Consider the following 72,089-nt stretch of genomic DNA (forward strand, 5'->3'; position numbering starts at 1 on the left):
TTCAAACAACACAAAACAAAAAGTAGAAGCAAAACACCTAACCCAAACCAAAACAACCACAGAAGAAAACTCAACAGACCATCCAGGCCTCTGCTTCAAAGTGAAGGCCTTGAATTCTATACTCTGTCATTCCCATTATTTACTCTTATTAATTAAAGTGTCCAGTTTCCAAAGCTCTTACCTACAAGCAGGGCTCCTTCTTGGATACACCTTTGTAATTCTAACCTGGGCTTGGACCTGTGACAGGTGGCCCAGAGAGGAGCTTCTGTTTGTTCTCCTTTTTCACATTCTGCTGTGTAGCCCCAGGCACTGAACTAGCTAATCAGCTTGATTTATAACCTGAAACCACTCCACCTCCTCCCGTATCTGTTACTGACATTTATATAACACAGGTCCTCAAAGGTGTTCACAGCAGCACTTTCTGCCATACACCTTTTTATTGTCCATAACAGTTGAAGTATTTTTTTAATTTTAGTTTAAAATTCTCCATTTAATTGGAGATGACATGCAAAATGTTCTGGATTTGGAAGAGTTCATATTTTCAGATTAGGGATGTTCAACTTGGTAAAGCTTGAAAATATTCTAAAATTAAAAAAAAAAGCACTCTGAAATCTGAAACACTCCTGATTCTAAGCATTTCAGATAAGGGATTCTCAGCTCCTACATAGGTTGTAGATTCATTCATTATCATCTCTGAGGAGATAGAAAGGAAATAGGCAGATAGGGAAAAGTCCTTGGTAGAAAAAAGTTAATTTCCTGAGTTTCCTGAGGGGAGACAAATACCTGAAATTCCAAAGGCTCAGAGATAAGAAGACCAGAGCTTCACAAAGCCATCTGTTTACTAATCAACAAACCCAAGGAGCAAGTCTGGTATTCCTGAAAGGAGACCCTTCAAAGGACTTGCAAATACCCTATGCAAATTCTGAGAGCTACTTCCCAGAATTCTCCTTGGAATCCCAAAGTCACCCTAACCAAAAGAGGTTGCAAACGATCAGGCCTTCCACCTTAGTCAGATGACAAAAGGGGGACTTTCCCTCTCAGGACCCCCTCCCCCTTTGGGAAGGTCTCTCGCAGGTCATGTTGGCCCTGAGAGAAGGCAGAGTGCATCTGAGGGCACGTGGCTCAGGCGACTCTCGAGTAGTGACCTGAAGGCCTCTGCTGGACATCAAGGCTGGCCAGGCCCCTAGAGGTGACCTGTACCTCTTTTCTGGCAGATCCTGTGGACTCTGGGAGAAAGTAGTTTGCAACTGACGGGCACCGCCCCTTTGGGGTGTTCAGCCACTTTTCTCTATTCCCTTCTGGCAGATAGCGCGGACTCTGGAAGAAAGCAGCCTGCACCTGAATGCAATTCGGCTTGGGCTACTCTCAAGTATTGTCCTGAAGGTGGCTGCTGGACCCAGAGTTCCAGCCCCTTTGGGGTGTTCAGCTACTCTACCCCACCCCCATTCCCTGCTACTTCCAATAAACCTTTTACTCCCCTTCCTGGGGTCTACGGGTATCATTCTTCACTCACTGTAGACGAGAACTCACCGGGTTTCCTCTCAAGAAACCCCTGTTTCATCACCATCCTCAGAAAAATATCTAAATGATGAAAAAATGCTAAAAAGTAAATACCAACATCACTTATTCCCACCATCCAGAGTCAAGCACTAGTAGCCTGGCTATTTACTTCTGGCCTCCCATAGGCCCCATTAACCTTTTCAAAAATGCACAGTAATATATATATTCATTTATTTTTTTTAAAAAAGTATAAAAGAACATTATAGAAAAAAAGCAAAAAAAAAAATCCCCTTTGACACCCTCCCATCTGGACTTGTTTACTACACCCTAAAACATCCTTATGGATTTGATAGATCTAAATTTAGAATTGTTTTGTCTTGTGTATCTGTATTACCATGCTATACCCATCAGCCATTCCCACAGACATTTTGTATCTGAGCTCTGTCCATACTTTATTAACAAATTTATTTTTTGTAGCTGTATAGTAGTCCAAGTAGCCCATCATGTTTATGTGTCAGTCACATCCCCCTTTCAGTGAACCTTTAAGGCATTTCCAACTTCTCACCTCATCAAATTGTGGGGCGATAAATAGTCCTGCGCGTTTCTCTTAAAGCATATGTGGCTATGCTTCTCTAGGACTGAATCCTACCAAAGGAGATGGTGGGGACACAAGATACACACTTCTTTAGTTTAAACAAGAATTGCTCACCTGCCTTCTAAAAAGTCTATTTCAATTGATCCTCCAATCTATATAAGTTACATGCCTCTCCATGCTTTGCAAAAACTTCTTGTTTTTGTCAAACTTGTTCAAGTATAATTTTTACAGAAGTATGACTCAAAATTTTGGATCACTTTTCTTAAAATGAAAAAAAAATTATCAATCCTATAGATTTTTTTAAAATGGCATTTTGTGGTGTTTCCATCTGAGGGACTTCTCAGGTTCTTGCTATTTTTTCATGGCCATCTAGTTTTCTCTAGTTCCAGGATTCATTAAACAAATAAATATCACTAATGTGAAAGCACTTTCTTTGGCAACTAGGAATGCCTGGCACAAACTCAAGAACAACCGTAAAAAACGAGGCCTTTTAAGTAAGAGGGGAGTGAAGATCTGATTGTCCCTGCACACAGCCAGGAGTCTCCCAAAGCAGGATTCATAAAAGGGCCGTAATTCAGGAGGTGCTGGAGGAAGGGGGCTGTGAACGGGAGAGAAGGGAGACAGGAGAGCCTGGAGATAGCACGGCTCTGCCCCCCAGGGCCTAGGTCCCCAAACCACAGAGAGGGGTCCTCCCCCAAGTTTACACCAAGAGGGCAGGCTGATCAACACAGGGGGTAAAGATACACCCAGATGCTGAACTTTGAAGACAGGGGACCCGCAAGTCACTGGAGCTGTATGAATTAAACTTGGGGGGCTGCAACACCTGGATCGGGTCCGGAAACAGCCCACCGGCCGCCAGCCCCTGCGTTTTGGCCTTGCCTGGGGCTCTGGAGACTTTCCAGGGCTGCTCACAGGCTGTGGGGCTTCTCTGAGCTCCCCCGCTTGGCGCGGGAGAGTCACTTCGGGAACCGACTTCCAGCTCTCAAACCGCCCGCGGACACTATCTTCCAGCGAGGAACAGTCTAAACAAACGCGCGACTGTGGACGCGATCTCAGCGGGGGTGTGGGGGGGCACATTTCCCAGTTCGACTTCCGAAACCCATCAGACTCTCCAAAGCCGCCCGGCGCACCCCGAGGCGCTCCGAGGGGACCCCGCTCTCCCTCCACCGTCCTGTCCGGCCTCCCTGGTTGGAGGACGACCCCCAGGGGCCAGTCCACCCGGCCCGGGCCTGTGTGTCCCGCGGCCCCGCCCTGGCCGGCTTAGGCACGCCCGGAATGCGCGGGCGGGCGCGGGGGGCCCGGGCGTCCAGCCCCGGACTTGCAGCGGGGCGGCCGGGAGGGCCCGGGACCGGCTAGCCCCCCCCCACCCCACCCCCATCCCGGGCCGGCGACGATCCGCTCCCCTGCAGGAGGAGAAGTCCTGACGCCGGAGGAACGGAAAGAGAAAAAAGTCTCCAGCCCCGGCGAGCCCGCCAGCGAGAGAGCCGGCCCCGCCCGCGGCCGTCCAGCCCGAGGAAGCGGCGCGGCCCGGGGCGGGGGCGAGGCGGCCGGGCCCCCCTCCCGCCCCGACGTCGGCGGCCTCCCGCCCGCCCGCCCGCCCAGGGACGGTCCTATAAAGCCCCCGCCGCCCGCCGAGCGCGGAGGCCCGGGCTGCCCGGCGGGGAGGGCGCAGGGGCAGGGCGCCCCGGCGGGGGCATGCGCGGCCCGCGGCATGGCCTCGGCGGTGTTTGAGGGCACGTCGCTGGTGAACATGTTCGTGCGCGGCTGCTGGGTGAACGGCGTCCGCAGGCTCATCGTCAGCCGGCGCGGCGACGAGGAGGAGTTCTTCGAGATCCGCACCGAGTGGTCGGACCGCAGCGTGCTCTACCTGCACCGCAGCTTCGCCGACCTGCGGCGCCTGTGGCAGCGCCTCCGCGACGCCTTCCCCGAGGACCGGCCCGAGCTGGCCCGCGGGCCGCTGCGGCAAGGTGCGGGGGTCGGGCGGGGCGCGCCCGGAGCGGACCCGGAGGGGAACTTAAGCCCAGAGGGCGCCTTTCCTCTCCGGCCCGGGGCAGGGGACACTTAGACCCGGCGCCCCCGAAAGAAGGTCGCTGGGGCGCACCGGGAGCCGGCCCTGGACCCCCGAGGCACCCAACCCGTGGAGAAATGAAATGGGAGGGGAAAGGGGTCTTGGCCAGCAGATATGCGCCCCCACTGTCCACCCCCCCCCCCAGGATCGGTCACTTCTGGGGAAGGCGCGGCCTCGCAAGGGGGCACCCAGAATTATCAGCCCTGCGTGGCCCCCTACCCCGGAGCGGCAGCTGCATCCCCGCCCCACCCCGGTAGAAGGTTTGGGGGAACCTTTGGGAACATGTAGCGAGTGCCTGAATTTGGGTGGGAGCGTCGCGCTTGGCTGCGGCCCCGGAGCCCTTCCCCGGGGAAGCCGCGCCTCTCCCCTTCCCCCGCGACCGCCGAGCCCAGCGCGAGGTGCCACGCAGCAGCGCTTCCGCCCCAGCCCCGACCGGCCCGCCCGCGGCGGCCTCGGCAGCTCAGGGTCCCCACCCCAGGGCCAGGGCGCATTCGGGTTTGATTAGCTGCTGTGGCCGCCTCCTCCCTGGCCTTGACTCTTGTTTGCAGAAACCACGCTGGCTTCCCTTTTCCTACTGCCAGAGAGGGGGATGGAGAAAGGGAGGAAGGAAGAGAGGGGCTGAAGTTGAGAGGGGGATAGTGAGGGGTGGGTACGCTGAGGACCATAAAGCAGGGAAGATTAGACAGCTGAGTAGGGGCCTTCCCCCAGTGCTTGGTCACCTGCAGCGCTGGGACACTTGTTCCGCCCCCAGGCTTCCCTTTTGGGACACCCCGTCAAGCAGAGATCCGGTGGCAGTGTGGGGCAAAGCTACCCAAGCAGGACAGCCAGCGCTTCTCCTTGGCCGCCTGTCTGGCTGAGGTGTTGAGATAACCTCTACTTTCCCCTGGCGACTGTCCCCACCCCATGTGTGAATTATGTGGATAATTAGCTCAGTTCTCATGACACATGCTCTGGCAGACACATCACTTGGAAACACTCCCAAAGCCGGCAAGTTTGGGGTGAGAGAGCCGGCCTCTCCCTTCTCCAGGCTCCTCAGATTCTCACACCAGTAGCTCTTCTCCAGGTGGGGTGTTATTCAAGCGTGAAAACAGTTTTCTCTGAACTTGTTTGTTATTATCATACTTGCAGCTTACACACATGAACGTCCAGATCAGGACAGCATAATGGAGGGACAGCAGTTTATTCAATGGTTTTTTCTGGAATAAGGTAGACCATAAACAAGTTGGACTTCTTGAGTTTCCCTCTGGCCAGGTATCTGGGCTCAGGCTGAAGGTTTAGAGTCTAGCCCTTACCTGTGACCTAGGACCTGTGTCTTGTGAGAATTAAACTGCATGGTAGAGTGGTGAGAGCGGGCCCTCCGTCAATGCCCGTCGTTATGGTTACCATAAGCATCAGCTGCTTCTGCCTAGAGTTGTTATTGGTCCAGATGGTGGGGGAAGGAGTGTGGCTTCACGGTGAAAGGCCAGGTGAAAATATATGCCCTGGAGTGGGAGGAAGGCGAGGGGGAGGGATCCACCTTGCCTTGCACATACCTCTTTTGCATTCATTCAAGTTGTGCTGGGAGCCAGGCGTGGTGGCACATACCTGTAATCCCAGTACTTGTGAGGCTGAAACAGGATGATCACAGGTTAGAGTCCAGTCTCAGCAATTTAGCAGAACCCTTAGCAACTTAATGAGACCTTGCTTCAAAAGTTAAAAAAGGGCTGAGCATGTAGTTCAGAGGTAGAATGCCCCTAGGTTCCATTCCCAATACCAAAAAAGAAGAAGGAGGAGGAGGAGGAGGAGGAGGAGGAGGAGGAGGAGGAGGAGAGAAAAGAAAAAGAAAGAGAACTGGGGTCGGTTCTGGGATTGGGAGGTGTGTGGACACACTCTGAAGCGTGAAGAATGATTTATCTAGGAAGTGGGTGATTATGATAGAGAAAAAGAAGAAAGGATACAATAGCTGCCCTTAAGTGCTTAAATGGAAAAAAAAAAAGAGAACTGGGGATTAGACACATGGTGATGGGACCAGCTAGAGCAGGTATAAAGGGCTTTCTGCCATAGGGTTATTAGAACTGCTGCCATGGCTGATGACAAGTCCTGTCTGGTGGGGCCTCTTCGAAGGGCCAGCCCCACACCCCCGGAGGGTATGAAGAGCCCTGGGACCAGAGGATGGCTGACCTTGTGACCTGTCTCCATTTTGATCCTTGCTTCTCTGCCGGGAGACAATCTGGCCCTGCCCTGGTACCACCCAAGTTTTGTTGTGCCATGCCAGGGAAGTCCCATTTCTTTTTCTGATTCCTTTTAAGTCTAGGGAAATTGTTTGCTAAGCAAAATATATCACAAAAGTATAAAAGAAGAGTCTGCTTTATTCCCAAGCAGATTTATTATTTGCATAAAATGATTATCTGAATTTGCAAACTGTAAACACAAAAGGCAAGCAGATGTGTGTGTTGTATTGGCAATGCCAGCTTTTCGCAGTGTCATTTCCCTGTCAGATTCCCTGGTTTCTATTTATTGAAGTTTCTGGGCTGGGTTCAATTTGCGTCCTCTGGTTTCGTTAAAAGGGCTTCGGGAGGAAATCTGGGTTCTGAGCTTCGGCTGGTGGCGCTTGTCAGTGTTTGACTGCGCCAACCCAGAGGGGCCAGGAGCCTTGGCTCTCACTCTGCGTTTTTGAATCTGCATGCAATTAAAGGAATGCAGAGTCCTTTTCTTGGTTCCTGAAGTATTGCAGTGGGGGAGAATGTTTATGTGGACAGAACTGTAGTTTTTCTTCTCTGCACACACTGGTGTGATCCTTGGTGGTTTTCCCCTGGGCCTTGTAGGTGTGTTTGTGTGTGTGTGTGTGTGTTTGTGTGTGTGTGTGTGTGTGTGTGTCTGTGTGTGTCTGTGTGTCTATCTGTCTTGGTGACACCTGTGTAGGATATTTAAACCCTTGCATGGTACTAGACATAGCACCCACTAGCTTACCTGCCTGGCCTTCTGTTTGGGTGAGATCGGGCAAGGCTGCTGAGGGATTTGTCTTGTTTCTATCTTGTGTCCTCTTTCTTGGAATCTGGGTCTCTAAATGGAGCCTAACCTTTTCCTTTGTCATTGCCTAACTCTAGGGGAGGGAGGTAGCTCCTTCCTGGGGAAGTTATCTCTTAGTTACCAAAGTGTTCTCCTCTAGATTTTCTGTCCTTGAACACCAGTGGGGCCATGTCTTGAATTTAAACCCCCTCTATGCAATACCCTAATGGGTCAGGGTTTCCTGCCCCAGCTAAGATAAAGCTTTTTTGCTTTATTTGCATTTCTCACATTTAAGAAGGGTTGAGTTTTAGAACATAAACATTCAGAACTTCCCCACTGATGGAGGCTTTTAAACTCTTCTGGTCCTTTCTTAAGGGTACCTACTTGATTTAGGCCTGTGACATCTGAGCTGGCCTGGGCACTATGGCTGCAACCGATTCTATCTCTAAGTAGTCAGGTGATCTTTGGTTCTCCACAACTATACAATCACCATTTTGGTTTTATATTTATTTATTTAGTCAGGTAGCTACAGAGTGTCTACCATGTGCCAGGGACCATTCCAGGGACAATAAAGTAAACAGACCCCCCAAATCCCTGCCCTCACAATTCCTATATTCTGGTTGGGAGGAAAACAATGATAAACAAGATCAGCAAGCAACAGCATGTTAAATAGTGAATGATAAATGTTCAAAAGAAAAATAAGTAAATCCAGAAGGGGGCTGTGACTTTGGGGGAGGGGTTTAGCTTTTAGATAGGATGATCAGTCTCGCTGACTAGCGATCTTTGAGTAGAGACTAGAAGGAAAGGAGGGAACAAGCCAGTGGATGCCTTGGAAGGACACTCAGGCCAGAGGTCGGGTGTGAGCGGTGCCGGGATGAGCCCAGCCTCATCCTGAGATGCACGATTACCCTGCGCCATGATGAAGCGGCCCTGAGAGGGGCTACTGCAGGGAGGAGGTAGCTCAGGAGCCCAGCTTGGAGTGTGGCACTCAGCTCCTTCCTTCCTTCCTTCCTTCCTTCCTTCCTTCCTTCCTTCCTTCCTTCCATATACTTTTATTGGTGCATTGTAGTCTTCATTTAGCATTTTCTCCAAGTTAGTCCTGTAACTTGAGCCTCTGAACGGAGCGTGTGTACCTGTCTCTGTTCACCTTTGTCCCTGGGGATGTGAATCTGTGTGCACCCTATGCCTGTAAACTGTGCCTTCTTAGACTTGAGAACACATCACAGGGATTAAGGCATCCCAGATAGTACCAGAGAGGGCTGGACACCGCTATGAGTACTGGGTCTGCGGAGCCCTAACAGCTCGAGGGAAACCTGGGCTCCATTCCCAGGTCCTGACCCTGTGCACTCCATCCTCACAGGGGAGAATGCACCTGTTCCCGGGTGGGGCGGGGAGCAACTGAAGAGCCATCGAGTTTACTTAGTACAAGTGGTGGCCGCTCAGGTCCTGGGCCGCAGAGCAGGGTAGGGCACAGAGCCACCATCTCTGCCTGGCCCTCCCTGTGGTTAGGGTGCTGGGTGGGGCCCCCCTTGGCCTATGCCAGAGCCCCGCCCCCACATGGAGCTTCACACGTGGGCATCCTGCCCTCCTAACAGGCAGCTTTCACATTCTCAGGGGATCTGGGCATTTTCTCTAACTCATACCTATTTTTGACTCTCTTCTGTATACAGGGCTCTTAGTCCGGGCCCAATGTCCTATCCCAGTCATATGTAGCTGGTTCCTCCTCCCTCTTACTTCTATTTTGTTTTTGTTCTGAAGTCCACATCCCACTGCCCATCTCAAGCTACATCTGATTTTCTTGGCCCTCTTAATTCTTCAAAAATACCCTCTTGGTTGGGTTTGATTTCTGGTTCCCTGATTTTGTGCTCACAGATCTCACACTGCACCCCAGACCCCAAGTGACACCTGAGCTCCCCTCCCAGCTAGCGAAAGAGCCAGGCAAAAACTCACACAGATGGTTCCATAGCTTGCTCTTGGGTCATGGTTATTCCTCCCAAAACGTCAAAGGAAAAACTTGCTTCTGCTTCCATCAGCATCGCTGTGAACATGCTGGCAGCATCCCAGCTGTCCTTGGACTGTCTCTAGGGACATGCTTACCCTCCCCTTTAAAAACCAAGTCTGGCCAGGTATGGTATGGTGGTAAGGCTGGAGGGCACTCCCCCAGTGTGCATCTCCCCTGGGTGCCATCAATAACCCTCACCCAGGCCAGGGCCTACCCCTCCTGAGGGGCTGGAGGCAGTAGATAGAAGAGTGAGTGGGTCACTGTCAGTTGTGGGCAAATGCCATTCAACGGAACAGCTTCTTAATTTTTCGTGTGTGTGTGTGTGTTGCTGAGGATTGAGCCCAGGGTCTCATGCACACTGAGCATACACTCCCATGGAGCTTTCATGGGCATCTCTGTTCACCGCTGCCTTTCCCTGGGTCACAGGAGGCGTCCCCTGGCTGCCCTTGGTCGTCACCGTTACAAACATTGCTCCTTTGTCTTACACCAGGCCTGAGAAGCCCTGCGAGCCCTGGGTCTGAGGTCTCCCACTGGCGACGTGAGAGGCGGAGGGTGCGAGGCCGGGGTGCCCATGTACCGGCGGCCACCCTTGGCCTATGAAGGGCCCCAGGGCTGGTGCCTGCTCCCCCCAACCCCTGCCGCCCGTGCCCCCTCCCGCTGTGATAGTGACAGACACAATATTGCTCTTTTGCCAACTTACACTTGCCAGTGTTCCTTCCCATTTGTTTTGAAAACAAAACTCCTAATTATCCTCTGCAGGCATGTAACTTAGAATCAAGTAGGAGGAACACCACAGCAGCAACTGGAGGAGGGAGGGAAGGCACTTTGCATATAGTACCAGCCTCTTTCTCTCTCTCTCTCTCTCTGTACTGGGGATTGGACGGACCCAGGGACCTTCTACCTCTGGGCTATATACCCAGCCCTATTTATTTTTTTATTTAGAAATAGGATCTCACTAGGTTGCTAAAAGGCTCACTAAGTTACTGAGGCTGACCTTGAACCTGAAACTCTCCTGTCTCAGCCTCGCAAGTACAGGGATTATAGGTGTGACCACCATACCACACCTGGCTTTAATTGTAATATTTGTTTTGAAACAGGGTCTCCTTAGGCAACCGAGGTCCTCACTGAGTTGCTGAACACCTTGATATGTTGCTGAGGCTGTCCTCAAATCTGTGATCCTCCTGTCTCAGCCTCCCAGGTACTGGGATGATAAATGTGCACCCCCATGCCTGGCTACATACAGCATCTCCTAATCTCATCAGTCACCTTCCCTGCCTCCTGCATGAGAAAATGAAGGCCCTGTGAGATTCGTTGACAAACCAGGGATGCAGCCAGGTAGCCATGGGACAAGCAGGCTTGGGAGTCACCCAGCTGGGGACAAGGCCAGGTGACGGTGGGAGGGGCCAGGGTCTGGTTGAATGCACTGGCTTCGGGATGCAGACAGAGGGGATGCCAATACGGGCTCTTGTCACCTGCTTCTTGCTGTAGGACTTCAGCCAGGTTGTTCAGTTCTTCAAGGCTGGGTGCGCTATTGATACAACAGCAAAAACAATATCAATGTGGCAGGGTCGTTGAGCAGTAGTAGCCACCGAGTGCCTGGCATCGAGCTGGACACGTGCAGCCAGCGGGCCTGGGACTCAGACCGCCTGCCCTTGGCCCTGTACTCGCCAGGTCTCCTGATGAGCACTTGATGGAGCCTGTATCCCAAAAGGAGGAGCATGGGATGCTGGAGGACTAACCAGTGCACCTGACAGCTGCTCCCCACTGAGCCCTCTGCAGGTGTGCCCACATCCTTCTGGGGCGCCCCCTGCCCTGGCTAAGGAAGGAGAGAACTCACAAAGGAGCATCCCCACCCCGCCTTGGTGGGGCTCCTATGGACTCAACTGTGGCTCCGTTGGTTTAAAACTAGACTTTGATGGTTGATGTGAGTCAGGCTTGAGTTACTGTGGAATCCTGTGGCCAGGGTATATATACCTTGCCCCAAGAAACAGAACCCCCAGGCCAGGCAGTGTGGTGCAGGCCTGTGGCCCCATTACTTGGGAGGCTCAAGACAGAAGGATCACAGGGTTGAGGCCAGTCTCAGCAACTTAGTGAGACCCTGTTTCAAAATAAAAAAAATAAAGAAAGGGCTGGTAGGGTGTTGTTTAGAGTTAGAATGCTCCTAGGTTCAATCCCCAGTACAGAAAAAAAGGAAGGAAGGAAGGAAGGAAAAAAGGAAGGAGAAAATTGCTAACTGTGTAGAGGTTTTATGGCCAAAACTTATGTGGGGAGCAGTGGCCCCCTCTTCCCCTCATGGGCAAACCTTTCAATGGGGTTTATCTTGGTGCCTCGGCTCTCCTCACTCCTGCCCTCGGGAACTCCTCATTCCCCTCTCCCACCCGTGCCCTCCCCACATCTACTCAGGCCTCCTCTTCCAGGTGTGGGTGGGCGCCCTGCTCTGTGTTTTCTTAGCATCTGGCTCTACAAGGTGACACTGTGGGGTCAGCGTTTGCCTCCTTCACCCCACTGGCAGGAGAGCCCGGGAAGAGGGGTGCCGCCGGCCTCTCTCGCTGGCCATGGTGTCCCCAGCCTCTGCTCCCGAGCCCCATAGACCTGCGCTTTGGGAAGAGTGAATGAACCAGGGCTCTTCCCCTTTGGAGAGTCGAGCTTTGGAGAGGCTCCGTTTCCTCTGGTGCTTTTGATCTTTTAAAATATCAACTGGTCCAGGAAATGGCTTTTTAAAAACATTAAAAATTGGAAGAAGTTGGGGGGGGGAGTTTGCTCTTAGTGGGGAAAATAATGACGAGAACAAGAGGATTCAAGGAAAAACACAGTGAAAATTGGAAAGTTTAAGTCAAACGTGGTTTTCCTCTCCCAGATTTGACTTACTCATTCCCAGAGGCCCCTCCCCAGAGCAGGAAGCAACTGGAGAGGAAGGAAGTACAGCTTCCTCTTATAGGGTCCTGGGGGCTGCCGTCCCTCCACCTCCTCCGCCTCTTCCTCCTGCGTCCTCTGTCCAGCTTCTCATTATTGGGAAGATGTGGAGAAGTGGCCGCTGCTGGCATCTCGCACAGGGAGCCGATGGGGGAGGTGGGCCCCTTGAGTGTCACAGGGTGTAAGTCAGAGGGAAAAGCTGCCCTGTCCTGTCAGCACAGGCCAGAGACGCTAGAACTCCGCTGGAACGCCGTGGCTAAGCAGAGACGAAGGAGCTAATCATTTTTCACTTCTTAATTCTCGAATACTGACTATGTGTTTGGAAAATCGGGGGCTGGGTGGTAACCCAGTGGTAGAGCGCTTGCTGGGCCTGATTCAATCCCCAGCACCTTTCCCTCTTGCCCTAAGATACTCAGGCAGTAAGTATTGAAAAGTTTTTTTCTTAAAAAGTTAAATTATGATTTAGCCTGGCATGGTGGCACACACTTGTAATCCCAGCATTTGGGAGGCTGAGGCAGGAGGATCGCGGTTCGTGGCCAGCCTCAGTTAGTGAGGCCCTCCACAAGTTAGTGAGACCCTGCTTTAAAATAAAGAAAAAAAATAGGGCAAGGGGTATAGCTCGGAGGTCAGATGCCCCTGGGTTCCATCCCCAGACCCACACAGAAAAAAAAAAAAAAAAGTTAAATTATTTGGTTTCCAAATATTACACTCAGACTTTCATGAGTAAATCTCTAAGGCGGGGTGTAATGCAATACTAGAACACTGAACTATTGAGGGCAAGACCTTGGTTACAAAATGAGACCTAGAGATATATGTTTTCTCTCCTCCCTCTTTCTCCTTCCTTCCTTTGTTCCTTCCTTTCCTTTTCTTTCTTTCTTGCTGGAGGATCGGCTACACGGCCTCACACATGCTGAGCACATGCTCTACCACGACCTACAGAGCCTCAGCATACCTTTATCACTTCTGCAACACACAAGAGCTAGAGAACGAGCTTCTGACCCCGGCAGCACTTCCAAGCACACGGCGTTGACGGACAGATTTGTTAAATGGAAAGGAAACTGCTTCATTGCAATTTGTTATTTGACTCCACTTGAACGTTCCTTGGAGAGATGGTTCCCCCAGGCTGCCCATTGTGCACAAACAGAAAGCTTCCTCTCCTTGGAAGAGAGGCCTGGGCTCTGGCTAATGGCCGCTCGCATCTCACCTTTATTGCCAGAATCCCGGCCACAGGCAGCACTGGCGTTCGAGTCAGGCTGCCAGGGAGGAGGCGGGCAGTCATTACAAGTGAGGCAAAGTGGGGCTTCAGACCCTGCTTTCTGAGATCAGGAAACTGCATTTGTTTTTGTTTGCTTTTGCTGACTGATCTTTGTTCACTTTTGGTTCCAGGAATAGACCAGGTGTTTGTATCTGCAGAAAGCAGCTCATTCTGAAACTGATAGAACACACTCTGTGTTCTTAATTTTCAGTGCCAAAGTCCTCAGGAGAAAGGGCACCCGGGCTGCTCGAGGCTGATAGCCCTAGGTGTATGTGCAATTGACCCCCTGAGATTTACATACAAGATAGTGTTAATCATTCTTTCGGTTTCAACTTCTTCACTGCTTCGGTTAAAAATTGATAAAATTATTGTGTCACAAACTGAGGTGGAAATTAAAAACTTGAGGTTATGGTGGTGTGTACATTTTATCAGAAATTAGAAAAAAATTTCCAAGGGCTGTGACATTTTCTGGGCCGACTTCCTTAAATGTGAGGGTCAGTGAACCAAATCCTGCAGCTTTCACAGACTCTTTGCACCCCCTGCTGGCTAATACTGAAACAACAGCTTTTCTTTCAATGTTCGATTTTCTTTCAATGTTCGATTGTGAAAATGCGCAACCTTCTTAGCCACCTGCATTATTTATCATTATGATCTCAAATAGTAAAGCTGCCTGAGGTCTGAAGCCGAAACTCACAGAATTTTCTTGCCATCAACAATGTTAGTAATATAAAAAAAGTTTTAGATGACCCCAAATTGTTGTATTTAAGCCCAGTTTTGCAAATAAAGCTTACAAGTGTTGCTTAAGATAAACAAGTGAAGCCGGGCGTGGTGGCACACGCTTGTAATCCCTGCGCTTGGGAGGCGGAGACAGGAGGATCGCACAGGTTCGAAGCCAGCCTCGCTGGCTTAAGAGACCCTGTTTCTAAAAAAAAAATATATATATATATATATATATATATATATATATATATATATATATATGTGGGAGTATAGCCCGGAGGTAGAAGGGTCCCATCCTCATAAGATAAACAAGTGACATTTGGAAAAGTTACACTATTAAGAGCCAAAGGACTTGAGGTCCAAAGAAAGAGTACAACTGGGCGTGGTGGTGCACTCCTGTAATCCCAGTACCTGGGAGGCTAAGACAGGAGGATCTCAGGTTTGAAGCCAGCCTCAGTAACTTAGCGAGGCCTTCAGCAGCTTATCAAGACCCTGTTTCAAAATAAAAAGGGCTGTGGGTATAGCTTGCAGCTAGAATTCCCTGAGTTAAATCCTTAATACAAGAAAGAAAAAGGAAAGAAAGAATGAATACAAGATAGAATGTAACGGCAAAAATCCATACAACTAGCATGTTTGGGCGTGAGGGATAGCTATTAGTCCTTGAAAGGAAAAAAATAAAGCAATGTCTCACATGTGGATTCTGCTCAGACTCCATCTTTCAGGGCTTCCACTTTGAGAATTTATGAGAGTTTGGGGCCTTGACAGCAGGTGTCTGAGGTTCCCACCAGCTGTGCAACTAGAAACCTCAGGGAATATAAAACAACTAGAAATTTCAAAAAAGATCTGTTTCACTTCTTCATTGTGGTCTCAGAAGACATTGTTTTAATTTAAAAGTGTTTTCCTTCTATTTTAAATACACCCCATCGTTTTGGTGAAAAGTACTTTTTTTTTGGTGGTACTGGGGATGGAACCCTTCTACCTCCGGGCTACACTCCCAGACTTATTTATTTATTTATTTATTTTTGGTGGTACTGGGGGTGGAACCCAGAGGCTTTCTGCCTCCGGGCTATACTCCAGACCTTTTTTATAATTTATTTGGAAACAGGGTCTCACTAAGTTGCTGAAAGCCTCACTAAGTAGCTGAGGCTGGCTTTGAACCCGTGCGATCCTCCTGTCTCAGCCTCCCAAGTGCGGGGATTACAAGCGTGCGCCACCACGCCCGGCTCCCAGACCTATTTTATATTTTATTTGGAAACAGGGTTCTTAAGCCAGCAAGGCTGGCTTCGAACCTGCCCGATCCTCCTGTCTCCACCTCCCAAGTGCGAGGATTACAAGCGTGCGCCACCATGCCCAGCATTGGAAAGTATTTTTAAAACAACTGAAGGTGCGTGCTGTCTAGGGCCCCAAGAGAGGGGTAACATGAACTTGATGTTTGGGCTGTCCAAAGCCACGTGGCTGATAGTGACTCTTCCATGCCCTGTTGGGGCAGGGCCAGTGCTGGGGCCAGAAAGCAGGGCTGAGAGGCGGTTGGTTCATCTGTGCACTCTCATCCCTGTACTCGGCAACCCAGGTGTAGCAGCTGAAGCAATGGTAGCCCGCAACAGTAGCCCACTTGTAGTGCTATTAATTAGGCGAATTTCCATAAACTCACCTGAATCCATCGCTCCATGCATCTGGGGAGGGGCCGGCGCTCATTGCCATTCACATGGGAGTGCTCCTTGGAGGAAGGAGGACAGCTCCTTTAGAAAGCGGATCCAGGTGGCCAGTGTGACTGTCACCAGGAGCCAGCATGGGGAATTAAATGATTATGGTGCACCTGTCACGTCAGTGCTTGCTTGGGGGGATCCCAAGCATCATCCCTTTTCCCTTGTCCTCAGCTGCCTTCTGTTTAGATCTGAGCATTTTTACATTTCTGAGGAGCATCACTTGGCTTCCAGTGAGAAATGGGTAAAACTGTGCAAGGAGGCAGCGGGCTTCTGTGCACTTCCACGGATACGATCAAGCCATCGTGGCGGAGTCGTCTTAATGCCAGTTTACCCTCGGCAGCACTGCCCTGTAGCTGGCTCTCTCTGAGGCAGTGCTGTGCCACATCATCCTGCTGGCCTGCGAGCACTGCTGGGAGAATGTTGGGGAATTGCAGGGCTGGTAACACGGCTAAGTTCAGGTCTGTTGGCTCAGCCAAAATACTGCTGCTGTCTCCAGGGGCCTGACGGGGCCCTCTTGCCTTTCTCTACTTCAAACTCAAAAATGGGGCACAGAGAAGATGGAACAGGGGGCACGCAGTTCACTTTGAACATCAAACGATAAATGTATTTTTAGTAAGCCAGTCCTTACTTTTGCATTATCGACTGTTTATCCTGAAATTCAAATTTAACTAGGCGTCCTACGTTTCATTTGTAAATTCTGGACACCCTAACAGGTAAATCTGGAGCAGGATTTATTTACCTAAGTGTTGCCCTGGGAGGCTGCAAATCCAGCCAAGCAAATCAAAGAGGTTTTGGTTTGTCAGAAATCACGTCACCAGAGCAAACAGGCCAGGATTGCCAAGCTCTGGAGTGTTTTGAAATTGTTATACAATGTGTTACAGCCTAAAAAGTGGGTGTACACATGTTGCACACATCCACTATACAAGAGGATAATCTTTCAGAACATAAGAGTACAACTGCTGCAGTCGCGGATTTGGTGGATTTAAAGCTAGAATTCTAAGTGCCGGAGGATAAACAGAACGAAGAAGCACTTTGCGGGAAAGAGCTGCTTATTATTGTCTTCTCTTTCCAAACAGCCTTTCAGAGGATTTTAACTTGTTTTTTCTTCCTTAGACATTTTTATAGCAAGGAGGGGATCAAAACATATAGGTGCAAAGAGCAGCATTTTTACACACACGTGCGTGCGCATACACACACGCCCATGCTTTGCTTAATGACATGGGTATTTTGCAAAGCGTATCATAGATTCTGTGTGTGGGCACCACAGACTGTATTAATGTAGAGTAAGGCAGCTATGATGTTGCTTTGGTGATATTTGGGACCATTGTCATGCATGCAGTATTGCTGACCAAAATGATGTCCTTATGTGGTACATTGACTCTGTGTATGTGTGTGTGTGTGTGTGTGTGTGTGTGTGTGTGTGTGTGTGTGTGTGAAAATTATAGTACATAAATATTGAAATTCTGTTCAAGGCATTCATGGCTTGGGCAGAGGCATCCAAAGAACCTGGCACTTTGGGATTTTCTATTTTTCTTTCTTCTGCTTCCTGCGACATTCAAGAGGTGGGATGGGTCCAGAGTAGAGGGGGAGAGGGTGTCGGCCAGAGTGCTGTGCTCAGGTGCATGTGGAGACCGTGTGGACAGGGCCCCAGGTTTTCCAGTGGGTGGGTCACAGCCCATCCTGATGCCTCTTGGACCCTTGCTCCCTGGTGGGCCAGGCAAAGGAGTCTTGTATGTGCTTTAGGAAGTCAGGGGCTCAGTTTCTGGCCTGGACTCCAGTTGTGAAGGCTCCCCCTCTCCCCTGCTAGGGCCCAGACTTTCAGAAATGCCCTCCCCCTACATCTGAGGACTCACTGGGAGCACTCCCCAGGAGCCATATTACTGGAGCCCCTTAAATTCAGATAGTGTTAAGAAATTATTTTTATCTCTTTTGTAGACCTTGGCGATGAGTTGCCTGAACAATCCTTTTCCCATTTGGAAAACATAATCAAACGAGGACTTCTGAAGAATTTCTAGCGACTGATCAGAATTCTTGGACTTAGGCTTCTGTGGTCTGATTGTAGCTCACAGCGACTGTGGCATGCGTGCTCACACGGAATATGGGGAGAAGTCAGTGTCCCAGGAAATCTAACTTCTACCCCAAGGGGTCTCACGCATAGGAATTATAATGGGAAGCCCCACGTCTGCATTGCTCATGCACCCAAGTCCCCATTGAGCCAGGATATTTCAAAAAGAATATACTGTGCTGCTCAAGAGTCTTCCGGGTCTTTGGTGACTATAGTCAGTGTAGATGCTCACATTCCTGGAAGGTGCCATGAGTCATGCTCACACTGTTTTTTTCTGGGCAAAGATCTGATATTTTTTCCTTCTAAACACAGCATTTCTCTGACCTAAGAATGGGCCCTGTGGCCTGGATAGCCATGGCCAGGGAGATCCCTCCCCTGTGTTGTTGGGGGTGGCTGGGCCCGGGCCTGTGGCCTCTTGCTTCATCTATCTTGCTGGGCGGAGCTCTGGCCACATCCAAGATGCTCATCAAGTGGGCCCGAAGGACCCAGTCTGAGTTCTCTTATTCTTCCCACTCTTCACCGCACCATCCCCTTTTTGGATCCATGGTAGCAACCCCGGCAGAACCAGAAATAATTTGTTGCATCCATGAAATGCAAGATTTAAAACAAGACTTCAGGGCTTCGTGTACCTGAGGCTGAATAGTGAATACAGTCATCCTTACTTATTTGAGATTTCCCTTGCCACTGTTTCAATTACCTGGCCAAACACAATCTGGAAATATCAGTTGGAAATTTTCCGAAATAAACAATTGACAAGTTTTAAATTGCACGGCATTGCCGGGCATGGTGGCGCACGCTTGTAATCCCCGCGCTTGGGAGGCGGAGACAGGAGGATCGTGCAGGTTCGAAGCCAGCCGCGCTGGCTTAAGGGACTCTGTTTCAAAAATATAAAATAGGTCTGGGAGTGGAGCCCGGAGGTAAAAGGGCTTCCAGGAACCCCAGTACCACCAAAAAAAAATAATAATAATAATAAAAAAAATAAATTGCACGGCATTTATTGCTGAGTGATAAAATCATGAGCCATCCCATTCCATCCCACCCAGGACGTGACTCGTCACTTTGTCTGGTGTTTCCATGCTGTATATGTTACCCCCCCCCCTTTAGTCACTTAGTAGTCATCTTGGTTATCAAATCAACCATATAGTGCAGGTGTTCAAGTAATCCCATTTACTTAGCAATGGTCTCAAAGCACAGGAACAGTGATGCTGGCAATTCAGATACACCAAAGAGAAGTCTAAAGTACTTCCTGTATGTAAAAAGGTGAAAGTTCTCGATGCAGAAAGGAAAACAAATCTTCTTAAGAACTCTGGTTATTAAGAAATACAGTAAGAGGAAATCTTTTCTTTGTGAAGAAGTAAAAAGAAATTTGTTGTAGTTTTACTCTCTCCCCTCAAAATGCACAATTATGGCCAGAGTATGTGATGTGTGCTTAGTTAGTTGAGATGGAAAAGGCATTAGATTATAGGGTTCAGCACTATCCATGGCCTCAGGCATACCCTCAGGGAGTCTTAGAACTTATCCCTCTCAGATAACAGGGGACCCCTGTGCTCCAGACATCTCATTACATAGGGTGACACCAGGGCGTGGCCCTCTTGTCCTGATGCACCTGTTGTGTATTTAATTAGGAGCGTGTGACCTGCTCTGCTTTCCTGACTCCGAGCGTTTCCGTCTCTGTTCTAGGACTGGTTGCCATAAAGGATGCACACGACATAGAGACCAGGCTGAACGAGGTGGAGAAGTTGCTCAAGACGATCATCAGCATGTCATGTAAAGTACGAATAGCTGGGCGTGGAGGGGGGCAGGGATGTAGGGAGGCTGCCGGTCATCTTCCAGACTTAAGAGGCGTCCACCCTCCCAGATAACTCACCTGCCTGTTGCATTTCAATTTATGTTTTGTTTCCTCCCTGGGAGGACCAGGTGGTGGGGAAGGGTCGCAGTTATAATCTGGGGAGGGGAAGATTTTTGTGGGCTTTGGATTGTTTCTGTTTTTCTTGCCCTGGGGACAAAATAGAAGTAGAGGCCAGAGGAGGCGTGGACAGGAGGGGACACAGGTCCCTCTCCAGCTGTGGCGGTCTTGGCTTTCTTCCCTTTGCTCCAAACCTGCCCTCCTTATTGAAACGAGCATGGAAGCCATGGGGAACGCTGGCTTCTCGGCCACAGATGATGGTGCTTGGACTTGTCTCCCTTGAATTTTATGAGCTTTGCAGAGGACTAAGGAAGTGGACCTCAGAGGCAGGCGGAATGGCTTCCTTAATTCAAACTTTGTCTGGCAAATGGGGAAAGTAGATGCAGCTCACAATTTGTGGTTGCAGAAGAAGTGTGAAGAATTGGGCACATGCAAACCCTTCAGAAATGCCAGTCATTGTTTTCCTCATTCCCATCCTGTCCCCGAGGCCTCGCATTCTGTCCACGTAGGGCCCTGAACTAAGCGGCATTGACGGCAGCCTTAGGGGTGTGGGCGGACGCTGGAGCTCTGAACAGCGCCCCGGGGTGCTCACCAGGCCTAGGGTCATCTTCTCCCACACCAATATGGGGCCAACTTATGGGGACTTTTCATTTTGGGTAATTATTGTTTCTTCCCAGTATTCTAGGTCAGAAGTTGTACTCACCTTCTTTGAAAGATCTCCTTTGGATCAGGTGTTAAAAAATGATAATGTACATAAAATTCAACCCAGCTTTCAAAGTCCAGTCAAGATATCAGGTAAGGGCCATGGCGATGGTGGCTTGGAGGGAAAGTATTGCTGTTGGTGTTCAGGCCAGCTTGTTGTCTTCGTGGCTGGGCATCCCTTTTATCCTTTGTTCTCCAGAGAGTCAGTTTATCAGAATTGCGTGAAAATAGTGGGTGAGCCCCTGGTCCCCAATTTTTATTAAGCAGTATATTCCCTGTTTATTGACCAGCAATTTATACTTTTCCTATTTCCAGAGCTATTTATTTGGCATATAAATCGGAACTTATTTAAGAAATAGCATAATAATGATGAAAAATTAGCAAGACATTTTAAGCAAACTGTTAGAGTCAGTAGTCCAATCTACTGCCAGGTTCGCTAGCACACACCTGTAATCTCAGTATTTGGAAGGCTGAGATTGAAAGATCTCAGGTTCGAGGCCAGCTTCAGCAACTTAGTGAGACTCTCAGCAACTTAGCAAGACTGTTTCAAAATAAAAATATATAAATGAAAGGGCTAGGGGTGTCACCCAGAAGGTAGAACCTCCCTGGGACTAACCCCCAGTGTATGTATATGTATGTGTATATATACATATATATTCAATACATGAATATATATATATTGGTATTATATATATATTGTATATATATTGAATATATATGAATATATATGAATATATATATTGAATATATATTGAATATATATGAATATATATATAGGTATTATATATATGAATATATATATTCAATACATGAATATATATATTGGTTGGAATATATATATATATCGTAAGATATATATATATCTGCTATCGTAAGATAATTTTTATCTTGTGGCCTTGGCTTTTGGGCAGCCAGGACAAGGGAAACACCTAGCTTGAGTGCTGTTAGCAGTGACACTGGACTGTGCCATCTGGCACTAAGGGTCAGCAGAGGTCAGCTGCAGTAAGATGGGTGTCCACAGGCCCTCATCTTGCAGGGCTGGCAGAGAGCTCTGGATCCCCATTGGCTGTCAGGTCAGGTTTCACATGGCATAGCCTATAGCGTGAGGATGCTCTGTCCTTCAGTCTGGTGGGAAGAGCCCTCATCTCTCTGTGTTGCTTTATTTCCTTCCAATGTGAGAGCAAAGAGCAGCAGGATTTTCCTGGGGCCTCATGTCATGGGCAGGACTGAGATGTTGCTTTAGAATGACCAGGGCTCCAGCACCGAGAGGACAGCCCAGAGCTGTGCAGGGCTGCCTCTCGGGGGCAACCCCTTGAGGTTGACAACGTGGAGCATCTCCTGCACCATCTCTCAGTCCTGCTTTTATTAGTAATGTGAAGAAGCACGTAATCCCTGTCTGTCCTCAGAAGTAATGAGATGAGCTGGGCGTGGTGGCATACGCTTGTAATCCCAGCATTCGGGAGGCTGAGACCAGAGGATCGCGGTTCTCGGACAGCCCCAGATACTTAGTGAGGCCCTCTGCAACTCAGTGAGACCCAGTTTCAAAATAAAGAATAAAAAATAGGGCAGGGGGTGTAGCTCGGAGGTTGAATGCCCCTGGGTTCCATCCCCAAACCCGCAAAAAAAAAAAAAAAAAAAAAAAAAAAAGAAGTAATGAGATGAGGCTAAAGGGGTAAGTGCAGAGCCCCACACTGGTTCTTTGTGACTTTTCGTAAGGACCGAGCACAGATCTCAGCCTGTGGCTGTGTCAGCCTCTGCCTGGCCTTCCCATGTGACTGGACTGCAAGGTCCAGGTCTAAGAAGGCAGGGTCTTGACCTTCTTCTGCAAGTTGAGACCCCAGGCCATGCAGGATGCCAAGCCCAGCCTTGGGTCTGAGAAGCGGAAGGGCCACTGCTTGTGCTGTGGCCCTGTAGGGTCACTCGGGCAAACTCTGCCCCTCTCTTACCTTCCAGGTTAATTCCACTCATTTGGGAAAACGCCCTTCATGGCTGAAACCCGAAATACCCTCTTTCCCTACCCAAGATTTCTTAATGCCTTCTTATGCCAACATAGCATGGAGGGAGGCGCAGCCACGGGCTAGGGCACTGACCCTCTCCACCTGCACCATTTAGGCAGCGCCCAGGCTGTGAAGGCCCCGACTTTTCAAATGCTGAGATGGCTGTGTGGCCAGGGCTCCACTAGATGGCGCCAGGCACCAGCCGTGGTGAGAGCCCAGTGGCTGTGCTGGGGTCCAGCACCGCCGATCAAGGCAACCTTCAGCCCTCTTTGCCCCGTGTTAGTGTTAGTCTGAATGCTCATCAGATCTTACGAAAGCAGAAATCTAAAGTGTTCTCTGCCGTCCGCGGGAAGGCAGCATAAAAGGGACCGTACATCTTAGTCTTCATCTGCCTGCGGCTCGTTGACGGACAGATTCCAGCCACAAAAACCTGATCATTCAGGTTTGAGAGGCCTGGAAATGAAGTGTGATTTTAGTTCTCCTTGGCCTGGCATTTGTACAATCTCGACCTTAGTTTTTACTATATATGGACAGCCCACTTATCCAACTATTAGAAAGGCGTTGCTTTGGGTTTTGTCCTGTTGCTCGAGTGTATGGAAAATGTAACAGGAGGGAGGATTTGCGAGCGAGGAGAACTATGCTCTGAATGCTTCCGAGGCTGAGATTAAATGTCTGCTGGGAAAAAAAAAAAAAAAAAAGGAAGAGAAGAATTAATGCAGCGACGGGGCGGTGGCAAAGGAAAACTTAGATCCGGCAAAGAGACAGAAAAATTGCCATTAGCACCACATGCACAGTGGTAATTGTTGCAAAAAATATCTGTTAATGGACAGACGCTAAGGTTAGTGGGTGACAGTCTGAGGAGAAACAGGATTTACACAGTTTTAAGACCTTGCCCCCTCCCCAAGATACGTATTAACTTTATTTATTTATTTATTTATTTATTTATTTATTCTACCTCTGAGCTATACCTCCAGCCCTATTTTTTTTCTTCTTTATTTTGAAACAAGATTTTACTAAGTTGCAAGGGCCTCATTAAGTAGTAGTGGCTGTCCATGAAATGCAATCCTCCTGTCTCAGCCTCCTAAGTACTAGGATTGCAGGAATGCACCACCATGCCCGGCTGTATTAACTTTAAAGGGGAAGAGAGTAGCCTAATTTTGGAGACACCTGGCAGAAGCCTTCATACTCGGATCACTAGTAATAGGACCTGTGCACATCATGTGCACCCCTCACACCCAGAAGAGGCACTGAAGAGGACATAGCATCACTTCTATGGGAGTCTTGCTGCAGGTGCATCACCTCGATCTAATCCCTTGACTCTCAGCTTGAGAGAGATTCCATAAAACAGCTCACCTGCCTCCTACAAGTGTTACAGACTAAGAATGATGGAGGCGTCATCAGGGTTGTAGGAGACCAAGGCTCAGCAGCTCAACGCGTTGAGGGGTCCCCGATTGGATCATAAACAGAAAAGAGAAGGACATTAGTGGAAAAACTGCTGGCAATTGACTGTACAAGGCCTTTAGTTCAGAGCATTGTTCACATATTAGTTTCCTAATACTATCCTTATGTAAAATGTGCACACCTGTAATCCCAGTACTTGAGAAGCTGAAACAGAAGGGTCGCAGGTTTGAGACCAGCCTCAGCAACTTAGCGAGCCCTTCAGCAACTTGGCAAAATTAAAAAGGGCTAGGGGTATAGCTCAGAGGTAGGATGCCCCTGAGTTCAATTTCCAGTACACCCCCCACCCACAAAATGTGGATGTTAGGAGAAATTGAAGGAAATATGAGAACTATTTCTACCGTCTTTGTGACTTTTTCATAGTGATAAATCAGCTTAAAATGAAAAATAAAGCACGGCTGTGCTTCGTGTGAAACTATGAATGCAGAAAGGTAGCTTAAAATGAGCTATTTCATGGAGTCAGTCATGTATGTGATTAAAGTAATTAAATTGGCCAATGACTTTTGGTATTGGTACCTAAATTGGCATCTAAGAAATTCATGTTTTAGCTATGTCTGAAGATAGGCTTCAGGTGTTACCATTTTTCTTTAATAATAACCTTTTTCAGTTCTTTTACTTTGCACATGTTACAGCAGACAGGAAGACACTGCCAACAGTGTTGGCGACAATTACAATTGTTTGAGTTTCTAGCATTTGCCAGATTCTTTACAAATATCACCTTGTATAATCAGTATGTGTGCTCTGTGGGAGGGGAACTGTTAGTCCCACTTTACAGATGAAGAAATTGAGAAGGAATCTGTTTCCTGTGCACAAGTAACAGGACTGGGCTTTGAACCAGTCCAACCCAAGTTCAAAGTCTGTGTGCTTTCCCTGAGCCATAGGCTCCTCAGGACTGACCTTCCACACTGCACAAGGTCCGGACGTGCTCAGTGCTGAAGAACCTTGTCACAAGCCAGTCTTTCTTGTTATCCCATAATCCTGAATCCCAATGCAAATTTTTGCTTGAAGGTACGAGTCCCTAGGCCATGCCACCGTCCTGTGGAAACTGACCCGGGGAGGAGAGGTGCATTTAAGCATTTGGTGGCCTAGGTGTACACGGAGCTACAGGGTTATTAGCAGAGAGGGTCTGCTTAATCACGTGGTCTCTGCAGTTAGACACTTGCTACAGCTAATTGCTTTCCCCCTTTCACACACACACACACCATTTTAAACTTTGGACAGCTACTAATTTGTCCAACTCTTCTTAAGACATTTTTTTCCAAGTGATGGAATAAATAAAAATATAAACTGACCTCTAATCCATGCTCTATTTTCAGCTAGCACAAGGCATACAGAAACCACACATGTTTTCTGTTTCTAGTCTGCTGTGGCCTGAAACTTGTTTATGTATGAAAGGGTAATTTGCTTTTCAATAAGCCATCCCTTTCCAAACTAGACTTTGGAATGTGGGTTCTGAAGGTTGTGCAAACCCACCAGCTGCATAGACTGCTTTGCCCCAGGGTTATTCCAGATCTGCGGCCAACAGAGAGTGGAGGGATCCAACCAACAGCCAGACCTTATCAGGGCCCATTGATTGTGAAATGGCACTAGTTTGAACAAGGTCACTCGGTGAGCTAGGCTTCCAAGCATAGACAAACTTTAGTGTTCTGAAGAGCTGTCTTTGTAAACAATTAAGTCACATTTATGTGCACAAGGTTTTCTTTTATCATAGCCATTTAGGGGAGGCTTTGTTACAAATCCCTTTTGAAGAGATTGGCAAAGATTCCATTTTTCAAAGCTCCAAAGTTCACATTCAAGAAGGATTGCGTATGTAAGGTAATGCTGCAGAATTTGGTTCAAAAATGATTTGCGGTGGTGACATCTGTTTAAAATTGTAGGGACTCCCCCACCCTGCAATTCCTTCTGAAAAGGAGCAGGAAAAAGGGGACCGGGCTGTCAGCTAGCTGTGGAAAGGCTGCTCCCAGGTTTTCTGTGCTCCCTCAGATAGACAGATTTGGGTCAGAATTGATTAAAAACAATAAAGAAAGTAGTTCTGTGCGGCTACATCTTTTACATTCAGAGGCAAGGGAAGCTGAACCTCTCTTGTTAAGATTTAGTAATTTTTCAGGGTCTGCCTGCTCAGCCAGACTTTTCTTAGGCATCTTCCTTTTGTCCTACTTACACCTAGAATTGCAGTTGGCCCCAGAGTTACCGGAGCAACTCCTTGTTGGTTTGCAGAGCCCCTTTAAGACTGCAGCCCCATCAGAGTGGAGCAGGAACTAGCCACCATCGGGTGTCCTGTGGGGCGTGACCAATCCTGAAGGAGCCCTGGGTCACGTGCTCGGGACTTTCTCCAGAAAGTCCGGCATGCATTTTAGCAATGTCTTGGTTCATCTAATTGATGGCTCATCATTGTGATCCTATAGGGATGAGGAGGGAATCTTCCATTTTTCTTTCTTCGTTTTTATGTAGTTTCCCTAATTCTTTCTCTCCGTAAGAAGAGAAGTTCAAAGAACTGAAAACCAAATAGCTAGAAAGATTAAAAATAAGCAAGGAGTGACTATTTTAATTATACAAAAAAAGCAAATCCATATTTAAAAGAAATTAAACTATGGTAAGGTGTAAGAACGGAAAAGAAAAGGAAACAAAATAATGAAGGCATCAGATTCCCAGTAGCACTGTTGGTAGTATGTTCTTCCAGGGTACATGGGCCAGGAAGAAAGGAAGGCCTATTTTGAGCAGCATGTCACCATGGATTTGGCTCCAAAGAGGGTGGTAAATCCTTGCTATCTGAGAATGCACCAGAGCTGTGGGGTACATTTCAAGCATGCCTTTTACAGTGGGATGAGCCTGATTTGATAGGACAAAGGTGTCCCTGAGCAGAGGACAGGAAGTGAGCCATGTCTCAGGGAGGGGAGGACTTCAAGGCCCAGGAGAACTCATAATAGTCACCAGATCTGTTCATCTATTTAGGGAAGGGACAGAAGGATAGTCTCTTGGGAAGTATAAATAAAGACTTCAGCAGATAGAAGAGTCAGGCCACACTGGGTTCTTATACAGTTGGCCCTCAGTATCTGTATGCCTCAATTTCATGGATTCAACCAATAATGGGTAAGAAATATTACATCTGGGCAATTATTACTATTATTATTATTATTATTATTATTATTATTATTATTATTTGTTGGTACTGGGGTTCCTGGAAACCCTTCTACCTCCGGGCTACACTCCCAAACCTATTTTTATTTGGAAACAGGGTCTCTTAAGCCAGCAAGGCTGGCTTTGAACCTGCGCGATCCTCCTGTCTCTGCCTCCCAAGTGCGGGGATTACAAGTGTGCGCCACCACGCCCGGTGTTCCATCTGATTAATTAAAAAAAATTAAATCTGTACTGGATATGAACAGACTTTTCCTTGTCATTATTCCCTAAATGATACGTGTAATAGCAATTTACATAACATTTACATTATACTAGGCATTATACACCATCTAAAGCTGATCACATTACAGGAAGATATGTGTAGTTTATTTGCAACTACTAAGCCATTTTATATATGGAACTTGAGCACCCCTGGATATGGGTATCCTTCAGGGTCCTGGAACCAATCCCCTGTAGACATCAAGGGACCATTGTACTTAACTGGACAATCTGCTGTGATGGAATCCAGGAATTTATGAGATTTTAGAGTTAGAAGGATGCTTGGAGATTATCTAGGACAATTTTGAAACTAGTGGAGAAAACTAGTCCTAAGTCTGTGGAGTTCTTCTTGGAGCTCAGCTGTCCAGTCCAGACCCCTAGCCAGATGCTGGTCACACGTCCTCCATCCCAGCTCTTCCAGCCATGGATGAACTTCTACAAACTAATGCCATACAGTGGACATAGACATAGAAGAGTTGCTTTTCTGAATTACCAACATCAGCTTAATGGTGGGGGGGGGGGGACCAGCGTCTATACAGAATACATAAAGCCAAAAAAGTGAAAGCCACCTATTTGATTTAAAATACACGCTGATCTCATTTGGTCCTTGTAACAAGCTGAGGTAGTAGACGCTGTTCACCTCATCTTGGCCACGGGGTAAGGTTGAGGACACCTGTGCGATGTTGCAAGTCACTGTGTGACAGATCTGTCTTCAAACCAGGGCTCTAGACTTGAGGCCAGTCCTCCACCCCTGCTTTAAATCCACGCGGAAGGGCGCACTCAGAACGAGAGCCCCTCTCTTCAGGCAGACACGCCTTGGCTGGCAAGGGGTCAGCAGACATGACTCCCACAGGGGGCGCCCCTCCTTCTGCCTGGCGGAGCTCTGGAATGAGCCTTCAGGGTACAGTGTGGGAGAGAAAGGGGGGCAATGGGTGGAGAGGAAAGTAGAGACATTGGTTCAACCCCCATAACCTCAAACGTGGACTTCTTCTAAACTCACTTACTTTACTGCTTTGGTTTTCAGAAATCATGAGGTCCAACGGGTTTTGTTTGGCAAACACAGAGACCATAGTTATTGACCACAGTATACCAAATGGAAAAGACCCGCACCTGGGTGTGGATCCAGCAGAGCATTTGTAAGTACACGGATTGGAATCCGGCTTTAGGGAAGGGGCTCCGAGCTGTGAGCCATGGCCAGGGCTCGCTCCCCTATGGGGCTCAGAGGGAGGAACAGAGGTGAGCAGAGGCACCCAGCAGCTGAGTCCACCTCTACTTAGATTCTTTAAACGTTTGCTTCTCCAGAGTCTGAGACCTTAATTGAGCCACCTTGTGGGGAGCTGAGTCCCTGGCTTGAGGGGGCACCTAGGAGACACTGCAAGACTCCAGGGGCTGGTTTGTGGAGGTCCCTGAGGGATAAGACACTGTCTGCAGGCCCAAGGCACAGGTCTGAGAGGCCCACACACCTTGATGCCGATGCCCAAGCAGTTCTGACTTAGGGGAAGGTGTCACCGTGCTATCCTCACGTCAGAGGCTCACAGCTGGAGCCTGGCTTGGAGGCCCTGTTCCGTGGGACAGAGGGTGTCGCCTGTTACGATGGGGTGGACAGGCAACCACACCGTGGGCTGCTCTATTCTTTCTACTTCTGATCATAGGACTCTTGGCCCCAACACATGCTCTGGGAAGCCCGGCATTTGGGGACTAGGAGGCCCAGCAGCTTCTTACAGAATTCGCAGAGCAGCAGCTCCCCAGACTGCGTGAGGGGGACTCACACCTTGGCTTCTCTCAAAGGTGCCGCCTCTCAGCACTGTGAAACTGGGGATTAAGTTTCCAGCCCATAAACTCTGGGGGATGCATTCTACTCATAACAGTCCTTCATACACTTCTTTCTGTGTTAGACGTTTTAAAATTTGGAGTCTCTTTTTTGACTCAGGAGGCCACCTATGGTTTGGACAGACAGTAAAAACAGTTCTTAGTTCACAGGGGATAACTACCAGGCGGATACTTAATATCACTTTACCTTCCTTTACATTTGGGGGTACCTATTCTTTGTTCAGTTCCCCTCAACACCATGTAAGCTGTCTACATTCAAATATGCCTCATCCTTCAGAGCCTGACTCAACCCCAACCCAAAGGAAGACTTCCCCACCAGAAGGACTCTCCCTCCCTGGTCCCCTCGGCAGGAGTAGGCTCCGGCTCCTTGAGGACTTCTGGCTTGGTTCACTGCTGGCCCCTAGAGCTGACCATGTCTAGCCCCAAACAAGAGAAGAAAATGATCACTCCATCCATGTCTGAAGGAATGAATTAGGGCCTCCCTAACTGGCGGCTAAACAGACACAGATGGCTGTCTCGAAAGCAGTAAAGACCGGAAGCTCTGAAGGTCTTCAGAGTGGGATTCATAGCGCCCAATTAGTTTCTTACCAGGCCTCTCACTACAAATCCTAAGCATGTCTGGAAAAGACTGCACCTCAGCTCCTTGGCCCCTGCGCAGCTCAGATGTTGCCCCTGAGAGCGCACAGGTCACCTCCGCCCTTCCTTCCCCTCAGCGGGGGCTCCGAGAGCCGGGCTCACCTTGCTTTCTCCTATTGCAGGTTTGAGAATGGTGGGGAGTTCACCTCAGAGCTGGACGATGGCGATGACCCTGCGGCTTATGTCACCAACCTGTCCTATTACCACCTGGTCCCCTTCGAGACGGACATTTTGGACTGAGCCTCTCCACCAGGGCTCCTCCCCTCAGCCCGTGACTGCACATCGCTGCTACCCACTGCTTGGCCCGATGGCCAAGGCTGCCACTCAGCCCAGGACTTCCAGGGCACCTACCGCAACCCTGTGAGGCCCGGGTGTCCCATGAGTGGAACCGCAGGGGCTGCTGCTGGCCACGGGCTGATCGCAGCCTCCAGCAACCAGGGATGGATGTTCCCCGGCGCCGCGCGGCCTGCAGTCCTGAGGAGTCTTCTCTTCTGTCTCCACTTGACAAACAGCCTGCCTCTTTCCTCCTGGGACTCGCTGCCCACGCTCGCTGCCTGCAGCACATCCTCTCTGCAAGGGCAGGGGTGCCAAGCTCTGCTGGAGCTCCCGCTCCCTGTCACTGCTTCTCCAAGAGGGGCATTTCTCTTGTTCAAGCGGCCCCAGGCTGCCTGGCTACCCCGGGTCCTCACTGTTCCTTCACACGTCAAAGGCACAGAAGCATTTCTAGCAGTGGCCAAGTTCGAGGCAGCCTGAGCAGGGGATGTTAAGTAATCCAGGGTCTCCCTGGGAACGAGGATGTGTGGCTTATGTCTTTATTTTTCATCTTCTTTCTGGACACTAGGTCTGGGGTCAACCCAAAGGAGTGTTTACAGAAGTTCATGCACAGCTGGGGAGCACTGGCTACAGAGACATAGACAACCAGGTGCGTGAATGAACTTGGCCCAAGAGCGAATGATGCTCTTCAAGAGAAAAAGGGATCTCTTTCCAAGCCTGCCAGCATCTCTCAGCCCTTCAGCTCGGGTACAATGCCGTCGCCACTGCCCCAGGGTGCCTAAAGGTCCCCTCTCCTGCACAAAATGGCATCGTGGTCACAGTGAACCTGGAAGGACCAGGACTAGAAGGCAAGCTCGAGGTCCAAGCCCACAGGAGAGGGTCTGGGTTCTGTGAGCTGTTCTCCTTACAGTGTCTACTAACGACCAGCATTTGCTAATGTAAATAATAGTAAATTATTGAGAATTCTAATTCTTTTACACAGTCTGTTTTTAATCTATTTTAATTAAATAAAATCTCTTACTCTACTTGGAGTGGTTGGGGATGTTTGTGTAGAAAGGGGTGATTCGTTTTGGCCCCTCCCCAGGGATGGGATGACATCCAGATGCTGACTCCTCGGGTCCCCCAGAATCCTCATTACATCAGGACTTCGGGCGCTTATGTTCCCACCCTAGGGAGTGATCTGTCCAGATTGAAAAATGAGCCAACAGCCTGGTGTTTGCGGGTTTTATTTTGTTTCTGACTTAGGGTTTTTTCTCCTCCCTTTGCCTTTTTGGCAGCCCCTAGTAACCTCTTTGGTGACCCAGTTGCAAAACAAATAATATTTCTGTGGATTCTGCAGTTCTCTTCTGTTTTCATCAGATTAATGCATCCTGATTTCCCAATATGCTACCAGGTGGCTGACCGGGATTGACCAGTTGCCTTCTTTTTCTTATAAAAGAGATTCAGGGCCAAGCATGTAGAACACATGTTGTATTACACATGTAATCCATCTGTAATCCCTGTACTTGGGAGGCTGAGACAGGAGGATCTCAGGCTCTAGGACAGTCTTAGCAACTTAGCGAGGCTTTCAACAACCTAGCGAGATCCTGTTTCCAAATAAGAAATGAAATTCGGCTGGAGGCGTAGCCTGAGGGTCTTCCTATTGAAATGCTCATTCCTCATAATCTCATTTCGTGAAGAGCCACAATAGCGCAGTTCATATTTCGGTAAGTGCAGCAATACGTGAGTACTAGGCCCAGCCTCTCTGTGGAGGACAGCCTGTGGAAACTGGAGGGCCTGTGTGTGGGGAGGGGGCAGCTGCTGATTGCTTTATCTGGAAATGTGTGTGGGCCCAGTGTGGCAGATCTCATTTTTCAATTGAAGCAGAAATAATAAAATTTTAAAAACCTGACTTTGTATGTGCAATATCCCAACTTGGCAGTGTTGGCCAGGACACCAGACACAAAACAGTAACAAGAAACTCAACTAAATGAAAGAATTGTGAATTTTTAGCCTCTAAACCATCAGTTCAGAGAATGAGCACCAGGTGCATTCATGTTTAAGTGAGAATTGCTCGTGCATGCCCATCCCTTCCTCCAGAGACACACCTTTCTCATCTTTGCTGTTTCTTCTCTCCTTCTTTGCATCCTTCAGGCTGCTCTCACAAACAAAAGACTCTTGGCAGCAGTGGCCGGGACATTCTTTCCTAGCTCTGACAGTTGCACTCACTGTCCTGAGCCTTGTAGACTATTGCACCTGATGGGCTCCTGCAAGGTGGTGTACAATTAAAACACATTCTTTTTGGAGAATCAAATCACTGAGTCGCCCAAATTTCCTTTTTTTTTTTTTTTTTGGTGGTACTGGGGTTCCTGGAAGCCCTTCTACCTCCGGGCTACACTCCCAGACCTATTTTATATTTTTGAAACAGGATCTCTTATGCCAGCGCGGCTGGCTTCGAACCTGCGCGATCCTCCTGTCTCCTCCTCCCAAGCCCGGGGATTACAAGCGTGCGCCACCACGCCCGCCCGGCTTCAAATTTCCTATTTGGAAAGGACTTTTGACAAATGCTAATTATAGGCTGGAGAATCATCCGCCCTCTTCCCACCCTGGTTTGTTTTGCAAATAAGTGATGTATTTCACATCTGAGGCTTGCTTAAAGTGAACAGTGCACAGTGTGAACCTACGCAAGTCACACCCTCTGAGGACTGCTGCGGAATCCACGTACTCTGGGCCCTCATTCCGTGATAGCTAGCAGACAAGAGCGAGTGATCTGTTAATTGAGCAGACTGTGGGCTCTTAATAAACACACAGTTCTCATGGATATAACAGTTATTAATAGAAATACATGCAGGATTTTTGGCAGCCAAATCACTCTGAGTGATAGGCACCACTTTCTCTTCCTGGGGAGAGAACACAACCTTGACTTTTCCTTAAGAGGGCATTCTGTCAGATTGCAAGATTTTTTGTTTGTTTTATTTGCGACTGAATTTTCTGTCCTGCATCCAGGGCGCAAATGTACCTTCTGCATACGAGTATTCTACTCTAGGTTTATTCTGTTTTAAAATGTAGTTTTAAAGCCAGGTGTGGCGGCATATTCTTGTAATTCCAGTACTTAGGAGGCTGAGACAGGAGGATGACAGGTTTCAGTCCAGCCTTGGCAACTTAGCAAGGCCTGTATCAACATAAAAAATAAAATCTGGCTGGGTGGCTAGCTCATAGGTAGAATGTCCTTGAGTTCACTTTCCAGTACCACATAAATAAATAAATACATAAGTAAAATATAAAAATAATTTTGTTATTATTCAGTTATGGCCAGGCCAACACATCCAGAGGACACTGTCACTGAAAAATAGTTGGTTAGCTGGGCATGGTGGTACACGCTTGTAATCCCAGTACTTGGGAGGCTGAGACAGGAGGACTGCAGCTTTGTGGCCAGCCTCAGCTAAGTAGTGAGGCCCTCCACAACTTAGTGAGACCCTGTTTCAAAATAAAGAATAAAAAATAAGGCTGGGGGTGTAGCTCAGAGGTAGAATGCCCTGGGTTCAATCCCTAATTCTGCAAACAAACAAACAACCAACAAAAAAAATATAGTTTATCCTTATGGGTCCCAAGAGGTGAGGGCATGTCATGTCATGGGAAACTGTGCAAGGAAGCCCTAAGGTAGAAGGCAGAGAGAGAAAGGGGGAATGTAGCAAGAGCCTTTATTATAATTCCTGTGGGAAAGAATGGAACAAGCAGGCCAGATTAGGACTGGCTAGTTGGAACAATTTCAGTGGTTTCGAACACAGGACTCTCCCTGGTTTTCTGGTATCTAGCCCAGGGTCAAGTAGCTTATGACCAGAGGAAGAGTGCCCCAGAGTGTGAGTGCCCAAAGAAGGAGGTCTTGCAAGTATGGTTTCTGGATTGGTTGATTTGCATATGGAAACCAAGCTAGCAGGTGAGTCCTTTATTACCTCTAAGAACTGGATAATTCTTGGAGGGCCAGTCCAGAGACACCATGGCCCCAAAGCGCCAACGGATTGAATACAGAAACTAGAAAACATTGCTATTATACACACATCCTTACGAAGCTCTGATATATGAAGAGACCTGATTTTATCCTTTTATTTTGTGCTAGGGATACAGATAAAACCCAAACTGTGGCATATCTGTGCATTTCATGCAAAAAAATAATAATAACAACGTTACACAGGAATAAATGTTGCCTTTTCTTCTGAATGGGTGACACAGTCCTATGGTCCAAAAGTCAATAAGAAAGTAGCTCTCCTATACCTGTCCCTATCCTAGCCCCCAAGTACACTGATTAGTTTCTAGTGGTCACATCTGTTATGATTTAGCTCTAAAATGTCTTCTGGAAGAGCTCACATATTGACATACTGCACAATGTTTAGAGGCGAAATGATCAAGTCATGAGGATTCTAATCCCATCTGTACATAAATGCATTAATGGATTTGTTGAATGGTAAAGTAGGCAGATAGGTGTGGCTAGAAGAAGTGAGGCCGTAGGGATGGCCTTGAGGAATATATGTGTGTCCTTCGTCTTCTTCCCTCACTCTCTGCTTCTTCCTACTATGTTCTGAACTCTGCAGATGTGATCAGGCCTAACATGGACTGAAACCTCCAGAACAGTGAGCAAATAGATTTTTCTACCTCTAAGTTGTGATCATCAGGTATTTTGGGGTCTAAGCTAAATAAAATAATATTTTATAAGCAATTTAAATTTATTTATTTATTTATTTATTTATTTATTTATTTTAGTGGTACTGGGGTTCCTGGAAGCCCTTCTACCTCCGGGCTACACTCCCAGACCTATTTTTATACTTTTTTTTTTTTTAATTTGGAAACAGGGTCTCCAGCACGGAGAAAAAAACAGGGTTAAACCAGCGCGGCTGGCTTCGAACCTGCGCGCTTCTCCTGTCTCCGCCTCCCAAGCGTGGGGATTACAAGCGTGCGCCACCACGCCCAGCTTTATAAGCAATTTAAATTTATATGCGACCTAATATTTTTATATACAAACACCAAGCAAATGGGAACATATGCTTTTTAGACAATAGCTAGAAGAAATTCTTTCCTCTTAAGTCTATATAATTTAGCATTTGTGATCAATAATAATATGTCTTTAAGCTCTCTCTCTATGCACTTAAGAAATGGACAATGTATTCATATCTGATTAAGTTTTTCTTCTAGTGAATGACTTAGGACTTGCTTATATGAAGCATATCATATTTCAGACATGCTTCATTTTACTAGACTTCCAGATGAAGCTAAATTTTCTGCTATTGCTTCTCTCTGTTTTAGGGGTTGGTGTGAGGATGGAATAGTGAAAGGTGGCAAAGGATGGTGAGTTTTCCACAAGCTGGAGAATGTGCGTGGTCTTATAGATGACAAACTTGAGAGCAAACCTCTCTCCTGTAGGCACGCTCACCTTAAATGATCCTGAGGCAGACGTCCAAATGCCATAATAGCCGTCCATTTATTTACTTACAATAGAAAAACTGACTCTGAAATCAGAATACTTAGAAGTCATGGTTGGCCAGTGCATTCACTTTCTGTAGTCTTGGGAAAAGTATAATAATGATCTGAGGCTAGTTCCACGAACATAGAAATTGGAATAGTGAAAATTAATTAGGTTACTGCCATTGGAAATACCATGGTACCAAAACTTCATGAAGGACGTTTTCACTCCCCCCACCAAGTTCAATAAATTGGCAATATAAAAAGTGACTCAACTGTGCTTTTCTCATTTATCTATGGGCAAGTGAAAACTTGACATGGACAGGCAATGTGTTTATCAGAAATCCCTATGTTGAATGAAGAGACAACCGGGATGATTTCACCCATGGAAATCTAAACTGTAACATCTTCCAAGTCAGGGTAGCCTTGCCTATAGGCAGTTATAACTGAAATGTCCAAATGGGGATTGGGAAAGAGGAGCCTTTTCTTATTAGGAGTTCTTTGTACATGTTACTAGGAGTTCTTTGTATCAGTCATCTTTTGCTGCAAAACACAAGATTCAAATTTGGTGGTTGAACAATTAGTCCAGTTTAGCTCCCAGTTCTGTTGTCCATAATGTGAGTTCTGCTCTCTGGGGCCAGGCTTGGCTGATTTTGGCTGGATCCACTGAGGAAGAGCTGGTGTAGGAGAGCCCCACTAGGATGGCTCGTCTTTTCTGCTCTATGTGACCTCTCATTCCCCATCCAGCTGGCCCAGGCTTTGTCCACCAGGCAACTCACAGTTCCAAGAGCTATTAGAGGGCCAATTCCAGTGTACAAGTGCTTTCAAAGCTGCTGTTTGAATCTCATTTGTTACCATATCACTGGCTTGAGCAAGTCACATGGCCAAGTCCAGTGTCAGTGTGGTGAGATACTACTCAAGGGTTTGAATTCAGGGAGATATTAAAAAATGGAATCATTATTACAATCAATCAGTTCATGAATTCTATAAAAACCATTCTTCTTTCTCTCTTTTCCCTTCCTTTCTTTTTCTCCTCCTCCTCCTCCTCCTCCTCCTCCCTCCCTCCCTCCCTCCCTCCCTCCCTCCCTCCTTATTCTACTGAGGATTGGACCTGGGTGCATTCTACCTCTAAGCTATATCCCTGTCTTTTTTTTTTTTTTTTTGAGACATCTTCCTAAGTTGCCGAGGCTGGCCTCAAACCTGCAATTCTCCTGTTTCAGCCTCCCAAATATTGAGATTACAGACATGTGCCACTATGCCTGGCTAAAGGTCCAATCTTAATTCACTCTATGTATTTTGGGTTATTACTTTTTTAATTAATTTACCAGCAAGACATTGTACTAGGATTGGCAGTAATCCTCAGTACACCTGATCATAACAGTTTCAGTTCTAGAATCTGAACAGGAAGCCCTTTTTGTCTGAAGAAGTCTTAGCAAAGGCAGCAGAGCCCAAGAGTACCAGGACAGGACTCCTGCAGAATATGGGATGGACCCCATCTTTGTGGTTTTGAAAATAGATTTTTATTTTCAAAGCAATTTGCTTTTCTTCATTCAAAAGGAGCATACTGAGCAGGAATTCCTCTGGCATTCCACACAACCCAGCAGGGCAGGTTTGATCTTCACTGAGTTGGGCTGTTAATGTGTTTCAGTGGAAACAGATAATTCCAAGACCAAGGCTTTCACAAGGGCACTGGAACTGTTTGTTGAGTGATTGGATTTAAAACTTCCCCAGTGACATGAATTTTTGACTTGTTCAAAACCCTCTTCTTGACCTTATTCCCCATCCAATTTATTTATTTTTATTTCATCTGCAAAGTCGACTGAATCAGCCCTAAGACCTGCTGCTCTGGGGAGAAAAGTCTATAATAAAATCCATAAAATTAGTCTCTTGAAAGTTTAGGCAGATAAATGACAATGACTGCAGGTCCTTAGCTGTGACTATTACCATGACAACACCCTTGTCATCTGCATCCAGGCCTGGAAATGAACTCTGACCCCTGACAGGAAGGAAGAAGAAGAGAAAGAGAAAAGATGTTTACTGAACACTTACTGTATCCCAAGCACTATGCAAGGCACTGAGTATACAAAGGTTCATAAGATGCTGTCTCAGTCTTGAACAGATATCAGCTATCAAGAAAACACACACACACACACACACACACACACACACACACACACACACTATGATGGAGAAAGAGGAGAAAGCAAAGGAGACAGGGAAGAAGGAGAAGACACAGATTTTTTTTAAAAAAAGTAATCCCGGGACTTCCAGGAAGATGGCGACGGAGCAAAACGGGGCTAACGAGCCCCGCTAACAACCAATCTCTATTACCGCAAAATCAACGCCTTTCATAGCCAGAAAACACCATCAGCAGAGACACAAAAAAATGTAATTTTAAAGGACAGAGAAAAAGAGGGCTGGAAAAACGAGACACCAGAAACCAGACCACAGTGCTGCAGCCGGAGCCGCGGCGTGAAGCGGCGGGCACCATTTTGCCTTGCAGCACCAGGCTCCAGAGAGGAAGGGAACTCATAACGGAGTTCAGAAACCAGAGAGGAGATACGCCGGCCTCACGCCCGAGAACGCGGCAGCAGCGCCTTACTGCTGGCGGCAGCGGCGAGTTCACCGGACGGCACCAGACCAACGCACTCAAAAGCCCACCAAGCTCCAGAGAGGAGCAGTGGACAGCGAGCCGAGGTGAGCCGCTGCGGAACAGCCGGGCGGGATTCGGCAGATCTCTCAGCGCAGGGAGCATCTAAAGCTCCCAGGGGCTGGGCTCAGCAAATCCTGCAGGGACCCAGAGTGGAGTTCAAAAACAGAAAAGAAATATGCCAGCCTCACAGCCGAGGGCGCAGCAGCGGCGCCATATTGCTACCGGCGGCGGCAGCAGCGAATTCACCAAGTCCACGACAGCTCCATCTGCGCACTCAACAGTGATTCAAATTGGGGCCCCTAGAGGAGAAATCCCAGTACTGTACTCCCAGGGACTTGACCCAGTGGGGGAGTGGTGGTGGCAGAGATATTACACCATAGGAGAACGCCCAACCTGGCACCCCCCATGGTCTAAAGCAGCCTCGATTGACTCCCAGTGTCTGAGTCTCTGCGATACAACTCAGTAAAGGAGTAGTGGGAACTGAGATACCATAGACTCGAGATCCACAGCACTTTAAGTGAAGTTGTAGTGACCCAGGGAAGAACCCAGAGAAGGCACAAACTTCTGAAATCATGGGAAAGAGGAATAACAATGGAGCAATGAATGCCCACAACCCCACAATATCAGAACCTGATAAAACAGAAATTCAGAGATTTCTAGAAGATAAAATCAGGAAAATAACTGTAGAAATAATAGAGGTGTTTTGAAAAGAATTCAGAGAGAGCCAAAGAGAGATAAAGGATGCAATTAATGAAGTAAAGTCCTCAATTCAAAGTACAAACAACCAATTAGACCACATGGAGAATAGAATCTCGCTCCTAGAAGATGATCATTCCAAAAATGAACGCATAGTTTCTAATTTAGAAAAAAAAAATTCGACAGCAGGAATCTGACATTGAAGAAATATGGGCCCATTTTAAGAGAGCTAACCTAAGAATAATTGGAATAGAGGAGAGAAAAGAAGGTGAAACCAAAGGGATTAACAATCTTTTCAAGGAAATAATAGCAGAAAATTTTCCAAACATAGAGCAAGAGGTCAATACACAGGTCCAGGAAACTTATAGAACTCCCGTTAGAGAGGATCAGAGAAGAGGATCCCCATGCCACATAATTGTCAAAATGACCAATGTGGAAGCCAAGCAGAGAATCTTAAAGGCAACAAAAACAAAGGGCCAAGTGACATTCAGAGGCAAACCAATTAGAATCACTCCAGACTTCCCAAACCAAGTCATGAGAGCCAAAAGAGCTTGGAGTAACATATTCCAAACTCTGAAAGAAAACAACTTCCAGCCAAAAATTTCCTACCCAGCAAAACTATCCATCAAATTAGATGGGGAAATAAGAAGCTTCCATGACAAACAGCAACTGAAGGAATTTATGTCTTCAAAACCAGCGCTAGAGAAAATACTCAAAAAGATTAACTACAAAGAAGAAATAGGTAACACACACCAGAACCAGAGAAACAAGATTTTCCATCCAACAGACAACTAAGATTGGTTATCTGTGGAGATTCATTATTTATGTTAGTCTTTTACCTATCTCTAAATTGTATTGTTTGCTTTTATTGTTGCTAATTTTTAGGATTTCTAGTTGGAATATTAATATACCTTCAGATATAGCATTTGGAAATATTTTATCCCATTCTATCAGTAACTTTTAACTCTGTTTACATTGTCTTTGGATATACAATATTTTTTTTATTTTTTAGGGAGTTTATTTATCCTTTTGTTGCCTGCGCCATTGAAATCATATCCAAGAAATCACTGCCAATTTCAATGTTGTGAGGTTTTATGACCCAGATTTTCTTCTAAAAGTTTATAGTATTAAGATTTATACTTAGGTCTTTTATCTATTTTGAGTTAATATTTGTAAATATGTTAGGTAAGGGTCCAATTTTATTCTTTTTCATGTAATTATTATTTTTCAACAATATTTAGTTAAAAGATTATTATTTCCACCAAATGTTCGTGGAAACCTTGCCAAAAATAACTTGACAATATATGGAAGAATTTATCTCTAGGCTTGTATTTAACTCCAATGGTTTATATATCTGCCCCTGGAACAGTACTACACTATTTCAATTATTGTAGCTTTATATGGTTTGAAATCAGAAAATATACATCTTCTAGCTTTGTTCTTCTTTGAGATTGTTCTGGGTATCTAGAGTCCATATTCCATATCAGGATAATTTTTTTCTGAAAAATAAATAAATAAATTTATGATAGCTTCATCTAAAAAAAAGAAAAGAAAAAAATATTCTCTGGTAAGAAAGAAAGCAAAAAGAAATATTGAACTGTTATCTTTTAGTCATCAAAAGCTTGGTACTAGACAAATGAAACTGTTTTGTGAGATTATCATCGTTAATATTGGATAAATTGCTATAAAACTAGATGTCAACCACTAAGCCAAGCATGGAAAGGAGGGATGGGGAGGGAACGGGGTGGGGATTGGGTAGGGGCTAACTGGGCGATGTGTGCATGTATGTCTACAAAAATATTTTCTTTATACCATTATGATGTATGAATACATTGCATCAATAAAAAATAAAATTAAAAAAAAATAAAAATAAATTTAAAAAAAAGTAATCCCAGCAAAATAAGGAAGGGTGTTAAGGACAACTACTTGGTGGAGCCTTTGAAGGTTTTCTGTAATCACTATAGAAAAAGTCCTGATTTCAATCTCTACTGGCCTCATGATAGAGGTCGGCTCACAGAGAGCTTGGGCTTTGAGTCTCCTCCTATCTTTAGGAGCATGAACCACAACCTGTACAGCCTGTGTCCTTGCATCTGGACTTCAGCTCAGACTTGAGCATGACATGGTAACTGAACTTCCTTCAATAGGGCTAAACTCCTCTGGGGTGTGACAGGCATCCAGACAAGAATTGGGCAGTTTGAAAGACTCAGAACTCTTTTGGGGTCCCTGGGATTAGGTTAAATGAGCTCAGAGACCTAAGAACCATGCTCCAGCCCCTGGAGAGGTGCATTGCTCATGGGAAGCGCTGAGGGATGTCGTAGGGAGCAAGTGTGTCCCAGGGTCCCAAGGCGAATACCTTTTCTCAGAGTGCCTTAGTCACCCCCGGGGAGTCTTTTTTTTTTTTTTAAACTGGGAATCTGGCCAAACTTGATCTTCCTTGGGGGCATTTGTACCCCTACCTTGCCAAAAAGAATTTCCCATCTCACTCTCCAGAAAGAAAATAAGACAGAAGAATGAGGAAGTGTCCATGATACGTTCTCTGAGTCTGGCCTAGCTGGCTGTTCAAGGAACACCATCGGACAGTTGGACAGAACTAGAGAAGGTTATGCTAAGTGAGGTCGGCCAGTCTCAGCAAGTCAAGGGTTGTGTTTTCTCTCATATGTAGACGCTGGAGAGAAAAGAGAAAAGGGACTTCAGATAAATGAGGAGAGAAACCAGCAGAATAGTAGAAGGGGATTGGGGAGGGTGGAGGGGAGAGAAAAAAGAAGAAATGAGGAAGGAAACAGTTGAAATAAGGCTATGTCCAGTGGGATTCAGAGGTAAACACAACAAGAACTTTATGCCGGTATATTTGCTTTGATCACAATGCCACCAATAAAAATATCTATATAAACAAGAGACCACTGGGGCTGGAACCTGAGGACAATGTGGGCCCTTGAGGTTCAGAAGGTCCCAGCTTGGCCAGTGGGGGGCAGCTGGATATCAGCTGTTCCTCTTCACTGCCTGGCAGGTTGGCTGTGAGTTGGGGGCCCAGGAGTCACACAGGCCCAAGGAGTGGGCGGTGCTGCTCCTGCTGGGCTTCAGGCTGGGTCTGCTGGGGCAACTAAGCACCTGATGGGGTGGGGCCCTTCTGAATGTGCTTTGTGTGTAGAACACTGTCACCTTTCTCCTGCTACACACCCTGTCCCCACAACACATCTTGAAGCTGGCGACCCTCTCTATCCCCACAGTCTGCAAAACAGCCCTGTCAGCCTCCAAGTCAGAATATTGCACCACCCTGAGAACTCTTAATCTGCAGTTGATTTTGTATTTTGTGTGTTTTGGTTACTGAACTGTACTTCCGCCATCATTTGTCTGTTGTCTGTCTGTCTGTCTGTCTAACATACACACATACAGCCAAGCCCATATAAGCCATTCTGTATGGCTGACTGTCACAGGGAAGTAGAAGTTGGTTTTGGAAATGAATTGACCAGATAAATTCTATTTTCACAAATCTTTTAGAAACATCTAATAGGCTTGCTTAGACTTCATTACATACTTTATTATCTTTTTTTTTTTTTTTTTGTACTAGGGATTTAACCCAGGGGCATTCTACCCCTAAGCTACACTCCCAGTCCTTTCTATTTTTTTTTCTTAATTTTGTAATGGGTTTCACTAAGTTGCTGAGGCTGGCCTTGAACCTGCAATCCTCCTGTCTCAGTTCTCCCAGATTACAGGTTTGTGCCACTGTGTCCAACTTTATTATCTTCTTGACAATTAATTGGAGACATTGGCATTGGGCCAGGGCCTAGATTATATTGGTCTGGGTGAATTCGAGGGATCACTGCCCACCAGTGATGGGTATTTTTGAGCCTGGGTATTTCCTTTTCTTTACTAAGCCCACTCTTAGAAACAACAATTTCCTTTTTTTTTTTTTCCTGATCAATTTAACAGGGACATATTCAAGTACTCTTCACTGTTACTTATTGTTAAAAATTGTTAATATACTTTAGTAGTGAAATAGCTACCACTACAATGTTTCTCTTATAATTATAAATGAGTGTCACAGTTGCTGTGATAAATCCCAAAGATAGTTGTAGGGCACAGAGGTTGTACTGTTTTGGGAATTAGATTGACCTGGGTTCAAATCCTGTCTATACCACTAAACAGCCCTGTAACTCTGAACCAATCTCTGAACTAGTCACAAGATCTCAATTTACTGCACTGAAAACAGATAACAATAACTACTTTTCAGTGTTGTGCTGAGAATTAAATGAAATAAGGGATGTGAAACTTTTAGCACTATGTCTAGAAAACCCGGTCAATAAATGACAGATTCAGTTACCAGATTCCTATTTTTAGCAATTTGATTTAGTGTTCGGTCTGGAACAACATATACTTGTTTCCTTAAAAATGAAGCAAGCTGTTCATGTTTAAAAATACACACTTATATTTCTGAAGAGTGTTTTAAAAAGTTAGAACAACTCGCAGCTTGCTTATCTATGACTGATTCTGCGGCGGGGGGGGGGGGGGGGGCAAAATCCAGCTCCAGGGCCTCTTTTCTTCTGAGGTAGGATTCAGCCCCACCGTCCTCTGGGTATCCAGTGCCTGATACTGATGACTGTGGTCACACTCAGCAAGGCTTTCCTTATGTTTTCATGGATAATTCAGATGAGAACTCTCAGCAGGTATCTGAGGGACGTGTTCAAGAACCCAAACAGAGAAAAAAGGGCAAAGACAGCAGGTGAAGGACAGCAAGCCTTCCAGCTTCTTTTTGAAGAGCAAAATCTTCTCTCACACGGTTTACTTATGCGAGGGCGCCAAAGCCTGCTGAGACTCTGGCATCCCCTACATTTGCTGGGCTGACACGGCGTGCAGTGTTGAACTGACTGGGAGGTGCATCCACATAGGGACTGTGCCACGGAAGAAGCCAACGTGAGCCCATGGTCCGTGCGGGCTCTCCTGAGTGAGTGTGAAGCTGGACTGTGGAGAGGGGAGAGTGAGGGGCAGGTGGTGAGCACTAGGGAAGAGCCGCCAGGAGAGGGAACAGCCTGTGCAAAGAACGAGCACGGTCCTGAGTGTGGCACACTTTGGTTGACTCTCAGTGTCCCCAAAGAAGTTCATGGAAACCAACAGGAAGCATGGAGTGTCTTGCCCAGGGCTGGCACACAGTAGGTCTTCTCTGTCCAAGGACTATGAAGACTGACTTGTTTATTATGAAAGCCCATGGCAAATTTTGCTTCCCTCACTCAGAGCGAATGACCTGGAATTTAGATGGTTTTACAACAACTGGAATCCAGGGAGTCAGAGCCCCGGAGAGCAGGGAGAGTGGCTAACTCCAGCTCTGGCTGTCAGATGGTAAGGAGGTGAACTCCTGCTGTTTAGCCAGCAGGGAGGGGGCAGGCGGCAATCACCCTTTTCAGCCCCCAGGGCACTGGCTGCAGAGATGAGTGAACATTCTCTACTCTGTTGCTTGCCTTTGTCAATGATGTCTTGGCTCCTTCCTTCACACAGCGGGGGGGGGGGGGGGGGGGGAAGCCCAGCAACTGCGGGGTTTCTCAGCTCTGGGTCTGAGCTGAGCCTTAGTTATTCACATGGGCTGGATTTATAATTCAAGGGAGTGGATTGCCATGTGCAGCCTGTGGGTTTACCAGTGAAACAAGAGCCCTACGAAGAGCGTTTGGAAGAGGGACAGACCTGCTATCTCCCCGATGCGGCCTGGACAGAGGGGTTCCTTTTCCTTCAGTCCTGGCTTGTACTTGGCCTCCAGGTTTGCTCTCCCTGCAGGGGTCAGGAGTGATTTCCCTAACACTTTCTGGCTCTGGAGGAGAAGCTTCTTCAAGCTCTGTCTCCGGGGCTGTGGCTCCCGGGGCCAGGCTGTGTTGATCTCAAATTAGGACTCTGCCTAGATCCTTCAGTGCTTGCGTCGTGACCATTTGTGGTGAAATGTGCTCATTAGTAGTCACAAAGCACACCATTGACACACATTCTCATCCTAAATGGAGTGCATGAATTTGAATATTGGCAGAGTCCAGCCAGGTGTAATAATACCAATATTTGAGAGACTGAGACAGAACAAGCTCAGATTTGAAGCCAGCCTCAGCAGCTTAACTCAACCCTTAACATCTCAGTGAGACCCTGTTTCACAATTAAAAAGGGGGTCTGAGTGTATAGCTTGGAAGTAGAATACCCCTGGACTCATCCCCAGTACCAAAAAAAAAAGAAATCTCATATAAATGTAAAATATTACACACACATACACACACACATATATAGCTATAGACACACAGATACGCACACACACACGCAGCTATACACAGATACACAGACACACAAACTCAGCAGACATACTAGAATTCTTTATTCCAGAAGGAGCCTGGAGGGTGTCTCTACCATCCTAAGGGTGGAGGATCGCAGGTTCGTGGCCAGCCTCAATAACTTAGTGAGACCCTGTTTCAAATAAAGTAAAATAGGGCTGGGGGTATAGCTTAGAGATAGAATGCCCCTGGGTTCAATCCCCAGCACCAAAAATGGAAGAAAGAAGGAAGGAAGGAAGGAAGGAAGGAAGGACTGATCAATGTTATTAAGAGTGTTCTAGGTGTCAAGGATTTTACAAACATTTTCTCTTTCGATCTGGCCCTGTCATTATTGCTGAGGTACTGAGGGCCTCGCTAAGTTGCTGAGGCTGGCCTTGAACATGTAATTCTCCTTTCTCAGATTCTGAAGCACTGGGATTCCAGGTGTGCACCACTGCACCTGGCTGACTGTTGACTTGTGCAGGGCAGGGGCTGTGTTTTGTTCAGCTTATGTTTCCTCCCCTGGCCTCCAGAAGGCGCTTCCTGAATACTCATGGAATGAGGTGCCCCTTAGATAGAGAGGCTCCCACACCTGGCTGCAGTTACCTCGCCTGCCTCTGAGTCACTGAGCCAGAGAGGGCCCAAGTGGGGTCCTGGGGCTAGGCCAGGGATTTCAGAAGTGTTGTTGATGTTTGTGAACTGCTCTCATGCAAACTTTATTTTTCAGGGAAGTGCCACAGGGATGATAAAAAGAAGTATTATCTCTGTTTACACATGCAGAGTCTGTCTGTCTATCTTTCCCATCCTCCTCCTCTTCCTCCTCCTCCTCCTCCTCCTCTTCCTTCTCCTTCTTCCTTCTTCTCTCTCTCTCTCTCTCTCTCTCTCTCTCTCTCTCTCTCTCTCTCTCTCTCTCTCTCTCTCTCTCTCTCCTCTTTGGTACTGGGGACTGAGCCACCCAGGGGCATTCTTCCTCAAAGCCATATTCTTAGCCCTTTTAATTTAATTCAATTTTTTTCATTTTGGAGAGTCTTACTAAGTTGCTAAGACTCTAGCAAAGTTGCTAAGCCTGATCTCAAAACTGTGATCTCCTGTTTCAGCCTCCCAAGAACTGGGATTGCAGGTGTGCACCATGGTGCCTGGCAGAAGTCTTCATCTCTTAAAAGACACGAATAGTCCCCTAGTGAGGAAGCATTCCTCTTCTCTAGCTTTGAAAACCTGGTCATGTTATTTAACCTCTCCTGGCCTCAGTGTCCTTGCCTCTGAAATGGAATAAGAATGTCTACTTCAGAGATTTATTGGGTGGATTACAGTGGAATACACATGGAATGAGGTGCGACCCATGGAGAATGTTTAGGATAGGTGTGAAACTGTATCATTATTATTATGGTGTGGAAGGCATGGCCTTTGAATCAAAGGCCTCACCCTTAAAGAAAGAGGCACAGAACTGCCACCCACAGGCACCGAATGGGTGAAGCAGACAGAGAAGCCTGGTATGGGGATGAGGATGGGAAGCCCACACAGGTCAAAGAGGGCTGGGAGGCGCACAGGGAAGGTGAGTCTCAGCTGGATCTGGATAGGTAGGGCTTAGTGGACCAGCATAAGAACAATTTCCAGTGTAGACCAGGTGTGAAGAGCGTGGAAAATGTAGGTGTCCCTCCGCCCTGGCAACTCATTCATGAGTCTCAGATTAAATGCTACTTTGGAGCTTTCCCTGACCCTGGATCGCAGGCCAGTTCCCTTATTACTTGCTCTTAAGTTCTGACACCACTTGTGTGGCACCAACTGGATGTCCTGCAATTCAATTCAATTCTGGCACCATCTACTTGAAGTGTAGACGCCACACAGGAGCAGGCGGAGTTCCAACAAGAGGCCTCCTGCTTCAGATGTCAGGTGCACTTTGGGGATCCCAGGCCTCTTGAATTCTGTCTGAAACAGCTACCAGTTAGGGTTTCCCACAATCTTCTTCGGGTCTGATCATTTGCTGGAAGGACCTGGAGAACTCAGGAAAGTGCTGCACTTACAGCAACAGCTTCATCATAAAAGATACAGGCTAGGAACATGCAAGTGAGGAGATACATAGGCCTTGGACGGGGTGGGGAAGCGCAGCACCACCACAACCTCTCCTGATGGGATCTGGATGTGGGGATTCAGCTTGGCCTGACCGCAGCCATCTTGAGTGGTGACCAGCATGGTCACCCTGAGTAACTTGGTCACCTTACCCACAGTTTCCCAACATACTATAAATAAATAAAACCATTAGAATATTGTATGGAGCTTTATGACTATAGCCTATTAGCTTCGATAAAGTCACTTTTTCCCTGATTATTATAGAAAACCCCTCCCTCTGACCCAGATCACAGGGACCCACTAGCCTGTTACCACACAAAACATGATTCTAAACAGAAGTCCCCAGTCAATTGCACTCTGTTTGTCTGGAGTTTGGATAATAGACTGAAAACCCTTGAGTCAATCCCCAGTACCATACACCCCCCCCAACACAAACATATTAAAATTAGATTGTAGAAGGTTTTACATGTTTTATGGCCTTACATGTTTCCAGTGTTTCTCTCATTTCATCTCAGTAACTGCTAGGAAAACTGTGGGAAGATCCGTAAAGTGATCAGGGTCTGCTCTGCCTTCATGGAAGATACTTTGCAACACAAGTTCTGTGAAGTCCAGGAAGGAGGTGCCAGAGGAAAGGATAAGTCAACACCCAGCTGCAGTAAGAGGAGCGAATTCATCTCTAAGTCAAAGGGAAGGGGCCCCAAAACACGCAGTGTGGTAAGACATTTCTCTCATGTTTTAGAGTGTGAAAGTGATTAGATAGAATGAGAGAGAGAAAGAGAGAAAAAGAGAGAGAGAGAGAGAGAGAGAGAGAGAGAGAGAGAGAGAGAGAGAGAGAGAGAGAGAGGAGAAACTGGGGCTCATTAAATAGGGAAGTAGATCTTCACCCTCACTAGTGTCTTGCCAGAGTGGACATTTAGGGAGATGGGGAGACTTTGAAGGGAGGAATCTAGGTTCTCTAGGAGAAATTGATGCTAGAGGCCATAAGACTCATTTCCTTAGTTTTCACCATCCTCTTCTAGTAGCCAAGTCAAAGGAAAAACTGCTGTTTATTCATGAAAATGGCCAACAGTAAAGTGAGGCACTGGTAACACCATGGGGTAGCAATGAGCTATGGGTCTAACTCACACCGTGTGTACGTTCCTCTGAAGACATAAACAAAAGAAAGGGGAATCTGCAAACTCCTTTTGGGCTTGGTAAACATTGGTTGAAGAATAGCAGTCACAGCTTCCTGGATTCCAAAGTCTCATGATCTGAGATTTTAACCTTTAACCACTTCAACTTAATTCTTTATAGACATAGTGATACACTAGAGTGCTAAATATCTCGGAGGGCATCCTGATCCCGCTTATCACCATTCTTACCTGGAATGATCAACAAGTGTGAACAATGACCGCTAAACCACCATGCACTTCTTGTCAGTTCATTCAAGTCTAACCATCAGCTTACTGTAACCCTTTTCTTTTTCTTTCTTTCTTTTTTTAAAATCTGTAAAACAGACCCTTTGGAGGTCATTTTGGAGCACGTAGTCTGACAACTAGAAGACGTATTTTCTCAGGTAGCCATCCTCACTTGGACCCAAATATACTCTTTGTTCTCACATTAATTTTGTCTCCATTTGCCTTCCATGTCTCATGATCTCGTGACTCTCAATAGTAAGCCAACAAAAATACATAAGTTTATAAAGCAGAACCCTTTTGTTAATGGTCAGCAATCTCTCCTTTCCATCCAGTCTTCTGGTCTACACTATTTGTTGTCTTCTTATAACTGCAGATTTGTAAAACCAATACATGTGAAAGTGCCCAGTTTCCTCAATTGCTTTTAGGGTAAGTTGCCATCACGTGGGGATGGTGGGAAGATCCTGGCTAAGGTACATTGTCACAAAGGCAAAGTGTAGTTTACTAAGTGCAGAATGCTTTTAAATAAATTGTGCTTTTTTTTTTTTGGTAAGGGAAATAAAAAATTAATGCAATAATTAAACCTGACTATTTTTTGTTGGAAAATAAAAATGTAATATTCATTTTAGAGCAAGACTTTAAAAGATTTGAACACTAAAGTATAAACAATTACAGTGTGCTAACTCAGCATAGAATGCTTTCCAGTCAATCATGCTTTATCTTTTTAGCCAACTAAAAGAAAAGAAATTTAATACTATAATTAAACGTGAATATTTGTATGTCAGATACAAGTGTAAGGTTCAATTTAGAGCAAGACTTTAAGAGATTTGAACACTAAAATGTAAATAGCTACCTAAGAATCTCTACATTCTCCTCTATAATTTTGTAATTACCAATTCATTTAAATCATGTTTTCTGCCGGGCGCGGTGGCGCACACTTGTAATCCTCACGCTTGGGAGGCGGAGACAGGAGGATCGCACAGGTTCGAAGCCAGCCGCGCTGGCGTAAGAGACCCTGTTTCAAAAATATAAAAAATAGGTCTGGGAGTGTAGCCTGGAGGTAGAAGGGCTTCCAGGAACCCCAGTACCACTAAAAAAAAAAAAAAAAAAAAAAAAAAAAAAAAAAAAAATCATGTTTTCCCAATATAGCCCTTTGCCCTCTTATCTTCTGCCCCGCCTTGGAGAGCTTTTTTCAAATCATGTAGCCACAATTTCCCCGGAATGGGTTCTTCTTTCTTTCTTTCCTTCTCCTCTTATTCATCGCTTCTCTCCCATTCCCTACCTGGATTGTTTGAGGTCATGGGGATTTCAGAAACTTCATCATACATCGGCATCTGCATGCTCAGTTTTAAACCCGCAATGAGAGAATGCTATCAGTCCCAGAGCTCCCTCGGGCTCTGAAATCAGTGAATGTCCTTCTCTTTGTCTTGTTTTGTTTTTGCTACTGGGGATCGAACCCAGGGGTGGTCTACTTCCGAGCAACACCCAAAGCCCTTTTTGTTTTTTATTTGAAGCAGGGCCTACGTTTCTGAGTCTGACCTCAACCCCACGATCCCCCTGTCTCAGTCTCCCAAGTACTAGGGTTAGAAGCAGGCATGTGCCACCATGCTGGCTCATGTATATTCTCTTTTGACTCCTCACTGTTGTTCTCCATTCAAAGAAAGAGAGTTTTTGTTTTTTTTCCCGAACCTTTGCTTACTGGGATAGCTTCAAGAAGAGAAAGATTCTGAAAACAGGGCTCTCAACTGCAGCCTAAACTGCCGTAATAGCTTCTCCCTGCTAGAAATCTCTTTGTAACAACAAATTGCCTCCTTGTACACTTCCTAGTTTGAAATAATTTATTGTAAGATATTTTTATCAGTGCGTTGCAATTTTATAGTAGATTCATAGTGACATATGTGCACGTTGACATTATTTAGCCTCTTTCCTTTCTTGTATCTCCCTTTCCCTTTTCCTCCTCCCTCTTTCAGTCTTCTTCCACTACTCTACTGGTTTCTAGCCTCATTTTCATAAGGTCCCCTTTCTCTTCTTTCCTATTTTTTTCTCTCTAGCTTCTGCATATGAGAGAGTACTCTTGGTTTTCTGAGTCTGACTGACCTCAATCAGAAGACTTTCAGAGCTGATAAATTCAGCACGGGGCATGGCGGTGCACACCTGTAATCCTAGTACTTAGGAGACTGACACAGGAGGATTTCAGGTTTGAGATAAGTCTCAGCAACTTAGCAAGGCCCTGTTTCCAAATAAAAAACAAAGTAGGACTACGGCATGGCTGGGAGGTAGAATGCCTGTGGGTCAGGTGAAATGCCTCTGGGTCCAATCTCCAACAACACACACACACACACACACACACACACACACACACATTCAGCAAAATATCCAGATACAAAATCAATTTACAAAAATCAATAGCTTTTCTATACATCAATAACAAATCCACTGGGAAGGAAATCCAGAAAACAATTGCATTTATAATAGCCTAAAAAAAAAAAAAAACCACCTAGGAATAAATCTAACCAAAGAGACAACAGACCTCTACAATGATAATTATTGTAAACTGAAAAAAGAAATTGAAAAAAGAAATAAAAGGAGACATTAGAAGATGGAAAAATCCCCATGTTCTTGAAATAATTTAAACTCAGAAAAGTTTCACAAATAGTTCAGAAGATCTCTGTACAACCATCATCCAAATTCTTTCATATTATCATCCCTGTAACCGATTCAATGACCAAAACCAGATTAGCACTCACACAACCCTCATCTAAGCTAGATTCTTCATCACTATTTTTCCAGCCTCCCTAGGAGTGCTATTGTCTCTGCTCCAGAATCCAATCCAAGATCCTGCCTGGCGCTTAGTCATCTCGCCTTTCTAGTCTTTTTTAAACTTTGGGTTCTTCAGTGTTGGCTTGTCATTCATGACTTTGGCACTCTTAAAGAAGACTAGTTAGCTGTTTCTGTAGGTCACCTACCCAGTGTAGATTTGTCTGATATGATGCATCTGGGTAAAGAATATCACAGAATCCATGTGGCCTCCCCAGGGCTTCATAGCAAAGGGCATTTTCTGTCTCTATGTCTTCTTGTTGGTATTAACTTTGGTCACTTTGGTTAAAGTAGTGTTTCCATTCTGGGATCTCCATCTTTCCCTTTGTAGCTAAGAACATTTGGAGGGAGAGACTTTGAGACCATGCAAATATTCCACTTAAAATGCTGACATCCATCAGCGGATTTTGGCTGCTGCAAGAAATATTGTGATGTTCAAATGGTGATTTTCTACATTTACTAAATCCTTTTATAAGGAAGAGTTGTCTCTTCTCCCTCTGATAATTATTCATTCAATTATGTATTTACCAGTAGAGACTCATAAATATTAACTTTATTCTATTGGTTATAATCCCATACTATTGCTATTTATTTCATTACTTGAATTATTTCAGCTTTGACCATTGGTTGGTCTCTGAAGGTATTCCAGTGTTCTTTTGAGAAACCTCCATCCATATTTGATTCCTTCCTTACTTTCTGGTACTTTGAGATGCTTTGGGACTTTTTTTGTTGTTGTTGTTGTTTTCTTTTTCCTGTCCCAGTCCTGGAATTGATCACATCCCCATTGTCTTTTGGTTCTTTTTATTGAGGAGGAATATTTAATAATCAAGACCTGGCACTAGGAGATTCACTGCTACTGAGGTGCCATTGTTCCTAAGAGGTGGACAGAGGAAACAAATGTATGCATACTAGCCCATAAATATGCATGTCTATATTCTCTCTCTCTCTCTCTCTCTCTCTCTCTCTCTCTATATATATATATATATATATATATATATATGTATATCTTTATATTGAAAAAATAAAATATGAGTTTGTACTATACCTTCTATAAATCCAATGTGATAGGGCTCATCCTAGTCTTTCTCTTTGCCTCATTGTAACCCTTGTTAAACTCATTATTATTAACTGGATGTGGTAGCACATGCCTGTAATCCCAGTACTTGGGAGGTTGAGACAAGAGGATCACAGGTTCGATGTCAGCCTCAGCCACTTAGGGAGGCCCTCAGCAACTTAGTGAAACCCTGTTTCAAAATAAAGAATAAAAAGGACTGGAGGTGTAGCTCAGAGGTAGAATGCCCCTGGGCTCCATCCCCAGGACCAAAACAATCATTATTACTATAACTGATGCATGTCGCCTCTCCTTCCTGTTCAGCAGTTTAGCTTTGTGTTGTATTGGTCAAATATGTGCCCAGTCATTGCCTTTGCAACTAGCAGATTACCTCTGTATTGTTCTTTTAAGAGCTTGGAGTTGCAATATTGTAGGATTTAAGTTTATTATGCAGATGTAAGATATATTTTAAATAGCATAAAATGTAAAGAGAGCATTGAAGTGTTTATCTTTACAACCTCTTTAGTGTATATTTGGCCCCGAAATCATATTTTATAACACAATGATTAAGGGAATAAGAAAAACAACAACTTAATATAACATACAGATTGTTTCTTTCTGTAGTCTAAGATGTCGGTAACTAAGCTACCAATAGCTATAGCACTAAATTGTAATTTGCTGAGACTTTAAATCCCTCTTATGGCCTCTCAATTCCAACCCAGATAAACATGAGGTCTAACACACACACACACACACACACACACACACACACACACACACACACACACACTGTTTTTGGCACTTAAGCTAAAGAGGGAAGAATAAATTATATTTATATATCACAAAAAGGGAACTAAACTGGAAATACATTATAAGAACCTGGATCTTAAGGTTAGGGATAAGATCAAAATTTTAGAAACACCTGAAACTAGGCTCTTTCTTGAAGCTTGGAACCAGCAAAATGTTATCCTGTTTGTGAACTGAGAGTAGAGAAATTCTACCCATGACTTATTATAAGATCAGGAAGTGAGTCTTTTGACCTTGGGTGTGAGTAGAAATAATATCAGTTATGAAAAACTGGAAGCCATAACTTCTGCTGAGCACTGATATATGGTCTGGATTCTTAATACTATCCAAGTAGGTCAAAATCTATAGTAGAAAACAATTTTAGTTGTGAAATAGTTTCAGAGGTGATGAGGAAACAGTGTCAGAGGGGGCTATTAGCCGCCCAGACAGGATATGTAAGAGACCCTTAAAACAAGAGTTCCAACTGAAGATGAGGTCACATCAAAAATTACAAGGCAGGTAAGTAATTCATATCAAACATTGTTTAATACTATTGACTAAACACAATAAATGAGAGAAAAAGTATGCAAGAAAGCATAAATAATAGGGAAATCTGACAATAAATTTCAAACAAGGAAAAAACCACATAAAGCAAGAAATCGGACCTTATTTGGGAAAGGAAAAGAACATTGAACTCAACAATTAGCCAAATATAAATTTGGGGGTTTGTTTGTTTGTTTGTTTGTTTTTTGATGGTACTAGGGATGGAATCCTTCTATCTCCGGGCTATACTCCCAGACCTATTTTTTATATTTTATTTGTAAACAGGGTCTCTTAAGCCAGCAAGGCTGTCTTCAAATCTGTGCGATCCTCCTGTCTCCACCTCCCAAGCATGGGATACAAGCGTGTGCCACCACGCCAGGCCAAATATAAGTTTTTTAAAAAGAAAAGCATGGTTATTAAAATAATTTTTTTTTTTTTTTTTTTTTTTGCGGTACTGGAGATGGAACCCAGGGCATCCTATCTCTAAGCTTTACCCCCAGCCCTATTTTTTATTCTTTATTTTGAAACAGGGCCTCACTAAATAGCTTAGGCTGTCCAAGAACCACCATCCTCATGTTTCAGCCTCCCAAATGCTGGGATTACAAGCGTGCACCACCATGCCTAGCTTCATAATAATACTTAATAGGTCGAGTAAACAGCTTACACGAAAACAGAGAATAGATTAACTGGAAGAGACAGCTGAAGAAATCATACAAAGTAGAGCACATTTGTGATAAGATATACAGAAATGTGCCAAAAGACATGAAGGACAGGATGGGAAGCCCTAATACATATCTTTAGGAGCAGAGATTACTGAGAGGCAAAAGTCACATAGAAAGTAGCTGAAGCCGGGCATGGTGGCGCACGCTTGTAATCCCAGCATTCGGGAGGCTGAGACCGGAGGATAGCAGTTCGCAGACAGCCTCAGCTACTTAGTGAAGCCCTCTGCAACTGAAACCCGGTTTCAAAATAAAGAATAAAAAATAGGGCTATAGGAGTAGCTTGGAGGTCAAATGCCTCTAGGTTCCATTCCCAGACTCGCAAAAAAAAAAAAAAGAAAAGAAAAAAAAGAAAAACAAAAGATAAAGTAGCTGAGATACATACAAGAACTGCAGACAAAACTCTTTATATTGAAAATTGTGCCAAATTTCAAGGAAAAAAACTAATAAACACAACAACACAGATGAAGTTCTGGAAAACCAAAGGAAAATATGTTAAAAATTATTGAATAATTTTTGAGGGAAAATTACTCACTAGATTCGGAATGAATGACAAGATTCCTCACCAGCAATAGTAAGTATCAGAAAACAAGGGAAAAACACCTTCAAGGTGACAAGAGAAAATAACTGATCACACAGGCTTCTACAACCGGTAAGTTCAAGACAGGGGACAAAATAATGTGTTGTTAGATGATTAAAACCAAATCTGTTTATCTAGTGATCTTTTGTTCAAAGAACCACTAAAGGATGCACTTTATCAGGAAGGGAAGTCAAGCCATGAAATAACCTGCTGGTAAGTTTATCTAAAAAAATTGTTCTTAAAAGTTTAATTATAACTAATTATAGAGAGAAGGCTTAAAACGTGGTAACGTTTTAATCACAGAAAGCAATAGACAGAAAGCTAAAGGGGGATTAGATGTCCTTGAAGACATACATATTGATTGTTTTATACTTTATTTAAAATATAAATTGTAAATGCACATACAAAGGCCGAGCGAGCGTGGTGGCGCACGCTTGTAATCCCCGCGCTTTGGAGGCGGAGACAGGAGGATCGCGCAGGTCCGAAGCCAGCTGCGCTGGCTTAAGAGACCCTGTTTCAAAAAAAAAAAAAACAATAGGGAGTGTAGCCCGGAGGTAGAAGGGCTTCTACCTCCAGTACCACCAAAATAAATAAATAAATAAATAAATAAATAAATAAATATAAAAATAAATACTCATACAAAGTGGTAACCACAAAAAGGATAAAAATTAAATCTTTAACTTCAAAAATTATATGCTATGGGAATAAAGAAAATTTTATCCAACAAAAGGGCAAGAAAGAAAAAAAAAGAAGAAAGTTATGACAAATAGAAAAAATAGAAAACATAAACAGAAAATAGTAGAATGGAATCCAAATATATCAGTAACACAATAAATGTGAATGGATTAAGCTTCTCTATTTGAAAATAGAAACTCTCAAATTAAGTGACAAACCAAAATGTGATCAATTGATGTTTGCAAGAAGCACACCCCAAACTTGAAAACCAAAAGAAAAGTGATATAAAAAATTAGTATCAGAAAAAATAGAACGTAAGAAGGAGCAGTAGTAGGATAAAAAGGCCATTAATTAATGATCAAAGAAACACTCCAACAACATGCAAAAGTGCTAAATTTGTATGCCTTTAAAGCATGGCCTCTAAGTTTTTGTTTTTTGTTTTTGTTTTTGTTTTGTTTTTTTGGTGGTACTGGGGTTCCTGGAAGCCCTTCTACCTCTGGGCTACACTCCCAGACCTATTTTTTATTTTTGGAAACAGGGTGTCTCAAGCCAGCACGGCTGGCTTCGAACCTGCGCGATCCTCCTGTCTCCGCCTCCCAAGCGCGGGGATACTACACCCCCGTGCGCCACTACACCCGGCATGGCCTCTAAGTTTATAAAACAACAACAACAAAAAATAGAAATAGAAGGGAGAATCAACAAACTCACAATTAAGAGCTTTTAAGGATAGCATTTATTTATTTATTTATTTATTTATTTATTTATTTATTTATGTGTGTGGTACTGGGAATGGAACCCAAGGGCCTTTTATCTCCAGGCTACACTCCCAGACAGACCTATTTTATATTTTATTTGGAGACTGGGTCTCACTAAGTTGTTGAGAGCTTCACTAAGCTGACCAGGAACCTGCGATCCTCCTGTCTCAGTCTCCTAAGTACTGGGATTACAGGTGTGCACCACCACACCCAGCTAAGGATAGCTTTTAAATGCTGGTTTTGAACTGTTTTGTTTTGTTTTCTTTTGGAACTGATAATTGAATCCAGGGGATTCTACCTCTGAACTATACCCCAGATCTTTTACTTTTGAAACAGGGTCTCCTTAAATTGCTTAGGTTAACTTCAAAACTGCAATCCTCCTGTCTCAGCCTCTCAAATACTGGAGTGACTGTACGACCCACAACCTCCAGCTTAAATGATAGCATTCATGAACGTGTCAGGCACAGTTACTTCCCCTCTTTCTTACCTGCTAAAAGCACATCATTCTGGGGGGTGGGGGGGGAGGAATCAATTCTTCTAGAAAGGCCTTGAGCTGGCCTTTAGAAAAACTTTTTATCAAGATTTTCTGACACTTTTAAAAAAAGTTTATCCATGATAAAAGTGTTTCCCAACGAACCTGTTTTACATAGACTATGTTTACGTCTTTTCTGACTACCCACCACCCTCCAGGGCAGGGCTCTCCCTCAACATTTTCTATTGAGACCCTCATCTTAATATTTCTTTGGAAAGAAGCTATGCAGAGCCTATTTCTGAGGCTCTCTTTTTGGGACCTTAGTGCATAATTTTAAATTTATGGGGCCCATTTGTGAAAATAAAGACAGCTTCTCTGCTCTTTGTTTCAAGTTTCCTTAATTTTGCTTCTTGCATTACACTTGTGCTTGAGAAGAATTTGTCCCTGAGCTGTTGCCATGGTAACCAGGGAGCTGCCTTCGTGGAACAAATCTGTGACATGTAAATAAATAAATGGAGATGAAATGCAATGTATAGTAACAATAGCCACCCTACCTTTTACCAGCAATTTGTCATATTAGAAGCCATTGTTATATCTGAAAGGTTCTGGGTATCATTAATCGTATGAAGCTTCCATCCCTACAGAAAACACCTCAGAATCAAGGACCATGGCTAAGTCAACTCATCTCTTCACCCTCCTTTCCAAGATGGCCCCAGCCTGGTATTCACATCCTCATGCAATCCCCTTGTTCATTGTATTAAGTTTGGCCTTTGTGGCCATTGCAGTGTAGCACTAGTGATAAATGTTACTTCTAATATTAGGTTATTAAAGTTCTGCGACCTTCATCTCAGTCAGATCACTCTATGGAACGCCAGCTGCCATGTCATAAGGACATTTAGGCAGTCAGTGGAGAGGGTCATGTGACGCGGACCTAAAGTCTCTGGCCAGTGACCAGTGAAGACCCACGGCCTGCCAACAACACAGTGAGCCTGCAGCATCTCACACCAGTTGAACCCACCTGAGACTGTGGTCCTGGTCCATCCTGACTTCAACCCCATGAGTGACCTTGACCTGGAACCACACAGTAACTGCTCCTGGATTCCTGACCCAGAGAAAGAGGAAATTAAAAATCAAACTGCTAAATTTTGGAGTAATTTGCTATGCAACAAAAGATAACCAATATACTAAATTTATTACAAAGTGATGATATTATGTAATATACTTATCAATGCAGATTAATGTAATCTTTTTTTGCTCAAGAGATCCTTCCGGATTATAGGTGTGCACCACTATGCTTGGCTGTTATTTGTGTTTTAAATAACAATTTAGGTGAGTCTACTTTACACTCAAGTGCAAAGACTACTGATGACCACGATTTACCTAATTTATCTATGGCACATTGACTTTGAAATTCTAGTTTAGAAGATATGGTTCAGAGACCATGCCCTGTAGGATTCCAAACTTTTTGACAGTTATTACGACTTATTTAGTAGAAGCAAGTCTCATTTTGTGACCCTCATAGAGATTTGGTCATAGCAAGAAAAGAATTCTAGAGAGCAGCTGCTTTTGAAAGGGTTGAAACTGGGTCTTAGCTTCAGTGAAAAGGTGAGATATAGAAAAAAAAAATAGGCCGTAACAGTTTGAATTTAGAGCGTTCCCCTAGCCCTCATAGAGACCAGGCAGCTGTAGTAGAGGTGGGGCCTGGTTGCCAGGGAGAGGTTCCTGGGGGTGTGGCCTTGGGATTATATACGGTCCCTCCTTCCCTTGCTCTCTTTCTACCTTTCAGCCTCTGTGATGTGAGAGCGGAGTCCTTGATCTCTCCCTCCCTCTACTTCCCACTGCCAAGCCTTGAGCTCCACAGGCCTGGCCTGATATGGACTGAACCTCTGAAGTTTCCAGAACTGTGAGCAAATAAATCTCCCTTTCTCTAAGTGTGTGTGGTCAGGCTTATTGGGTCACCGCAGTGAGGAATGCTGTTTGAAACCAGGTCAAGTGAAAATCAGAAGGTCTTGCACAACAAGTTTGACACTTGAGTGCAGCCATTTTTCATGCAACCTCCTGCAGTCATTCATCTGAAGCTGGACACACACAGTTTGCACAGAAGCCTACAAAAGTCAGGTAGAGGTCCCTAGCTCCTGTTCAATCACAGGGTAAAGTGAACAGAGTTGCACTAGAAATATTCTGTTTTCCTTTATCTGAAAATGTAGAGCTATGTTTACTTTTACTTTAAACTAAGAGTCTACTTCTTCTTGCTCAGTTGGAAAGAGCTGTATCTGTGTTACTAAATATCACATAAATCTTACAAATTGGTGGAAAGTCAGGAACCTGGTATTTTTTGCAGACTCTATGTAACCAAAACTCCAAACAAATCTGTTTGCACTATGATATTATATTTAGTGGACAATGATAAACCTTCTTTCAATAACTTTCTGAGAACCTACAAAGAGCTAAGTACTTTATAATCATTATCTAATTAAATCTTTACATTCTTTCTCTATAATTAGGTGAAGAAAATTATATTCACTAAATATCCCCTAGGTAGAGAATTGCATTTTTTAGAAATTATGGTTTGAAGAAGGCTTGGATTAGATGGTAGAGCCCTGAACTCCCCAAGAGTAGGAATGGAATGGAGAGGGAGAGAGGGAGAGAGGGAGAGAGGGAGAGAGAGAGAGAGAGAGAGAGAGAGAGAGAGAGAGAGAGAGAGAGAGAGGAAGAAGAAGAAGAAGAAGAAGAAGAAGAAGAAGAAGGAGGAGGAGGAGGAGGAGGAGGAGGAGGAGGAGGAGGAGGAGGAGGAGGAGGAGGAAAGGAGAGAGAAAGAGAGAGAACATGAGCACAGAAGGCTCCTTCCCATCCCCCCAAGACTTCAGAAAATTCTGCCTAAAGCTTGAAATATTTTCAGTAGATTTCTGCTGTTCTTTTTGTTTCAAAACTGTGGAGGAGTGAGGTTATGTAATTAGAGAATCTTGTGATAAAGGAAGAGAAGACATTTGAAGATGTAGGAATGTGATAAACTAGGGAACCCAAGGAAGTAAGACATGGGGCTTTGCAGAAAGAATGGGAAGGCCCACTAGACACCACAGGAGTTGGAAGCTGTGTTTGGGCCAAATTTACTTAGTTCTCTGAGGGGCATGAAGACCTCAGAAAGACTCTGAGAATGTGTCCAAGGCAGACATGACTACTATGTTTGGTCTCCTGCATCCTTGCACATCCTTTCTGTGTTTGAGTGTTTGCCTATCCCAAATTTAGGAGAAAGAGCATCCTTCCTCAGATTCCTTCTTCCCTCCCATCCACCCAGGTGCTGGCTTGGGACCTAGGCTTAGTGGATTTAAAATACTTTCATGAGATTTTTTTCTTATATGTCAAGGACATGGAGAAGAAAGTGCCACCCACCGTCAATCCTGGAGAGGTACCAGAGGCTTATAGGTTCAGAGCCTCCAAACCTGAATCTTTTGTGCACATCTAGGATAATTTCAGGAGCTATTGAATAGCCTTTAATACTGTTCTTTTCTGCTTCAACCAGTTAGAGTAGGTGTTTGGGATAGTAATTAAAAACCCGTTCCAATCACCTTCCATACGTGTTCCTGTTCAGTACTGGAGATTGAACCCAGGGGCATGCTACCTGCCAGTTTCACCCCCAGCCCTTTTTCAATCTTAATTTTAATTTTGATAAAAGTTCTCCCTAAGTTTCCAAGGACCTTATTAAATTGCTAAGGCTAGCCTCAAACCTGTGATCCTCCTGTCCCAGCCTCTCAAGAATTACAAGCATGCACCACCACGCCCGGTTCCCATGGTCCACATTCTACAGATGGAAAAAACAGTTGGGCCAGTTACAAAGCAGGATTTAATGACGCCTGTTTGCAAAGCTAGGGTGGAAGGTAACTTCGTCTGACTGCAAATCCCACCTCTCCCCACCGTGACAATGGGGAGGATGAACAGAGAAAGGCAGGTTGAACGGATGAACAGAGAAAGGCAGGTTGAACTTTTCTGCAGAGGTAAAGAAATGAACCCTGTGGCCCTGTGCCCCGATGTGGCCATAGGCACCATCCTGTGTAGCAAGGCCGCCTCACCTCTGTGGGGCTGTGCCGTCTCAGCAGCTCCTCACAGGACCTCACGCCACAGCGAGCACAGAGGAGAGAAGAGAACAGCTCCTGGCAGGCTCTGCTCCAGGGAGAGTCAGTTTGAGTCCCCTGGCTCCCCCAACTGAGACCACTGGGTGGCGATCTTGGACCAACTGTTTAATTCCTTTGCCTCAGTTTCCCTGCTTGTATAGTAAGTACAGCGATGATTCCCTTGCCTGGCTCAGGACATGTCCTCAAGGTTAAAGACCCCCAGCAGGAGGGCGCCCCACTACCTGATGAGTCAATGTCATCCTCAAGTCCTATGTCTTACTCTGTCTTTGAGGCTCTTCTTGTTTTCTTTTCTGTTTATCCTTAAACCATAACTACATCCCCTCTCCCTCCCCTTCCTCCCTCTTGCCATCCTTTGCCCCATTGCTCCAAGATGGAGATGCTGCTGTTATGGGATGTTTTACTTTACTGCAGCTGGCTGGCCAGATAACAATCCCAGGAAGCTCAGGAAGCCCCGTGTCTTCTGACCGCCTTCGGCATGTGATTACAGAACTCACCAGCTAAAGACCCCAGGTCCCCGACCTCGCAGCTGTGTGTGCAGCCTCCATCCGCAGAGCTCCGTCTGGGTTCTAAGGTAGTTCAGTGATGGTTCTTTGGATCTCCAAAGAGGTTGGTTCTTTGAATCTTCAAAGAAGAGTAGATATCTGTTCCAACAGTCACTGCCCACTCCGATTCTGCCTGGATAGTGCGACCTTTTTAGGTGGCTGCTGTTTTGCTTTGAAGCTGGAGGATTCTCTGCAGAGCTTGGGCCACACAGTCTCTGGCGATCGACTCCAAGGCTGATGAGGGGTGAACGTGGCTGCAGGACAGGTCGCCCTTCAGTGTGTTCCCAGCTGAAGGGGAAAGTGAGACCCGGGGATGGGTGGTGCTAAGAGATCCTTATTCCAGGTAGAATGTACTTACTGTTTGTCAGGCACCCTCTGGGGACTGGAAGATTATGGCAGCAAGGGAGATAAAGGCCATGCTCTACATTCTAGAAGAATCCATGTCAAAGGAAGACATACTATGGGGTGGGATACCTAACTTTATTTCCTTTAACTGTGTTTTCCACAGTGATTTATGTGACTGTACTTAGCTTGTCAAGAAGAGTACTGATGTGAAGGGCCAGGCTTTACAGATGGGCAGATCTGGGTTCAACTCCCGGCTCTACCACTTAAGCTGTGTGACGTAGGCAATATATATGACTGCTCTGTGGCATATTTTCTCCACTGTAAATTGAGGATGACGCCACTCCAATAACAGGACTGTGGTAAGACTCAAATGGGACCATGTATGTTAAGAGTTCACCCTGATCCCTAACATACTGTCGACGCACAATAAATGATAGTCTTTATTATTATTATTTCTTTTTTTCACGGACCTATTATTATTATTATTTGGGGGGGGGAGGGTTTGGGGATGGAACCCAGGGGAATTTGACCTCCGAGCTACATCTTCTGCCCTATTTTTTTATTCTTTATGTTTGAAACAGGATCTCACTAAGTCGTGGAGGGCCTCACTAAGTAGCTGAGGCTGGCCACAAACCGCAATCCTCTGGTCTCAGCCTCGCGAATGCTGGGATTACAAGCGTGCGCCACCACGCCCGGCAGACCTATTATTTCTACTGATTTGAAATGTACATGAGAAATGTTAAGGAATGTCCATTAGGTGAATGGAGCCAGCTGATCTGGAGCGCTGGGAATTTGCCTTTTTTCAAAGATTGAGTAAAATCTGGACTTAGAGGATGACTCATCAGATAATGAGGGACTTTAGCCTTTAAGGTACAGTTTCAGTAGGGCAGGCAGATGGGGACATGAGGACACTTCACTCTCCCCGCCCATGGCAATGCCTCTAATCTATCCCATCTCCTCCCTCTGATCCCCACACATGCAGGTGCTGAAGCTAGCTGCCACCTCTGACCTGGATGAATCCCATGTTGTGAAATCGACTTTCTTTCTTTCTTTCTTTCTTTCTTTCTTTCTTTCTTTCTTTCTTTCTGTCTTTCTGTCTTTCTGTCTTTCTGTCTTTCTTTCTGTCTTTCTGTCTTTCTTTCTGTCTTTCTTTCTGTCTTTCTTTCTGTCTTTCTGTCTTTCTTTCTTTCTTTTTGTGGTACTGGGGATTGAACACAAGAGCATTTTACCCCTGGATACAATCCCCCAGCCTAATTTTTATTCTTGCTAAGTTGTTGTGAGTCTAAGTTGCTGAAGGCCTGGCTAAGTTGCCAAAGCTGGCCTTGAACCTGTGATCCTCCAGTCTTAGCCTCCCAAGTACTGAGATTCTAGACATACACCACCATGCCTGGGCTTATTTTCATTATATTAAAAAAAATGTATACTTTAAAAAAATTCTACTGAAAGAGTAGGGATAAAAAGAAGGGGTAGAGACTGTTCTAGGAGACTGGTAGAGTTAGCAGGACATGGGCAACCGCCTTGGTCTCCCACAGGGAGGCTGTGGCGCAAACAGAGGAAGCAAAGCCTTGAGCCACTAAAGGCTGACTCCCAACTGCTATTCCCCTTGCAGTTTGCTAATGGCATCCCAGTTTTCAGGGAGAGGGATTGGCAACATGCCAGTTCTATTTTATCTAAGTCAATTACAGAAACCACTGAATGTCAGGGTTCCGTCTAGGCTTGGGATGTGACCCCTTCTAATGAATAGAATGTAAGCAAAGTATATAGGCAGGGAAGGGCCCTCAGGCAACCATTTTTTCCTACATGATGAAGGGTACTTGAACAGTGGGCCCTGTTGTTGAAGACCCATTGCTTAGAAGAAAATGAGGATTTTATGGTCAAGTTGAGGACCAGTCCCCTAAGCCCTGAAGCTGGCAATGTGGGAAGACTGATCCTGATCATTGGTATCATGACACAGCCTGGGGCCATCATTGAACTCAGCCTGGGATGATCTTGAGACTTCTTGTTAATTAACAAGAAATATTCTTATATTTTTGGCCACTGACCGATGAGTTTTCTGTTGCTTACCATCAGATGCTTTCTAACTGACCTGGGGGCCCAAGTCCTTTGGAGAACCTTATCTAGGTAGAATAGTCTCTGAAAAGGAGAACATTTATCTAGTAAAAATAATATTTAGAGCTGGGAATGGTGGTACATGCCTGCATTCCCAGTACTTGGGAGGCTGAGACAGAAGGATAGCAGGTTCAAGGCCAGGCTCAGCAACTTAGCAAGCCCCTTAGCAACTTAGTGAGAACCAATTTTGAAATATAAATAAATAAATAAATAAATAAATAAAGGGGCTAGAGGTATAACTCAGTAGTAGAATGTCTCTGGGTTTCATCTCCAGTACCAAAAAATTAAATAAAGAGTATTTAATATTTAAAAGTCTTTATCATCTCAGATCTATATTAATACACTAAGTCCCAGCAGAAAGGAAGCTTACCTGTAGGTTTTTAGAAGAGATGGGCCTAGTTAAAGGAGTCTGAGAGGTGAGGCTGGGTACGTGGCTCCTTGAACAGGAGGTTGTCAAGAGCCACGTGAGCCAGTAGGAGTCTTGGTGGTGTCACTAAGGATTGGGAGGAGTTCAAGGATGGTAGGGATCCTATGCACTTTTAGTTGATCACACCTACCAATCCCTAAATCAGACCTGCAAAACTTCCAAGATGTAAGGGGGAGGGTGGAGGACCTTTCCCAGAGGAAAAGTAGGAAGAGCTGAAGGTACGGTGTAATCCATTAACACAGCTATTGGAAACTCAAGTTGACAGTAAGAGCTATCAAGGGATGCTTAGTCTCCAAGGAGACTAGGAGAAATGATGCTGTATATGTGAGAACTGGTATCCTATGTATACTTTGTATGTGTATGAAGGAGAGCTAGGAATACCAGCTGGACAAGGTCACTGTAATTTGAGTGGGAGACCTGTCTTGGTTCAGGATCTGTTTCTTTGGAGGTCTTAACTTGGACAAGGAGAAAGTCCCTGGTGGTGATATTCTCTGTGGTTTATGCAGCTCGGTCAGTTAATAACCTTTCTACTCCAGCCCCTCCATCTCACCTGGAGTAGACTGCAGGAGTCCACAGCTGCTTCAGATCTCGTGACCATCCCCTCTGTTGATACGTTTATGTATCTTCTGTAAAACACTGCCAGCCCATCAATGCACCCAATTTGAAAACATATAATCTCTAACAGTGGCACTTAATAAATGCTGACAGAATGAATAAGAACCGCAATAAATTTAATACCAATCACAAGAATAAAGAGAAGCAAGAAGCTGGGTGTTGTGGGACACCCCGATTATTTTAGTATTTAGGAGGAAGATCACAGGCTCGAAGCCAGCCTCAGCAGCTTAGAAAGACTCTGTTTCAAAATTTAAAAAAATGAAAAAGGCTGGGGTGTATCTCAAAGGTAGCATGTCCCTGAGTTTAATCCCAAGTACAAAAATAATATTAAATAGAAGCAAGAAAGGTTGACCTTAAAATACTTAAGACATTGGTTCCATGGTTAGAGTCCAGCGACAGGAATACTGTTTTGCTTCCCTTCGGCCACCTGGAAAGTTGCTAGATCAGTCTTTGCTGCTCAGATTTCGAATGGAGGGTTTGACAATTCTGTATTCTGTCACTCAATCATGATATCAGTTGAGGGTTACTAGTATATAGAGTAAACCAAAATAAAATTTTTTTTTTTTTTTTTTGGTGGTACTGGGGTTCCTGGAAGCCCTTCTTCCTCCGGGCTACACTCCCAGAACTATTTTATATTTTTGAAACAGGGTCTCTTACACCAGCACGGCTGGCTTTGAACCTGCGCGATCCTCCTGTCTCCGCCTCCCAAGCGCGGGGATTACAAGCGTGCGCCACCACGCCCGGCAACCAAAATAAATTTTAAAAATACCTCACATCACCTTTCTTTTAGACCTCTGCAAGATCTGCATATGTTACTGGGAAATTCACATACAATTTTTGGATTTCTGACACAAAGTTATTCCCCGCATCTCCGGCCCCCACTGACCATCATCGGCGCACAGATCTGTGTGCTTTGCAGGTGTGTGGCTTGTATGTGGGAAAAGAGAGCAACTCTCTGGGAGAAGAGTCAGGCTCTCCAGAGAACTTTATCTAAAGATCCCCAACTATCTCCCTCCAACCATGGACTCGAGACACCGGAAGGAAGGGGACATTGGCTAAAGGCACCAGCAGGCAGGAGTGCTTTCCTGCATGTGTATTGATGGAGGAAATGAGAAGACACGAACTGAAACGCTCACCCCCTGCTCTCAGGAGTGCTGCGGTTTCCCCAACAAGCGCTCAATTGATTTTTTTTTTCTACCAAGAGATAAGATAAACACGCCTGATGTTTTGCAATTACTTCTTGGCAAGACTTACAGGACCGACCACAACTGACATATGCCAAGGGGGAAGAAACCTGAGAGGCGTCCGTCCTGTGTGACATCATAGACAGATGCGGTCACGGGAAGGTGCCTGGTGACTTTGTGGCGTGATCCTCCCTGCACGATCACTCGACAGCTGGTGTGAAAAAGGGAGACCACTCTTTTCTATGTGTTTGTAACCTTGCACTAAGAAAAAAACATCAAAGAATGTCACTGTTTTTTAACCTTCTTCCAGACTATCTTTTCACATTCTCCTGGACTATACGTTGTCATGAATTCAGTATGAGGCAGAGATAAGGTGATTTCAGAAAAGAGGAACAAGAGGTGGACTATTTGGGTGGGGAAATGTGCTGAATTTCTATCTCCAGATCATCTGGACAGGGGAGCTGATTGTCAGTGATCCAGAACCGACGACCACAGTCTCTGACTGAGGGCCGCATCACACCTTCTACATTTCTATGAATGTACTACCAAGCACAGAATTATCCAGAGTAGGCTGGACAGTTGATGACTATTTGTGCTCCCAGTCCCTTTCACATGATTGAGCTTCAACAGTCGATGGACAGCTGATGAATTGGGGCCAGTAGTCCAAGGGTGCTGCCATCTTTCAGAGAAAGCTCCGGATTGAGTTACTGAAGCAAATTCATGGGAGGTGTTGGCCCATGATTCAAGATGTCCAGGAAGCAAAGCTTAGTGTTCCTCTACACTTTTGTAAACATGGATTGTGTTTAAAATTTTAGCCTCTTTCTTTTTTTTTCTTTTTGCGGTACTGCAGATGGAACTCACAGGTATTCTACCTCTGAGCTACACTAGCAGACCTTTTTTTAAAATTCTTTATTTTGAAACAGGGTCTCACTGAGTTGCAGAGGGCCTCGCTAAGTCGCTGAGGCTGTCTGTGAATTGCGATCCTCCAGTCTCAGCCCCCCAAATGCTGGGCTCACAAGCGTGTGCTACCATGTCTGGCTTCAGCCTCTTTATTTCTATACACAAGCTCCTCAACTTACAATGGGGTTACATCCCAATAAACCCATCATAAGTTCGAAATATTAGAAAGCCTAAAATGCATTGAATGACCTGCTGAACACCATAGCTTTACTTAGCCTATCTTAATAAACTTAATGCTAAAAAAGTAAATAAACCAGTCAAAGAATGGGCAGTTGAACTGAACAGACACTTCTCAAAAGAAGAAATGCAAATGGCCAACAAATACATGAAAAAATGTTCAACATCACTAGCGATCAGGGAAATGTAAATCAAAATTAACTGATATTCATTCTAACTCTGGTTAGAATAGCAGTAATCGAGATCACAAAGAGTAATAAATGTTGGCGAGAATATGGGGAAATAGGAACCCTTAGACACTGTTGGTAGGATTGTAAATTGCTACCCCACCCCTCAGTATCTTCCCCAAACAAGTCTTGTTTTTAACTTTTTTTAGTACTTAGGATAAACTATTCAGATTAACATACCCTTTATCATTGCTGTGGTTGAGTGCTTCCTCTGAAAAGAGCCTCCTTTAGAAATGTAATTGCCACGTGGGCAGGCTCTTGGGGAGATGATGTGGTCAGGTGAGCTCTGCCTCCTGAGAGATAAAGGCAGGGAGAGGGGCTATAAGAGTCGTCGTAAGAGGGAGAACCTACCCCTTCCCTCTCTGTCTCATGAGCTCTCCAGGCATGCGATGCCTTCAGACAGGCTAGGAGGCATCACGGAGGATCTCACGGGATGCAGTGTTTTGATCTTAGATTTTCCGTCCTCCAGAACCGTGAGCCAAACCCACTTCTATTCTTTATAAACGACACAGCCTTTCACATTCTGCTGGGGCATGGACTAAGGCGAATCAACGCGCCTTCCCAGTTTTCCTGTCTCCTTTTACTTCCTTCAGTAAAATACACTAACTTAAGGGAAGCGGGGATCATATTAGCCCCTCTTTAGTGTCTCCATGTGTGCTTTCAGGAATGGAAATCCTGCTCCCTAACCTCTGTCTAAAGGGTGACCTCATCAAATTCTTTTACCTCTTCCTGAGACCCTCTCCTACCCTTTCTTGTAACATCCAGGCACACATTGGATTTGTATGGCCAGAATTCAGTCCCACGGGAAGAAAACTTGCAGGTGGAAGCTGACGTATGGGTGTGAGGATTGGATAAATGCATGTTTAAATACTGATTTTACCACCAGGCACGGTGGTGCATGCCTATCACCCCCGAACTTGGGAGTCTAAGATGGGAGCATTCCAAGTTCTCTCTTATAATCCAATCTTATGATTGTGAAATTTCCTCACTTTGAGTTGTAGTTTATTTATTGTTATCATCTTGAGTATTTGCTACAGAGTTGCACACTTGTGCATTCTATTCTTTTGTGTGGTTTGTTTGTGGTACTGGAGATTAAACCCACAGACATTCTTCTTTTGTGTGTGTGTGTGTGTGTGTGTGTGTGTGGTACTGGGGATGGAACCCAGGGGCTTTCTACCTCTGGGCTATACTCCCAGACATATATATATATAATTTTATTTGGAAACAGGGTCTCACTAAGTTGCTGAGAGCCTCACTAAGTAGCTGAGGCTGGCTTCGAACCTGTGCGATCCTCCTGCCTCAGCCTCCCAAGCCCGGGGATTACAAGCGTACACCACCCCACCCAGCTTACTTTTGAGCTACACCTCAGCCCTTTTTATTTTTTATTTTGAAACAGGGTCTTGCTAAGTTGCCAAGAGTCTCACTAAGTTGCCAGGGTTGGCCTTGAACCTGAAGTCCTTCTGTCTAAATTTCCCAAGTGGGATTACAGGTATGTGCTACCATGCCCAGCTCCATAATCATTCTTATACCTCTGATTTGGTGTGAATATATCAGCATTTTTGTTGAATGTATACTTAGAATATTCAGATTTAGTTGTTATCACAGTGCTTTCCAAATAGTAGACCAAACAAATCCCCAGCAACAGTGTTTGAACATCTAGTTGCTCTGTGCTCTTGCCAAAAAAATATTAATTTTTGTTCTTTAATCATTCTGGCATGTATAGTGTTTCTTTATGGTCTTAATTTGTATTTCTACTTTTTATATTCTTATTGTCCATGTTAATATCCTTTCTTGTAATTTGTCTATTAGAATCTGCTACTCATTTTTTAATGAATTGTCTTTTTCTTATCCATTTGCAGATGTTTTTTTAAAAATATATTCTGGATATGAATCATTTGCCATATGTATGTTTTGAATACATTCTCTCAGTCTATGACTTGCCTTTTTTTCTCCTAAGTGATATCTTTTAATGGACACAAGTTAATTTAATACAGCCCAAATTATCTTCTTGCTTTATGTGTCCCATTTAATATTTTCCTTTTCCAAAATCACGAAGCGATTCTCCTATGCAATCATCTGGAACAGCTCTTGTCCTTTTCAGCACGTAAGTCTTCATCTTCAATCTGTCTGGAATTCACGTGTACATATAGTGCGAGGTGTGGGGAATTTAGATGCTTTTTTTTTTTTTTCCCTCTCCAGACATTTCTCTAATTGAGTGGGTTATTCTTTCCCCACAGCTCTGGAGTGCTAGCTCTATCTAAATCTCACATCTAGGAGGGTGTGGTGGCTCACTCTAATCCCTTCACTTGAGGGGCTGAGAGAGAAGGATCTCATTTTTGAGACCAGCTCCCACAACTCAGTCAGACCCTCAGCAACTTAGTAAGACCCTATTTAAAAAAAAAATCAAAAGTGCTGGTGGTATAGCTCAGAGGTGGAATGACCCTGGGTTCAATCTCAAATGACCTCTCCCCCTCTTCCCACACACATAAAATAAAATAAAAAAAGTAAAGAAACCTGGCGTCCATCAGCTATCTATCATGAGAGCGTGGGAGAGAGAATTGCTGTTTCTAGAAACGCTGTTTTCTTCCACTGGCGTATTTGCTCATTCCGTGCCATGCCACACCAGCTTCATTGCTGTAGTTTTTAATCCATCTTGAAATCCAGTGTTGTTAAGCCGTCCATCTTTTCCCTCAGGGAAAAGTAGTAGGAAATGTCGGGCTCACCTCCCTGCATTTACTGTCCCCTGGGCCCTTGACCCTCAAGCTGTACCTGCATTGCTTTCTCTTTCGATGTCTGCAAATAAGTATTGCCCAAAAAAACTGCATCCAGCTTTTATAGTTATTCTTGGGATACGAGTTGGTCTGAATTGAGCTACTCAGTGATAGCTGGAAGTGATAAAAATGTATTTATCCTTCAGAGAATTCTTTTATTGTGGTAAAATAAATATGATGTGAAATTTAGCGTTTTAGTCGTTTCAAAGGGTATGGTTTAGTGGTAATTAAGTAGAATCAGGATGTTGGGAACCCTTCACTAACTAGTTTCAGGACACTTTCATCACTCCAAAATGAAAATCATACTCCTTACATCTCTCTTTTCCCCAAACCCTCCTCCTCCAGCCCAGCCTAGATTCTTACTTTTATAGACCAATATTAGTAAAGTGTTTTAAATTTCTAAAGTGCCTAATGGGCACATCACTTAATTATCACAACAGTGTTGTTGATTGGTTTTGGTTATGGTATATATGAAGCATAAATTTATCCATTTATTTACTTACTTACTTATTTTTTATAGTACTATGAATTGAACCCAGGGACATTCTACTTCTGAGCTATACCCAGCACAATTTATCTTTTATTTTGAAACAGGGTCTCACCAAGTTGCAGAGGGCCTCACTAAATTGAGGAAGAGGCTGACTGCAAACCTGTGTTCCTCCTTTCTCAGCCTCCCAAGTATGTGCCACCACACTTGGCTAATTTTATGTTTAGATATCCCCAAGATATATCTCAGTATATATGTCCAACTGTTCCAAAATCTAAATAAAACAAAAATCCCAAATCTGAAACACTTCTAGTCCCAATCATTTCAAGTAAGGAATATTCAACTGGTATTCACCAAAATTCACAGCTGATGTTTTATTTGACTCCCTGTTCGGCCCTGGGAGGCGTGTAGGCATCACCCCAGTGTGACTAGTGAGAAGATGAAGCTTGTGTTGGAAGCTGAGCAGAGTCCTGTTGGCCGGCTTTCCTGAGGAGGAGCCCAGCTTGCGGGAGTCATGCCAAAGTGTGTCTCTATCCTCTTCTCTCTCCTCTCTCTTCAGGCACGTGCCTTCCTTCCACCTCAGATCTTCTGTTCTCTGCTGAGATACTAACCAATAATTAATACGTTACACAAAGCCACACGGGAAGTGGAAAATTCCATGCATTGAAAAAGAGCCACTGTATCTCCTTTCCCCCCAGGGGGTGGTGAATAATTCAGTACCCGGCTTGCCTCTTTGAAACCCCTGTACCACATCATGGAACACGAAGCTGCCAGGGGTATCTCTCTGATATCAAACATTCTAATACGGCAGAAAAGAATATCTCTGCTCTGGGACCATCTGCAGCATCTCACGTGTGCCTGGCTGTGTTGGAGAGCGTAACTGTGAGAGTGACCCTGCTGCCCTGACCCCACCTGCTGCCCTGGTTGCAGCCCATGCAGCAAGTGAAGACTTCCTCCCTAGGATGCCAGCCTTGGCAGTGGTCTATAAGAGCCTAGGAGAGATTAGCCAAGCCAACTTAATGTCCAGCAAGCTGAAGCTGGCACTAAAAACCAAGAGCACCAGGGAGTCATAAAGACACACACAAACACACATACACACACACACACACACACACACACACACACACACACAACAGCAAGCAATAATTAGGAGTCATAGAAGCAGATAATGAAGTCAGGAGAAGCAAGATGG

General features: G+C 45.2%; 1 protein-coding gene across 2 annotated transcripts; it reads left to right on the forward strand.

The window, feature by feature from the left end:
* Positions 1 to 3,806: 3,806 nt before the first annotated feature.
* On the forward strand, positions 3,807 to 29,977 carry PXDC1 (PX domain containing 1; the record flags this gene model as incomplete). Of its 2 annotated transcripts, XM_080709786.1 has the most annotated exons (6): positions 3,807 to 4,062; positions 19,493 to 19,584; positions 20,396 to 20,584; positions 20,999 to 21,014; positions 28,296 to 28,407; positions 29,860 to 29,977. In XM_080709786.1, 6 exons carry the CDS (start codon positions 3,807 to 3,809, stop codon positions 29,975 to 29,977), a joined length of 783 nt encoding a protein of 260 aa, XP_080565912.1. The 2 variants fall into 2 exon arrangements, with proteins under 2 accessions (XP_080565912.1, XP_080565913.1); XM_080709787.1 differs by lacking the exon at positions 20,999 to 21,014 and having other exon boundaries at positions 20,396 to 20,513.
* Positions 29,978 to 72,089: the final 42,112 nt, after the last annotated feature.

This window comes from Muscardinus avellanarius, assembly GCF_963383645.1.
Source record: "Muscardinus avellanarius genome assembly, chromosome: 14".
Lineage (NCBI taxonomy): Eukaryota > Metazoa > Chordata > Mammalia > Rodentia > Gliridae > Muscardinus > Muscardinus avellanarius.